Here is a 71,062-nt window from a genome sequence, read left to right on the forward strand (position 1 = left end):
TCCACAGTCTGCCTCTACACCGTGCACCGGTGCAGACTAGACAACACGTTCCACAGTCTGCCTCTACACCGTGCACCTGCGCAGACTAGACAACACGTTCCACAGTCTGCCTCTACACCGTGCACCTGCGCAGACTAGACAACACGTTCCACAGTCTGCCTCTACACCGTGCACCTGCGCAGACTAGACAACACGTTCCACAGTCTGCCTCTACACCGGGCACCGGTGCAGACTAGACAACACGTTCCACAGTCTGCCTCTACACCGGGCACCGGCGCAGACTAGACAACACGTTCCACAGTCTGCCTCTACACCGTGCACCGGCGCAGACTAGACAACACGTTCCACAGTCTGCCTCTACACCGGGCACCTGCGCAGACTAGACAACACGTTCCACAGTCTGCCTCTACACCGGGCACCGGTGCAGACTAGACAACACGTTCCACAGTCTGCCTCTACACCGGGCACCGGTGCAGACTAGACAACACGTTCCACAGTCTGCCTCTACACCGGGCACCAGCACAGACACAGGGCGGGAGAACCGCTCTTCGGTGTTTGAGGGGTTAACAGCCCTTGCATCTTATTTTGAAGTGCCTTGAATTTGACACCATAAAATTCTTAAACAAATTTCAAATACATGAAAAATGATAAATAAATACTGGGCTTGGTAGGGTGAGGCAAAAGGATTGCGAGAGTGAGTTCAAGGCCATCAGGGACAACTAAATAAAACCTGTCTTAAAATGAAAAGTGAAGAGAGGGCTTGGGGGGGGGACCTCAGTAGGAGAGCTCTTGTCTAATTTGTTCAAAAGCTGGAGTGCAATCCACAACACCAGGGGGCAAAGGGGATAAAGTCTTGGGGACATCCGGGCTTGAGAGATGGCTCAGTAGTGGAATGCTTGCTACTCTTCCAGAGGACCAGGGTTTGGCTCCCAGCACCCAGGTCACGTGGCTCCCAACTGCTTGTAATTCTAGACCTGTGGATCCAGCACTCTTCCCTGGCCTCCTCTGGCCTGTGCATTCATAAGCACATATCCACGAACAGACACACACATTTCTATGTTATTAAAAATAAAATCTTTTATTTAAACCGTTGGGAGCACCATGTTTCGGTATGATATATTCTGCGATTGTCCTGGCTTGATTGTAAGTTCTGTTCAGATTTACTTTAGGCTTTGCATCCATCTGGATAGTGAATATTTAGCATTTAGAAAATAAATCATCTTTATATCTCTGTCCTCAGTACTTAGCCTGCCGAGCAGTAGAATTTATATAAGTGGGTTACCCAGATTTTATACTGTTGTGGCGCTTGTAAATCATACTGTGGTAATTAGGTTTGCTTCAGTATCCCCAAAGATGGCTTGGGGCTAGGATTGGTCTCTGTTTCTCAACTTCTGATGCCTTTACTCTTGCAAAACCAAAATGTATTGTTCTGTTGCTGCTCCAGTTAAAATTCTTCATTGTATTTCTTGGCTTTTTCCAGTGCATAGTTGACATTTGATGTAAAGTTGCTATGTTGCATCGTGATGTTTGTTTTAAAAATAATAAAACTTTCTTCTTTACTATCAAGATCAAAAAATACTTTGTCATTTACAAACAGGGTACTAAGACAATCAGGGCACTAAGAAACCTCTGTCATGATAGTGCCATTTGGGGCAAGGCACTAGCCAATTACAATGTAATCTAAGCTGCCTTTAATATTATCCCTTCTCTAGGATTCCTTCTGTGTTTCATAGCCTCTGCCCCATGCCCCTTGCTTCCCTGTGCCACTGCCGAAGCCCTAAAATTTCTGTCTCCATCCTCTCCCTCATCTCACCGCTACCATCAACCCAATGTGAACTTCACTCTCTAAAATCCAAAGGCTCTCTTTAAAATTCAGATTGTACTAAAACTTCAAAGTCTCTAGCATTTAGCTAAGTTACTAAATCACTAATTATTCTCTTTTACAGCTTTTCCAACCAAGCCCTGCTTCAGCCTCTGTTTCCAATCTTCAGCCAGGGCTGGAGGTGGGGTCAACACAGACTGAGTGAGTTCAAGGCCAGCCTGAACAACTAAATTAGACCCTGTCTTAAAATGAAAATCAAAGAGAAGGCTTGCGGTGTGTCTCAGCAGTAGAGCTCTTGCCTAGTATGTTTGAGATCTGGAGTGCAATCCACAAAAGCAGGTGTGGGAGGAAGCAAAATGCTAATAAAATCTTGGGGACATCAGCGGTAGAGTGCTCCCTCCTCTTCCAGAGCTCTCTGCACAGCCCAGGCCATCTTGGGACAGTTTCTATCATATTTGGAAATAGCTAATAAAGTTTAAAACATATATTTACCTTCCATTTCTGGCAGTGCTCCCAAATTAATGTAGTAAATATCCAGGGTATGAACTTAAAAGAAATACTAGAATAAGCTCAAAGAAAGAAAAAGGTAATATGAGAGAAGTAAATGAATGGAAAGAAAGACAAACGTGCCACAGAGGAGATGGACAAAGTCACAAGTTGATGTTTTTAAAATACCTCCAATACAATTCCGTTAAAAAAGAGAGCACAGGCTACGGGGTGCGGTGCAGGGCTGCTCCAGGCCCTGGTTCTGTCCCCAGCACCCCGTGAAGCAGGCATGGCGACTGTTCTAGTTTGCTTTCTCGCTGCCGTGGTAAACACTATGACTAAAAGAAGCTTGGGAGCTGAAAGAGTTGATTTCAACTTCCAACTCTCAGGTCTCCATCATCGAGGGAAGTCAGCGTAGGAACGAAAGCAAAAACTGGACAGAAACCTGCTTGGTGATTGCTTCCTCCGCCTCGTGCCCAGTTAGCTCTCCTGTCCATAGACACGGCGTCACCCTCAGCGGGCTGAGCCCACCCACATCAGTCTTCGGTCAGATAGATGGGTGCGCCATGGACATGCGCTCATGCTGTCTAACCAAGAAAAGCTTTCAACTGAGGTTCTCTCTTCCCGGGCAACTCTGGACTGTGTCGCGTTGACAAAACACTGAGCAGAAGACTGGAGCCATGTCTGTAATCCTAGCACTAGAGATGAAGGTGACAGGGCCAGAGGTTCAAGAGCGTTCGAGGCCAGTCTGGGATACTTGAGATCCTGTAACCATTATCACGGATTTCATTGCTTCTTGGCATAAGTACCAAGGTACAAGTTGAACAGAATACCAAATAAAAGAGCTCCAGGTACCATCAATCACATCTGTAACCCCAGCCAGGGCTCTACAGTGAGTTCTAGAATAGCTTGGGTCACAGGAAAGACCCTGTTTCACAAAACCAAAAATGAAACAAAAAACTCTTGCCCCTAGGTGCTGCCTTTTGCTGCTAGGAATCCTGTGGCAGAGGTTAAATAAGACCAGCGCAAACAATCTCAGGCCAACAAACTTGAGAGAGTCAAACTAGAAAGAAGAATGAAAAAAAAACCTTAAATTGTCTTATGACAATAAAATTAATTGAGTAATAGGATACAATATCTTACTACATTCTAAACAATGCACTCTGGTCAGCCTAGATTAAGGAGGCCTATTAAAATTACAAGAAAGAAAAAAATCTTATATACATTTATAATCTTTAAATATACAACATATACTTTATAATATATTTGTGTACAATGTTTCCAGTGGGAAAATGTAGAGAAAAGACAGGAACTGCAGAGGTGGCTTGGCAATTAAGAAAGTGTACGGCTCTTGCAGAGGACCTGAGTTCGGTTACAACACCCACATTGGGCAGCTCACAGCCTTCTCTAACTTCAGCCCCAGGGGTATCAGACTCTCCTGGCCTCCAGGGGAACCTGCACTCATGTACACATGCCCACACACACACGCATAATTTAATTTAGTTATTTTTCTTAAAAAAAAATCTCTCTAAGGAGAGACAAGCCTAAGAAATCAACTCAGTGGTAAAAGGTTTGCCTTGCCTGCAACGAACCCCTGGGTTCAATCCCAGTCATGCAGTGAGGGACATTTAGCTCATCGTATGAAGGTCACATAACTTTGAGACCATAATCAAGCAAAAATAGTAAAATAAGGGAAAGCATGTGTTATTTCCACTCATGAGTGGATGAAATTATTTTGAATATTAGAGAACGAGATCTAGCAATCTATAAGACTTTAACATTACACTCGGGTTTGTATTATGAAGGTAGCATATGTTTAGTAAAGGAAATAAAATTAACCTAATTCACAACATTAACAGATTAAAGAAAAAGTCATGTGACTGTACCAACTGAAAAGGAAAACAGAGTGTTCATCTGTGATGTGTTCGCGTTGGGTTTTGTTTTTTGAGACAGGGCTTCTCCATGTAGACCTGGCTGTCCTGGAACTCACGCAATAGACCAGACTGGCCTCTAACTCAGAGATTTGTCTGCCTCTGCCTCCCGAGTGTTGGAATTAAAAGCATGTGCCACCACAACCCAGACATTTTTTATTTTTATATATCTTTTTACATTTATTCGCGCGCGTGTGTGTGTGTGTGTGTGTGTACAAGGGAATGTGTCATCACATGGATGAGGAGGTCAGAGGACAACTTGTGGGAGATAGTTCTCTCCTTCTACCATGTGGTGGGTTGAGAATCAAACTAAAGATGTCTTGATAACTTGATAACAAGTGTCTTTTCCCACTAAGCCAATCTCTCTGGCCCCCATTCATGGTTTTTTAAAAGGCAGTAAAAAAATTTCTTCTTTTTTTTTATGCGTGTATGATAACCAATAAATATGCTGCCAGGAGCAATCATGTCTCACTCCAACAGAACCCTAAGTTATTTAAATGCCATATTCTACAGCTCTTTGAAGTGGTTGAAGATTACCTAGCTATGCAGAATACAATGACCTATGTATCTAAAGAACCTGATTAGTCTAACTATAAGTATGACAAACATGGATGACTATTGACCTATGAATCTTAATACCTATATAACTTAAAGACTAAGACTTCATAATATTAAACAATCTCTAAACAACTGTGCAACAAATGAGGACAATGATCTCAAAATGTAAGCAATGTATAAGTATCTTGATCAGAGGTAGAAATGTATATTGCGATATGATAAATATAACCCCAAATTGTATCAATATACAAAATGTCTTAAGCATAGGTAGAAGCATGCATGCATATAATATGACAAAATAACTTTGCCTAGGTATAAAAATATTGCGAATGAAAATAGGAACATATTCAATATAATTTAAGATTGTATTAATATACAAGAATCTATATCAATGTAAATTACCTATAAATAATAGCTCACAAGTATTCACTCCATAATTCACTGTTATTATTAGTGGGGTAAACTCACACTAATCTATTATCCCATTCAATTTCCTCTTTTTTTGTCAAAGAGATCCCTGAGCCTACATAATTTCCTCCCCAACCCCCAACTCTATACCAATTATAATGAACCCCTAAATGATGTACCTAACCCTGAGAACAAACTTTGTTGGGAGAGGAGACATTGTCTTCTAGAATTAATTCTAGCTCTATGGGGCAATGTTCTTTCTATGGGATACTATGAAAGTAAAATGATGGTTAAGTTCCAAGATTACTGTCTGGTATAATTGCAAATAGCCTCTGAGTATTGGGTAAGGTTTTTCTGAGGTTCCTATTTGGAGTTCTGGCCAGAACATTGTAAAAAAAAAAAAGTGGGGGGGCACCATTTCAGCTAAGCAAGTTGGAACCTGTTGTCGAGGTTTTCTGTCCTGCCCAGTTTCCACAGTTGTTAAGTCCCAAAGAAATCACACAGAGGTCTACGTTAATCATAAACTGATTGACCCATTAGCTCAGGCTTCTTATTAACTCTTATAACTTACGTTAGCCCATTATTCTTATCTGTGTTAGCCACATGGCTCAGTACCTTTTTCAGTGGCATAGTCACATCTTGCTTCTTCTGTGTCTGGACAGGACTGCAGAGGGAGCTTCCCTCTTCCCAGAATTCTCCTGTTCTCCTTGACCCGCCTCTACTTCCTGTCTGGTTGTCCTGCATATACTCCCTGTTGGCTACTGGCCAATCAGCGTCTATTCAAAACATAACTGACAGAATATAGAAAATTGTCCCGCACCACTGGAACCATCTTGAGCAGCTGGTACCCAAAACAGGTCTTATAGTAGCGCTATCAGCATCATGATGTCATATCAACCAGCTGGTGTTGTTGTTGTGGGGCCCTATCTTCTTCCTGGAAACTTCAAAGATTACTGCAGGAAAATTCATTGTTCATTGTAGGAAACTTAAACATTATTTATACAGACATATATATTCAATAAAAAATATGATAGAGATAAAATTAGATATGAAGAAAAGTAAAATTTTTTCTAAATTCTTTTTTATTTCTGTCCCGTACCATGGCTTCTAATATGAGACAGAAACTCTGAATTTTTATTTTAAAACATGCTTGGATTTAGAGAAGGACAGAGCCAGTGTCCAACTCCAAAGCCAGCTTTGATTTTTAATTAAAACATTTGACATTTTGATGTCTCCTCATTCCTTTGGAAATTGCTTCTCCTACCCAAGATTCAGTATTATAGTCAAATGTCTCAATGTTCTTTGTATGCAGGATCCATTCATCATTCACCCATTGGTGCTGATCTAACATTTAAAGGCCCAAGTATTTTTTTGCATTCTAAGTTGGCATTTTCAATAGCCAAAGATTCAGTAAGTACTAGTCTAGCATCTCCCTAACAAATGCAGAATGCAAGCCGTAAGTTACTTACTTAATTTCTTCCAGATCATTCATTCCTATAGGTATTTACCTACCTTCTTTGGATTCTTTTGGGCCTTTAGAATTTGATACTTTGTCAGAGTAGGTTACAGGATAAGAAGCTAAAACCCTGGGTAAGTCATCTCTGACAGCTACTGGCAATGCTAAATCCTGTTCTTGTGCCTTCTTTCCCCTGCTCATCAGCTCCAATAATTTCCTAATCATTTCAAATCTTTTTACTACTGTCTTTTGTAAAGCCTGGATCTCTTGGCCTGTATATACCTCTAGTGATTTCACTGAGGCACCTAGCCTCTGGTTCTCATTCTGCACATGTGATTTCAAGGTCTGAAGTTTTTCCTTTAAAGATAATACCTCATCCTTGGACATTATTTGGATAGCGTGCAGATTGCCTTCCTGGAGAGATAGATAATCCATCTGCTAACCTATCCTAACTTTTTAACAATTTTTGATTGTCAAATTCAACAGTATGAATTCTTTCAGAAATTTTCTCAGTACCCTTTGACATGGATTCAATTTTGTCTGTCAAATTAATGTTGCCCTTTTCAATAGCATTAATTTTTTCAGGTAACTTTTGATTTTTGATGGTATTAATCCTGTCAGCTAACTGTTCGTTATTAGTCTGTAAAGAGTGCATCATTTCTAAAAGTGCCTCATTCTTGGCTCTGTTAGCAAAGCATTTTCTTAAGGATATAATATGAAGAAAAAACTGAGTCCCAATATCCAATAAATAAATGCTCAGGTCATGGGCTGGGAAGAGAGCTTGAAGGATAAAGTTATCAGAGCAAATGTGAGGATCCAGACGAAAGGTGAAAAAAATCAGGCACATATGATGCCATTCTCTTGCTTCCTTGAATACGGGCGCGCACATAGAGAAAGACTTGGGGGGGGGGATCCTCGTGTCCTTTTTTAAAACTCCGCTTTTGAATTTATTTGAATTTCTTATTCTAGGCTCCTGACAAATTACCTCAAATTTGCAAAATAAAAAAAAAAATTAAATCCACATTTGGCCTGCGGTGATGCCTTTATTAGCAACACGTGGGAGGTAAGAAGCAGGGAGATCAGAAGTGAAAAGCCACTGTTGGTCCAGCCTGGGCTGCATGAGACCATGTCTCAAAAAAAATAAGTAAATAAAAATTTTAAAAAATGAACAAAAAGATTCACGTCATCCAGAGGATCATAAATTGTGACCTTATAAATTCCAACTAATTCAAGGAAAAACCAAGAGAAGAGAGGCAAGCCGCAGCCTAATCCTCTACCGAGTCAGCACAGAAGCCGTTCCTTCCGCTGCTGAAAATTGGTTGACTAATAAGGATAATTCCCCGAGAAACTACCAAGCGGGCAGGCCAGGCCTCAGCCGTCTGCCTTCCTAGTTGATTTAGTTTCTCTACCAAGGGCTGCTTCGCCCACCCAGAATCTCCCAGAGACGCTCAATTAAACCTTGCCATGGTGGGATTTGTTTGTCCAGGTTAAATTACCAGGCCTACGTTTCTTGTGTCTCCTGGGGTTAATTCTGAATTAAACCCTCATTAACTGTGCTTTTGGAGTACCCTCAGCGCAGCCTCTTCTCTTCCATCCTCTCCTAAACCTCCGTGTCAACACCAATTCCCATTCCTAAGGCTCAGGAGAAATATAGGGTGAACAGACCACAGAACTTGTGGCCACTGGGATGAGTCTGAACCCACAGCGTTCACTGGACTGAGAGCTAAGGGGTAAGAAGGGGAAGGCAGCTAGCTACCGGGGACTTCTGGGGGCTTTAAAATGTCTCACAGCAATGCTCCTTGCCTCTGATATCTAAGGACAGGGAAGCTGCCCTGACGTGGCTTCCCTCGGGGAGACTGATTCGGAGCAGATACACTTGTACTGTAAGTAGGAGGAAACTATATTATTTATCCTGCTGCCTTCTGGGACGCTATCTCCTTCCCTGGGGTTCCCTTTCAGACAGCCTGGGCTGCTGGAGAGCTGGTTCTAAAACACACAGCGCTCTTCCTTGGATTGGCTTGCGGCTGTTCCGCTGATGAAGCTTCACCTCTTTTCAGTGTAGACCCATCGGTACCTCGTCCTTGAGACAGAGTGAAGTCTGAAACTGTGTTTATAGTACGGGCTGGTTGTTTTCTTGTTCTTATATATTAAATACCAAACAAGTAGCAAACTTCTGTTAGATGGCCTCTGCTATTTGAGGGGTGGGGGGAGTACAGATGAGTTCCGTGGGCAACTTTATCTGCTTCTAGAACAGCGAAAGAACCTCTTGGCCACCCATTTCTTGGAAAGTTAAACAAAGTCTATTTGATTCAGGGACGAAGGTCAGAGTTGTCAAGAGATTAAAGGAAAGGACACAAAGCTGTTTGCTGACTTATGCTCCCCAATTCTCTTTACCCTGCTTTTGCCACTCCCTAGCCAGTAAAAGCATAAAAAGCAAGTTATTCTAAGAAGTGCTCCGCAGTGCCTGAGTTCTGGCACTTTGACCCAGAGTTCCATGTGAATGCATCTTTAGATTCTCTTCAGAGGATTCCTTGTAGGATCTGAGCTCATCCTGCTAGCAAAACTGAGCCAGGCAGTCACCCAAGTATCATTGGTTCCAACCTGCCTTTTCCTTCCTATATGTTGAACGTTTTAGAACTGGTACCCAGTGAGCCGAAATGTGCATCAGACGGTAGTCGGGTGAGGTCTGCAGCTGCGCATGATCTGCTGCGCTTCACCAAGACTGGCTACTTGTTCTGCTGCTTCCTGTACAGGGGCTGTGGGTGGCTAAATGGGTGGCACACCAATGCCACTTCTGGGTTTTTTTGGGGGGAAGCCTTAACAGATCAAGAGAACCTTGGCTTGCTCCAGAAAGCGTGTATATGGGGCTTTGGGAGCCTTTCTGCTTCTTCCAGAGCTGTCTCCTATGTACTCTGAAGGTTTGCTCAGCTGCCTTTCCCGGCTCTAACTTAACTCTTTCCAGAAGGAAGCTGCATCTGACATTAAAACCTCCTCCCCTCCTTCTGTTGTGATGTCGTGGGGAGCTGAAAAGATTGAGGGAGTTCAGAACACACTCCAAGTACACAGAACTCAGAGAGGCTGGGATGTATCTCAGTTGATAGAGTACTTTGCCTAATATGCAAGAAACCGTGGATTTGGTCCCTAGCACTACATAAAACCGGACATAGTAGGGCTGGAGAGATGGCTCAGCAGTTAAGAGCATTGCCTGCTCTTCCAAAGGTCCTGAGTTCAATTCCCAGCAACCACATAGTGGCTCACAACCATCTGTAATGAGGTCTGGTGCCCTCTTTTGGCCTTCAGGCATACACACAGACAGAATATTGTATATATAATAAATCAATAAATATTTAAGAAAGAAAAACCGGACATGGTGCGGGCCCTGGTAGCCAACACCTTTAATCCCAGCACTTGGGAGGCAGACTCAGGCTGACCTAGTCTACATAGTGAGTTCCAGACCAGCCAAGGCTACATAGTGAGTCCCTGTCTCAAACAAAAACAGGATACAGGGTACACGCTGGCAACCCCAGCACTTGGAAGGTAGAGGCAGGAGGATCAGAAGTTCAAGGTTAACTACCCTAGTCTTTGAGGCTGTATCTCAAACAAATAAATGGAATTCAGAAAATCAGAAGCTAGTATGACTCCTGGGAAACGGGGAGCATGGTTTCTGAGGATGATGCAGAGCAGGCTGCGGGGAAATCTGTCTGGAGGTTAGTGTGATCGCTCCATCAGCTGCTGCCAGCAGCAGATTCCTTGTTCCACAGAAATGAGTGTCTGGGACCTGGGAAACAGGTGCCACACTAACAAACCGCTGCCTGGGTAACTGGCATCGTTTCAAACCTTCTCTGCTCTTTGAATTCAGGGGCCTTCCTGCCATGCCTGGGCCTCAGCTGAGTCCTGAAACAGGCTATGTGCCTAACATCCAAACCACCTGAGGACACAGGGAAAAACAACCACAGACTCATTTTCTGCTGTTTGCGTGCTCAAAATTCAACAGAAGACTTGAGTGACAGACGTAGGTGAGGGTCCCTCACCAACTGGGTGTCCTTTAACTCAGCTGTGACACTTTTAGAGACAGTTCCAGGTCCCACAATTAAGGGCATGTTCAGATGCCATTCCTAAGCCTTGGGTTGTTTGGCCCGACTTTTAAGCTGAGTTGGGATTTTCACAACCCCCTCTTCAGAACTCAGGGGTATTGGTAAGGTATAGTGCAGTTTATTATAAAGGATATCACACAGGATACTAATGGACAATACATGAAGAGATGCATGGGACAAGACTTAGGGGTAGAGGGACACTGCTACCACACTCTCTCCAAGTGTACTGCCTCCTGGGAACTTCCATGTGATCAGCTGGACAATTCTCTGCCCTTGGGAACTCTCGTTACATCGGTTTGAGCAATTAACTAATTGGCCAGTTTCTTCTTTAGCCTTCTTCTTCTGGGCGCTGGAGGGCATAGAGCCAAAGGATTCAACACTAGACTCCTGCTTTGGTTCTTCCCTGAGCAGCCAGCACTCAGTTTACAAAAGGACGCTTCCCTCTGCAGAGTCTGAGACCTAAGAGTTGTGAGTAGGTAGCCAGTATATGTTTTACAACATCACTGTCAGGTTTTGATGAGGAAGAGAAGCAAGGATTCAAGAGAGAGGTGCTGAGTTGCCTTCAGACAAGAGACTTACTAATGCTGAAACTTTCAGCATAACAGGGTCTTAGGTAAGACTCTTCAGTATTGCCAAGCGGTGGTGGTGCACGCCTTTAGTCTCAGCACTCAGGATGCAGAGGCAGGCAGATCTCTGTGAGTTCGAGGCCAGCCTGGTCTACAGAGTGAGTTCCAGGACAACCAGGGCTACACAGAGAAACCCCTGTGTGTGTGGTGGGGGGAGCTCTTCAATACTGCCGAAGCAAGATGTCTACTCCTTTTGTGTGTATGTGTGGTGTTTGTTTATTTGTTGAGACAGGGCCCACTGTATAGGCCTAGCTGGCCTAGAACTCACTATATAAACCAGTATGGCCTTCAGCTCACAGAGATCCTCCTGCCTCCACCTCCTGGTGGAAAGATGTCAACTGTCACATGACAAGGTATCTTCTCTTAAAGGTTTCTGAAGGAAAGCGAGATCTTGCATCTTGCAGGCTGAGTAGCCTGCTTCCTACTGTGTGACTTATACCACATGGGAGAAACATGGAAGAGGATCATATGTAACTTAGGCTACATGACATGAGTCACTCTTTGTCGGGGAGGGGCGTGGGGCTTGGTTAATGTGTGACCCATGCAATGTCAACCTTCGACCCCCAGGCAGCTAGGGAGTTCCGTGCATTTCCATCCTGCTAAAGGCCCTCTCTGATTAGGGTCTGTTCCTTAGCCTGTGTTCCCTACCAATCACACCACCCAGTAGCATATTGTTCCTTTTGGCATCTATCAGGTGCGATGATTAAGCCAGTCTGCTTCGTTACAGTTTAGTCAGGACATAGAGCCACTGCTCAAGAGATCATAAATCATTTTAATGTTGTGAAAGAAAATATAGTCTAGTTTTTCCTTAAATGGTAAGAAGGAGTTTATCCAATAGGATTTCAGTCTGGACCTGGTGACTAAGGCCAATAATTCTAAATATTCTGGAAGGTAAGACAAGAGGTTCACAAGTTCAAGGTCAGCCTGGGCTACAAAATGAGTTCAAGTCCTACCTAGGAACTAAGTGAAACTCTGTCCCAAAATAACAAGTCGAAAGAGACCTGGGGTTGCTATGTGGTAGCAGAGTGCTTGCCTGACAGGCACAAGGCCCTGGGTTCAATGCCCAGGCCAAAATTATGGTTAAGAAGTAGCAACAAAAATAGTTTTATGGTTTGGGAATCACCACAACATAAAGAATCGTAGTAAAGGACCGCGATGTTGAGAATAACTGCCTTAGAGGAAGCGCCGGTTATAAGGGGATTCATGTGAACATATTGGAATATTTGCTAAAGATGGGCCAAAGGGGATTAGGAATTTATATATCAGACAGCAGATGGTTGCTAAATTGATTTAGCAGGACTCTTGCTAAAAACTGGACCAGTGGTCAAGATCAAAGCCTAGTTGAAAGCAGGCTCAGAGGAGCCTAGCTGAAGTTTGGTCAGGAAAACAGTCTTGGGCAGTATTCACAGCCTTCTCCTCCTTCCCACTCCACTAACGCCGCTCAACTACAAAAGAGGGAGAGTCTCTGTTTCCCTCAGCCAGCCCCTTCCTTTAGATCTCCCAGACTCTCTCCTTGTGGAAGATAAGAATGACAGATCTTTCTTTCTTTTTTTTTTTTAAGTCTCTCAATGGGCAGACACATTTCTGACTCAATCTAGCCCCTGGCCAGGGAGCCAGGAAAGCTTGCTTCCCAGAAGCAGGGTCCCATCCCTGACAGCCCCATCCCTGACAGCCCGGCTGGCAGCCTTAGTCAACAGAGGCGGAACTAGAATTATTTTGCTGGCTCCTCTTCAGTCAGCTGACAGACAGCGTCCACCCTGTGAATGGAGCTGAAGGAATCCTAAACCCAGGCCTTAGGACGAGAATGGCTGGTCTGGTTTTGTTTTGTTTTAATTTCTTCTGTAACAAGCTAGACTTGGCCAGGGCGGCAAACTACAATCCATAGAGGTTTTTGGTTGTTCTTGTCTTGAGACAGAGTCTCGTGCAGCCCAGGACAGCTTTAACTATATACAGTCTTCACGTACTGAATGCTGGGATGCTGGGACTGCAGAGGGTTCTTTGGCGGCTTGCTTTGTTTTGCTGTGGGAGACTTTTTGTTGTTGTTGTTCTTTTGTCTTATTTGAGACAGTTTGCTGCGTAGCTAGCTCACAATGGCTTCAAACTATGAGCCTCTTGCCTTGCCTCGCCTTCCAGGCGCTAGGATTGCATGCAGGTGTGCAACATCATTCCTTGAGGCTGGACTTCCTCCTTCCCTTCCACTACAGGAAAAGTGCGGAGCTCTGGAGTCAGATCTAAGAAAGACTTCTTCCGCTGTCATGTTGCTCGGCATGGTTCCATTTCCACCACCATTGTGATAGGGAGATTTTTTTAATAAATGGGGGGGGGGGCTTGAGTGTGGAGATCAGACAATATCAAATATCTTTAGGATAGGATCTCCTTCTGCCTTGCTGAGGCAGGGTCTCTCAGGTTTCTGCTGCTGTGCTGTGTACACACCAGGCTTGCTGACCTCTGCGTTCTGACTCCCATCTCACTATAGGAGTGCTGGGATGACAGCATCAGCTTTTTAGAAGGTTCCAGAGACCCGACATGGGTCTTCAGGACCATACAGAAAGTCCTATACCCACTGAGCCGTCTCTATATCCCTTGGCCCTGATCTGTTTTTTTTTTTTAGTGTGTGTGTGTGTGTGTGTGTGTGTGTGTGTGTGTGTGTGTGTTAGACACCACATATGCACAGAGGCTATAGGAGGGTGTTGGATTGTCTGGAACAGGAGTTACAGATCAACGTGAGAGGAAACGTAGGTGTTGGGAACTGAACCTGATCCTCTGCAAGAGCAGTAAGTGCTATTAACTGCTGAGCCATCACTCCCAAGAGCTATACCTTTTAAAGAGGGTTAACTGTATACAATGTGCATGCAGCAGAACCTGCCATACGGAGGAATCAAACTCAGTGCTAGAGAAAGAACATAGAGGGTCAAGGGACTAGCTTTCAGAGTTTAGCAACCCCCCTCCCCAAACAGAAAGTACCATATGGCTATAATAAGATGATTTATAATGATTTCAAATGAACTCAAAGAAGGTAGCAAGACCTTACAGGAAATATGAATTTTCCTTCAGGAACAGCGGCAAGCTAGCTGTATGATGGCGCCTGCAATCCCAGCACTCAGGAAATAAAACAAGAAATCAAGAGTTCAGCCCTAGTTGTAAAGGAATGCGTTTGAGGCCAGCCTGGGATACACAAGACAGTGTCAAAAGAATGAAAAACAGCCAGGCAGTGGAGGCGTAGACCTTTAGTCCCAGCACTTGGGAGAGAGAGGCAGGCAGATCTCTGTAGGTTCGAGGTCTACGGAGGTCTACAGAGTGAGTTCCAGGACAGCCAGAGCTACACAGAGAAATCCTATCTTGAAAAACCAAAAAACAAACAAACAAAAATAAACAAACAAAACCCACAAAGAGCAAGAGGAAGCTTAAAGGTTTGTAAGCAGAGAGAATTGCGATGTGACTGTCTCGGGGGAAAAACCACTATGTGGATGGCTGGGACAGGACAGAATGGAGGGTTGTTTGAGGGGCATTCATTTGTCCCAGCAACAGCGAGGGTGGCTCAGCCTATGGTAGATGTGAGCTTCTGGTTAGCAGCTCAGCAGAAAGTTCTAGGACTGCGTGAACCCATGACAGCAAATCTACAAGTTCAGATGTTGACAAGTTCCTCGTGCTCAGCGGGCCTTGACTTTCTAATGTTCCCATCAGTCATGGCTTAGGCTGGTTTTAAAAATCCTTCAGCATGCTGGGCTCCATGCCTTGAGCAGCCTCTCTTCAGACCCACCCTTAAGAAGGCAGTCTGGAGAAATGAGCAAAATTTATAGCCAGGGCTCCTCTTTTTCATCAGTCCCTTCTTCCTTTAAATGTTCCTTCCCCAACCTTGGCAGAATTTGCCCTCCTGACGCCATTCCTCAGAATGCTGCTCTTGGGAAAGGAGAAAAGTAATCCAGTAACACACTTGGTCGGTTCTAATTATTTTTTTTTTTTTTTTTTTTTTTTTGGTTTTTCGAGGCAGGGTTTCTCTGTGGCTTTGGAGCCTGTCCTGTAACTAGCTCTGTAGACCAGGCTGGTCTCGAACTCACAGAGATCCGCCTGCCTCTGCCTCCCGAGTGCTGGGATTAAAGGCGTGTGCCACCACCGCCCGGCCCGGTTCTAATTATTTCAAGCGAATTCATCTGAATTTGCGAGGATTATCTCAGGTCTTTCCCTTGCTGGTAATAAAGCTTGGTCCTTCAGGAGGGTGTGTTCTTTTTTTTTTTTTTTTTTGGTTTTTTCGAGACAGGGTTTTTCTGTGGTTTTGGAGCCTGTCCTGGAACTAGCTCTGTAGACCAGGCTGGTCTCGAACTCACAGAGATCCGCCTGCCTCTGCCTCCCGAGTGCTGGGATTAAAGGCGTGCGCCACCACCGCCCAGCAGGAGGGTGTGTTCTTACAGAGAATTATTAGTGTCATAATAGTGCAGTTTGGGCTCTCGTGAGTGTGTGTGTGTGTGTAGACATGTGTGTGCACATGTGTGCTGATGCAGGTGGAGGCTAGAAGTCAATGTCTGGTTTCTTTCTCTATTATTGTCTACCTTAACTTTTTTTTAAGACAGGTTTCTCACTGAACCCAGAGCTTGCTGGCCAGCAAACCCAAGGGATCCAGCTGTCTTCACCTCCCCAGCACTGAGATCACAGGCATGGGCCGCCACACCTGGCTTTTTACACCGGTGTGGAGATCCAAACTCAGGGCCTCAGGTCTGCACAGCAGGGCTTTGCCTCTGAGCCATCTCCCCAGACACCAAGACAGAGTCTTTTCATGAGGCTCTGACACTCCTGTATTAGCCTAGGTGGCCCTCATAGTCAAACCAATCCTCTAGCCTGGGCAACACCACCCTTGCTGGGATCACAGGCAGTGACTCACCACTCCTTGTTTACATGGCGCTTGCTTGTGTAACTATTAAGTTGCCTCTGAAGACATGTCTGAAATCCAAAGATATTTTAAGCAACTTGCAACATTAGAGCAAATTTATGGCCTCCCAAGCTTTATAGCTTTGGGGAAAAGCACTCAACTTGAGTGTCACAATTTTGATTTCATCATCTACAAATTATGTTATTTCTATAATGAAAAACCCTATGATTTAGGCCACACCTCATTTTTCTAAGCAAAAACACTGCTATTTTTAACCAGAGTAGTCTGCAAATCATTATCTATTTCCAAAGCTCAGGCTTTTTCTCAGAGGGGAAACCCTTGTCCTCAAAAGGAAGGCACCATGATGACATTCTCTCTGAGAAACAGAAGTGCCCTTAGCCATGTTTTCAGCCCTGTTGCCCTGTAGCACAGCAATGGGCTCATCATTATCTAACACCAACACACACGAGGGCTGTACAGGTCCATTAAACCTTTACATCCAATTGCAAAATCGCGGTTCTAACACTGCAAGCCCTCACCCAGCTTTGGCATCAAAATCTGACCTTACCTGAATTCATTTGACAATAAATCCTGTCCTGAATCAAAGGGACTACATTTATCATCTTTATCCTGCTTATTATAAATATTCCTGAGGGCTGGAGAGTGCAGTTAAGAGCACTGTCTGCTCTTCCAGAGGCCCCGGTTTCAATTCCCAGCACCCAAATAGTGTCTCATGGCTGTCTGTGACTCCAATTCTAGGGAATCGAACACCCTCACGCAGACATGAATGCAAGCAAAACACCAAAGCACATAAAAAATACATAAATTAAAAGAAAATGTTAAGACTGGAGAGATGGCTCAAAGGTTAAGAGCACTGGGGCTGTTCTTCCAGAGGACCCAGGTTCAATTCCCAGCACCCACGTGGCAGCTCATAACTGTCTGTAACTCCAGTGCCCAGGGTGCCTAACACCCTCATGTAGGCAAAACATATGCCCACAAATTTTTAAAAAGCTTAAAATAAATAAATAAATAAATAAATAAATAAATAAATAAATATTCCTTTTTTTTTTTTTTTTTGTTCTGCTGCGGAACATCAATTTTTCTTGAGACAGAATCTAGCCTAGAACTCACTATGCAGACCAGGCTGGCCATGAACTCTTGGGCAGTTCTCCTGTCTCTGCCTCCCAAGAGTCATCTGCCCAGCTCTCAATACTTTTTAATTGTGTATACCTAGACCTTTATATGTGGTTCAATATACTATATAGATGATAATTGCTTTTCAAAAAAACCCACAAATTAGAAATTCTGAGACCCTTCTGCTCGCAGGACCCTAACACAGCCACGTGTCCTGGATCTGAATTATATTTAGCCCTCGCCCAACCCCCACGTGTAGTTAATCACACTCAGGCTTTATCTTTCTCAAACTCAGCTTACGTTTCTAAATCTACCAGGAGAACTTTCCTTTTTTTACGTTAGCATTCGTTGTGCATCCCAAGTTTGTTTGGGCATTTGACCTGGTCAGATTGCCCACCCCTCCTGCCCACCGTGCAGTGTCTGTGACTGCTCTGGTGACAAGGTTCGTCGTGTTCGGAGTAAGTGATAAGTGTGCACTTTGGCTGCACCATGGACGTCCATACCCCTCAGGTGTTGTCCATTACCTACTGCTCATGAGTCCCTCTGCCCCTGGGATCTGTGATATTGGACTAAACTATTCATTCAATCCCATCGTGCGTGTTCTGTCTCATGAGCTCTGTCCCTGGGTCTCAGTCGTCCCCCACGTCCTTTCCTAACTCTGATTTCCCAGCCACCCTTCCTCTTTGCGGGAATCCACAGTGAGCATGCGCAGCAACATCGTGTCACTTCCGGTGGAGAACACAGGCAACCACACTGCCTCCTGACCAGGGCCATGGCTTCATGTGTCTCTCCGTGATCGGAGCTGCTTCCCGACTCTCCCGCTACATATCCGTCCATTTGTTCTTGTAATTAATTCCTATAAATGCTACAGCTCTGTCTTTGAGGGACAGGGGTCTCTTTTCACACTTGGAGGTCAAAGTTAAACATAACTTGGTTTTGGAAGAGACTGGAGCTACAGAATGAAATTTAAAATATACATTTAACTGCATGCAACTAATTAAAATAGTTTCAGTAGTCAGATTTTATTTGTAGTCGAAGCTTTACTAGGCTGAAGCTTTATCGGTTCTATGCAGCACAGGCTAACCGAAAGCTTCAATACATTGTGCTAACTATTCATGACACGGCCTTTTTTTCCTTCTAACAATCCAGACTCACAGTCCTGACTCCTGTCTCTAGAACCCAACCCTGCATTAATCTGAAGTCTGATACATTTATTGTTGTTCGATTTTCACTCTTTTTACTCTTTGACTTGGGGTGGGGGCTCGCCACCCAGCCCTCAAATAAATTACACATGGAGTCTTATTCCTTCTTATGAATGCCTGGCCTTAGCTTGGCTGGCTCCTAGCCAGTTTTTCTTAACTTAAATTATCCCGTCTATCTTTTGCTTCTGGACTTTTATCTTTCTCTATTTCTCTCTCTGTTTCTCTCTCTCTGTGTGTTTCTCTCTCTCTCTCTCTCTCTCTCTCTCTCTCTCTCTCTCTCTCTCTCTCTCTCGTTCTTTTGTTTTGTTTTGTTTTGTTTTGTTTTGAGACAGGGTTTCTCTGTAGCTATGGAACCTGTCCTGGAACTAGCTCTTGTAGACCAGGTTGGCCTCAAACTCCCAGAGATCCACCTGCCTCTGCCTCCCAAGTGCTGGGATTAAAGGCGTGCGCCACCACCGCCCGGCTGTGTCTCTTATTTTCACTCTTATTCCATGGCTGGCTGGGTGGCTGGGTGGCTGGGTGGCTGGGTGGCTGGCCCCTAGTTTCCTCCTCTCCTTGTTCTCGCTCCTCCTCCTCCCAAATTTCTCCTTCTATTTATTCTCTCTCTCTGCCAGCCCTGTCTATCCTTTCTCCTGCCTTGCTATTGGACATTCGACTCTTTATTAGACCAATTAGGTGTTTTAGACAGGCAGAGAATCACAGTTTCACAGAGCAAAACAAATGTAACATAAAAGAATGCAACACATCTTTGCATCATTAAAACAAATGTTCCACAGCATAAACAAATGTAACACATCTTAAAATAATATTCTACAACAATTAATAAGAAATATTATTGATTAACAATTGCACAAGTTACCTTCCTAACACTACATCTGGCTTGTTATTATTTTTATTTATTTTTGTGTGTGTGATCCCAGAGGCTGACATTAGTTGTCTTTTTCTACTGCTGTCTGCGTTATCATTATAGTTGTTGGTGAGTTGTTTTGTCTTGTTTTTGGCAGGGTTTCCTATGTAGCCCTGGCTGACCTGGAACTCACTCTGCAGACCAGGCTGACCTCAGACTCACAGATCTACCTACATCTGTCTCCCAAATGCTGAAGTTGCTGGTGGCTAGCACGATATAGCACCACGGCCAGATTCCACCTTAGTTTTTGAGACAGTCTCTCACTTAACCTGGTGCTTACTGGCTGGCTGGACTGACTTGTCAGCAAGCTCTGGGGAATCTACTTGGCTCCACCCCTGTACTTCACTTTAGGATTACAGGCAGGCTCCCCAGCTCTTAAGGGGGTGCTGAGGACACAAGCTCAGGTCCTCGTGCTGGTCCAGGGTGCTCTACCCGCTGAGCACCTCCCCAGCTCCTTGTATGTTTAGATGTCATTTGATGATGATGATGATGGTGATGATGGTGGTGGGAGCCCTATGTGCCACAGGACAAGTGTCTCTTCAGAGTCGGTTCTCCCCTCCCACTGATCTCTAGATTTACAAAACAAGCACCTACATTCCTACATTCACTGACTGAACCAGGTCCCCTTTATCTATTTTGTGAAACAAGGTTGTCCTGCATTCCAGACTGGCCTTGAACTCAATATGTATCAGAGAAAGATCTAGAACTTCTAATCCTCCTGCCTGCACATCCTGAGTGGATATCATAGGTGTACATATTGATAGAGTGGGAAGTAGGGAAATGCAAGCCCTATTTGTTAGACAAGCACAGCTAAGTTACATTCTCCCCAACATCTGCCTTTTAGTGTGTGTGTGACGGGGTGAGGGGTTGAGCACGTGTATGCCTTGCGGTGGCGGGGGATGCAGACACACAACTCACGGCACGTATACCTTTCCACCTAAGACAGGGTCTTTTCACCATTGACAATACCAGACTAGCTGGCCTGGGAGTTTCTGGGGATTCCCCTGCCTCTGATCTCTCCACAGGGTTGGGCTAGGATTACTGATGTTTCTGTTTCTGTGTCTCATCTCACATGGGTTCTGGAGATAAGAACTCAGTTCGTCAGGCTTTCATGGCAAGAGCTTTTATCCACCGAGCCACACCCCCAGAGCACCACATCTGCCTTTGCTTTTGTGTTTTTGTGTTTGAGACAGGGTTTCTATTGGCTGTCCTGGAACTCCCTTTGTAGACCAGGCTGGTCTTGAGCATGCAGAGATCAGCCTGCCTCTGCCTCTGCCTCTGCCTCCTGAGTGCTGGGATTAAAGGCATGTACCACCACTGCTTTTTAATAAAATAAGGGTCATTAATACCTTTACCCAAAGCAGCAAATAATTATGCCATAATTTAATAGATATTTAATAGATATTCATAGAATGAATATGATGTTAACTAAGCATGGGACCCTGTCTCCAAAAAAAGAAAAAAATTTTAAAAGAAAAAAGTGGGAAGAATGGGTTTCAGACACGGGCCAGGAAGCAGCTGAGCTTGACTGAAATGTATACTTCTGCACACTCGGCCAATCACTCAGTTCCAGTGAATGTATAGGTGTGTGTAAAAATGAACACAGGAAAAATAAGGCTGGAAAGATGGTGGGGAGCGGGCTGTAGAAAGCCCTGAGCCCAGCAGCAATCGCTAATAGTTTTCCTTCTCCCCCCACCCCACCCCACCCCCGTTCCCACACAGCCGCCAGAGTGGTTTTTCTACATTGCAGATCTGATTAAGTCCCTTTTCTCATCCACGACTTTTCAGGCATTTTCAGTTGAAGATAGTGTTCAAGCCGCCTAGCGTCATCTGCAAGTCTCATCCCCTTGTGTCTGCCTGCCATCTCAGTGAACCTTTGTAGCTTCTTAAATGCAGGATCCCCTCTGCATTCCTCTCACCTCATATATCTCTTAGCAACAATCCCATAATTTACCCCTCTCATCCAGATAGCCAATTGTCTTGTCATTACTTTGCGAATTTATTATTCTTTGTCTAAAGAATATAAAAGCACCGTGCTTTGGGCATTTCTTCATACTTCATTCTCTTGTGAAGATCCCCATATACATGTAAATTTAATAAAACTTTATGCTTTTTCTCTTATTAATCTATTATCTCTAATACTAATTGGGTCCCTAGATCCAGCCAAGGAGCCCACATAAGAACTAAGAGGGGGTCGAGAGGGCCTTTTTCCCCTCTATGCTCGTGTAGGTGGTAAGTGATGGAGTCACGTACGTCTAACCACAGATCCAACATTCTTCCAGCTTCACTGTCCTATCTTCTTCATACAAAGAACTGTGTCTAACTGATGAGAATAGCCCTGTGGACAATTAAAGAACAATGAAGTACTGAACAATGTCCATGGTATTGAATGGAAGAGCAAAGGGGGGTTCAAGAAGGGAGAGCACACCATTTGGGCTGGCTTGGCTGAAAGAAAAAAAGGGGGGCTCAGAACCAGCCTTTGAACAGGGCCTGGAGGAAGGGTGAGGCAGAACCAGGGTGGTTGAGAGGATGAAATGGCAGATGAGCAGAATGATACATAAGTGAGAGAGAAGGAAGGGGATGGAGTCCCTGTGAGGTTTTCTCCATCGCGAGTGAGGCTGGGGAGCCTTAATCCCAGCAAGGAGGCAAAGGCAGACTGATGGCTGAGTTCAAGGCCAGCCTGGTCTATATAGTAAGTTCCAGGACAGCCAGAGCTACACAGAGAAACCCTATCTCAAGAAAGAAAGAGAGGAGGGGGGAACAAAAGGAAGTGAGGCTGGGGTACAAGACAAGTGGATTGTTTGAAGGGCACATAAAGAAACTTGGTGAGAAAATAGATCAGGAAAGAGGGCGACAAAGATGAGGACCACAAGTCTCGTCTAGGGAAGATGTTCCTGGAGGTAGACCTATGGTAGAGTCAAGTTCTGCCCTTACCTCTGTGCTGCGGGGGAGTGGGGGTGGGTGTACTGCTAGTGTGGATGATTCTACTCAATGTCCTATTCAGAGAGGGTCTTCGAGGAGGGAAAGAAATAGCCACCTGTCTGCTCAGCCAGTCCCTGTTGCTGTATCTGTCTGTCTGTGAGTCTTTCAGTGTGCAGGCTGTGATCAGGGTGTTCAAGAAAAAGGGATTTTTTTATAGACATGAGCCCTGGACATGCAGCCTAATATAGACTAGCTTATTCTGCTGCAGATTGAAAGAGGGTATCAGAGGAAAGAGAGAGGAAGAGATGGGAGAAGAGAGAAGAAAAATGGCAATCATTATTTGCCATGCTGGAGAAAATTTGAACTTTGACTTTTGCTTTGTTTTGTTTTTAGATCTAAACCAATTGTAATATAAAACCCTATTGCAGCTGGGAATGGTGGCTCATACGAGTAATCCCAGCACTTGGGTGTCCAGAGGCTCGCTGCAAACTCAAGGTCAGCCTGGGCAACATTGTGAGTTCCGGGTCAGCATGAGCTACGTGGTTTTTTGTTTGCTTGTTTGGTTTGGCTTGGTTTGGTTTTCTTGAGACAAGGTTTCTCTGTAGCTTTGGAGTCTGTCCTGGAACTAGCTCTTGTAGACCAGGCTGGCCTCGAACTCACAGAGATCCACCTGCCTCTGCCTCCTGAGTGCTGGGATTAAAGGTGTGCACCACCATCGTCCCACTTGTAGCATGGGCTACAAGTGAGAGCTTCTTTGAAAAAAAAAAAATTCAAAACCAAAACAAGTAACACCTCACACACAGACTAAAAAGCCTTCGGCTGAGAAGGAAACTCTCAACTCATACTAGCTTAAAACAAGGGAAACATTAGTTTATGTGGAAGTCCAGGTATGAGATGGTCTTCAGGTAAGACCTGATCTGTGGTACCAATTTATTTATTTATTTATTTATTTTATTTATTTATTTTTCTGTTTTTGACCAGGGAATGGGGTCTTAGTAACAGCCCAGACTGATCTTGAACTCACTATGTAGCCAAGGATGACCCTGGACTTAGGCATATACCCCAATTTATGTAGTACTGGGGAGTGAACCCACAGCTCAGTGTGTGCTAGGTAAGTGCTCTGCCCACTGAGATACCCAGCCCCGTTTTGCATATTCTGTCACCGCTATTTGGAAGAGTTAGCCTGTAGATGAGTGCAAACCACTGATGCGGTCCATTGCTCTCACTTTACCAGGAGAGCAACTGGAGCCTGCCAAAAAGAGCAGCTTTGCCCAGAATTGTACATCTTCATTAATGCTGAGCCAAGACTAAAAAGACAGTGGTCGGGCCAGTGCCCACTCTCAACTAACGAGGCTCTGTGAAAGACATTTGGTGGTGAGTTTATGACAGGCAGTGCTGTGACGGAAAGGAAAATATGAGGCGGTCAGGACCGGCATTAGGGCGCCATGGGTGGGTAGACCTCTACAGGTCAGGACCATCCCCTACAACGTCAAGACTGGAAGAGGTGGAGGCCAATTGCTTGGCTCTTCTCCTGCAATGTAACAGACATGCAGAAAACCTGTTGCAAGTGTCTTAGTGTCTCTACTGCTGCATTAGAACACCATGACCAAAAGCAACTTGGTGAGAGAAGGGTTTATTCCAGGTTACAGTCTCAGGTCCATCATCAGAGGAAGTCAGGAAGCTTCTGGAGGCAGGAGCTGAATCAGACGCCATGGAGGGTACTGCTTCCTGTCTTGCTCTTTGTGGCTTAGTGATCACACTTTCTTAGAGCACCCAAGATGACCAACCTCGGGGTGGTACTGTCCTCAGTGAGCTGGGCCCTCCTATATCAATCATCAATCAAGAAAATGAACCACAGGCTGGCCACAGGCCAGTCTGGTGGGGGCAGTTTCTCAATTGAAGTTCCCTCTTCCCAAATGACTCTGACTGGTGTCACAGTGACATAAAACTAGCCAGCACACCAAGGGGAGAGTGGAGAGGAGGAGGCTGGAGCTGGTCAGACAGCGGCACAGGGAGCCCGGGAGTAGGTAGGATCAGGGTGAGCAAACTATGCTATTCTCTTCTGCCCCTCAGTATTTGTGTCTCGGGTGGAGGAAACCTTGGAAAAGCAGACCCAGGCTTTTCCAAAACCAGAGAGGGGAATGGGGAAAGGGAAGGGATCCCACAGTGACAGAAGGCATTTGAGGGAGGAAACCTGCTAAAATCCATCTGCCGCTTCAAACTCCAACTAGCCAATAAAGAAATCTGTTTAGCTGATGTTGCCATGCCCTGACACATCCCTCTGGGGCAGCAGGGAATGCGATCTATGAGATGACATCCACTTGTCCTCATTCCTCTCACTGAGCTTTAACTTAACTTGTATTCTCTTTGCCTTAGTGAGACCTCTGCCACCGTGAGGCAGTCCTGGGTGGGGGGATTCGACAGCTCTGCCTAGGCCTAAGCTCTCCTGGGACCTCTGCTTATACAGGAAAAAGAACAGAACAAAAAGAAAAGAAAAGAAAAGAAGTCGGTACTCCGCCCTCTGGACAGCACAAAGCAACACAATGCATTCTTGTTCTCTTTGCTTCCATCTCCCTCCCTTCCTCATCTCTCTCTTCTCCCTATCTCTCCTTCTCTGTCATCTCCCTACATCAGCACCCCTGCCCTCAGGCTTGCTAAACTTCCGGTCCTGCTGAGATACTTGTGTAGCCAAGTCAGCCAGCCAGCCCAAAGGTAGACCCTTCTACCACCATCTTCTCACCAAACCCACCACCAGCCACCTTCTCTGTCCAATAGGCTTCTCAGGATGGATGTCACTCGCCTGCTCCTGGCCACCCTAGTGGGCTTCTTATGCTTCCTTACCGTCTACAGTCACCTGGGACCCGAGGAGATGCTCAGCGATGACCGGAGTCTGAGAAGCAACTCCTCTGTGAACTCGTTGGATTTCTCTTCAGTTTCGATAGTGGGTAAGTAGCCTGGCCTGGGACCCAGCCTCTAGGCTCTGGCCCATGAGAGCAGGGACAGCATGTTAAGCCTGTTGTCCAGGCTGCTACTGGCATAGCCATGGCTTTATCTTGATCAGTCTTAGTGAAATACAGTAGCCTTGAGTCCTTGGGTTTGGGAAAGCTCTGCATGCCACTACGTTTAGTGTGTCAGAGATCTGAAGAAGCCTCACGTCAAGATGCTTGGCGGACTTGGTCTAACTTAACATTTATAAAACTCCTCAACAAAGCAAATGTTAGGAAAACCATGGAATAGAACTAAGTCTGCAATAAACCAGTCCTGCATAGGCTGGGAAGTTACAAGGAGCACTGAAGTCTTGGCATTGGAGATTTGGTGGATTGACCTCACCTAATCATAAAGCACATGGGCTAAGGATGCAGCACAGTGGCAGAGCGCATGCTTATCATGCATGTCACCTGCATTCAGTTCCTGGAACCAAAATAAAAGCAAATACACATAGGTTCTGTGAAGCGGCTCTTGGCTTTATTTATATTTTACCGCTAATGAGACTGGAGCTTACAGACATTAGTTCCCAATAGCCAGAGCCAGAACTCAAACAGGCGAATTATACACGTGAGCTCACAACTCATTGGCTTGCATTTCACTGGGCACAAAGAGGGTCTAGAGCAGCCATTCTCACCCTTCCTAATGCTGCAACCCTTTGGTGCAGTTCCTCATGTTGCTGCGGTGACCCTCAGTTATCGTCATTGTCACTTCGTAACTGTCATTTTGCTACTGTTAGGAGTTGTAATGAAAATATTTTTGGACATAGGGGTTTGCCAAAGTGGTCACAACCCACAGGTGGAGAACCTCTAGTCTGGGAAGTCAAAGGAGGGAAAAGGAGAGACACCAATATTCCTTCCTCACCATGGATGTCGGACTTTTAAAAATATTTTGCTTCTATGTAAATGGGTGCTCTGCCTTCTTGTATGTGCAGGCCTAGTACCCTCAGAGCCCCTGAAACTGGAGTTATAGGCAGTTGTGAGTCACCATGTCAGTGCTGGGAAGCAAACCTGGGTCCTCTGGAAGTGCACCAAGTGCTCTTAACAGCTGAGCCATCTCTCCAGCCCCATGTCAGACTTTCTGTTTTATAAATATACTTATGATAGAACCTTTTTTGTAGATGAGGAAACTGATTACCAGGGAGACCACACAGCTGTTATGTGGATTCAAGGCAGGTGTGCCTGGCTCTGTGCTTTGAGAGTAATATGTATGTATGCATGTATGTATGTATATGTATATATATACATATATATATATATATGTAACACAGATGTGTCCAGTAACAAAAGGCTGAGTCCCATTTTCAGAGGCTCACAATGTTCTTGCACCTAAAAGGTTAAAGGCTAAAACAGGGGCACCTGTGGTGATCAAGGGCCAGCAAGGTCAAAAGACCAGGTCTAGGTCCCTAACAGATGCCACAGACAGGTCCCAGGTCCCTCTTGGATTTCCTCTTTGCCTCCACTCAGAGCACACTGCTCTTTAGCTCTGAAGCCAGGCTAATAAGAACCTGCTGGTTGAATTCCCATAATGTGACTCATCCCGAAGTCCCTCTTTGTCCCACTCAGAGACTTCCCAGAGCCCCCTCTGCTCCTCCCACTTCACAACTCGGGGCCCCCAGTAACATCTGGCTTTGCTCCGTCTTTCTTTGAAGCACTGAACAAGAAATCCAAAAGGATCAGCAGAAAAGAAGCCGAGAAACGGAAGAGATCATCCAAGGTAGGCCTGGGAGTTCTCACGGTGGAGTGGGAGACCAGCAAGCCAACGCTGAGCACCAAACGGGAGGTATCTCCAGACCTACATGAAACAAAATAACTGAAAACTTCCTAGCGGTTTCCTGGCCTAGAGCCTTGAGGCAGACTTCCATTCAATCCAGAGAGCCTACGTTCACTGAGCAAGACAGCTACCTGCTAAAAAAAAAAGCTTCCAGTTCTAGTTAAGCACCCCCACACCCCCACCCCTTCCATTCTTTTGGGTATTTACCTAAACCCCAACCTCCGGAGAACCACCCTTGCTGTGTATCTGAGTTTTTTTCCTCCTCCTTTGCAGGGCCTTGTGCAAGCTAGGCAAGCATTCCACCACCGAGCCATGCTCTCAGCCCTAGACCAGCAAGCTTTGCTCTGTAGTCCAGGCTGCTCATAAACTAACGATCGTCCTTGTCCAGAGCTCCCCGGGTGCCGAGATTATAAGGTCCAGGCTACTGCGCCCAGCCTTCTTACCTGCTTAAAAATCAGAAAATGCCAAGATTAGAAAATAGAAGTCGGGTGTGGTGGCACACAGCTGCACTCCCAGTATGTGGGAGGTGGAAGCGAGAAAGATCAGAAGTTTCCGGCCATCCCAAACTACACGCCAAGTTCTCAATGAGCCTGGGCTGCACAACCACTGAAAAACAGAAGTAAGACAGAAAACTAGTATCACTTGCTGTAGCCAGAATAAAAGACTCAATGAAAATAAAACACTGTTCGCTGAACCTAGCAGCACAGGCTTGTAATCTCAGCTGCTCAGGAGGCTGAAACAGGGGGACCCCCAGTTCAAGGGCTGCTGGAGCTATCCAGCAAATTCAAGACCCATCTGGGCAAAAAGACTGTCACAAAATAAACATTTTAAAAAGGGTGGGTGTATAGTGAAGTAGTAAAGTTTGCTTACAACAAAAGGCCTGAGTTCAATTCCCACAATGGGAATATATATATTCCCTGTGTGTGTGTGTGTGTGTGTGTATCACCATATATGCATATATATCATACATAGTTTTCCTATGCTATGGCCATAGGAAGGGCTTTCCTTGGTGCACTGGAGGATAGTAACTCTAGAGGAGTTACTATCTAGGGGAAGAAGGTTATGAATGGCAGCGGATGACAGGGATGGTGGATGAGACTTGAAGAGAAGCCGGAAGGTGTTTAAACTTGGGGCTGAGTGATCTCCCAAGGGCCAGGTCGGAGCTAGGTGAGCCTGAAGATGTAGGCGGTGTGCATGTTGGGGCGGCGGCCAGGGACCCATCAGGATGGCCTGTGCGTATGAACAGAGCTGGCAGCAGGGCAGAGATCTCTGGTCCCAGACCTCCACAGCAGATGGGGACGCGTGGGCCCAACGTGGCCCGCTCAGCAGCCCTCGACGTCTCTCCTACAGATGAACGCTTCGCTGAAGGAGGCACGGCCCCCGCCACCCACGCCCTGCGTGGCCACCCGAGACAGCTGCAAGCCGCCTGCGCCCGCCTGCTGCGACCCGTGCGCCTCCTGCCAGTGCCGCTTCTTCCGCAGCGCCTGCACCTGCCGCGTACTCAACCCCTACTGCTGAACCCGCTTCCGTGCTGCGCGCGCAGCATCCGGGGGTGGGTGACTGGGCGGGGCTTCAGGGTCAGCGGGGCTTCCAGGCTGAGGGCCGGCCTCCGGTGGGTGGGCGTGGCCTGTGGTTGTAGGTGCTGGGTGCTTTCCGAAGACAGATTTTCTAGGAATCCTAATGGAGGCTAAAATCAGAATACAGTATCTTTAGGCTGCTGGGAAAACGTGGCTGTTTCTTTAAAAGAGCCGAAAGCTTCAGACCCCTTTACCGAGCTCTGGTCCTTGCGGGAACCCCGAGGACTGAGCTCGCGCCGCTCTCCAGCCGGTAGGGAAACTTGCGCGTGGTTAGTACCTCTGTCTCACGTAGTGAAGACGATGCTGGCCGACTCCTTCCAGCCTTCCGGTACCGGTTGCCTCCGGACCAGGACAAAGGAACCATTACGGACCGGTCTTGCTTGCAGTCTTTTCACCCATTCTCCTCCTGGGGAGAAGCACAAAAATCCAAGACGTGCTAAAAGTCCACGAGCAGTCTCAATCGGGTGGCGGCGGGATCGCGCGTTTGCTGCGGATTTCTAAAGCCAGAAGGCTCTGGGTTGAGGAACCCAGAACTTTTAAGAGGCTCCCGAACAAAGGCACTAATGAAATTAACTCCTCCCTGGCTCCCAAGGGCACACAGCTGTTTGGACCTTAGAGTTTTTCTTACAACAGGCATTTTGTTTGTTCAATTCTAATAGCCTAGAGTTTGGACTCCCAAAGAAGCAAAATTTACACACCCTTCCTCGATCTTCACCCTAGTTCCGTGGGCCGATAAGACAGCAGTGTGGAGGGGGGTGCTGAAAAGAAGCCGCAGCCGCACTATTTTTTTTTTATTTTTTATTTTTTATTTTTTATTTTTTTTTTTTTTTTTTTTTGGTTTTTCGAGACAGGGTTTCTCTGTGGTTTTGGAGCCTGTCCTGGAACTAGCTCTGTAGACCAGGCTGGTCTCGAACTCACAGAGATCCGCCTGCCTCTGCCTCCCGAGTGCTGGGAACTATTTTTTTTTTTAATTGCCAAAAATGTTCAGACTGTGTCCCGAAATCCCACAGATTCTCAGTCAGTGAGTGAGAAGCTGAGGTGCAACATTGTCACTTTGGAAGAATCGTGGGAGGGAGAGCACCTGGAGAAAGGAGTCAGTTAGGGGAGCAGGATCGGTAAGAAAGGACTAGCAGGGAGGGGGCATATAGAGGAAGGGCTCTAGATAATTTAATGTCACCTACTTGTCCTCGGCTGGGGCGCCTGTGCCATTAGCGCTGGGGAAACAGCTGAGAAGAGCAGAGGGCTCCATCACCCTGAGCTGCCCCCACCCGCAAACTACTAAGTGCAAATTACTACCAAAAGAAAACCAAGAAAAAGGGCCTTGCCAAAAAAGATTCTATAGAGAGACTTTAAGAGAGAAATGAAACCACCATGTAGCTCTCTGTTGGTGGATTAGGAGGGTGCAGACAGGTGTGACCAGATTTTCAGGACTTTGTGTCCGTTCGCTATGGTTCTTTCAAATGCCTTAAACCTGCTGGCAAGATGGCTCACAAGCCTGCCAGTCTAAATTCAATCCCCAGGACCCGTGTAAAAGGAAGGGAAAACAGACCCCCTCAGAGTTGTCTAACTGCCACACATATCACACATGTGTCCTCACACACATATCACAGTCTAACTGCCACAGTACACATGTGTCCTCACATCACACACAGTCTAAAGTGTAATAAGTGTAAGTTTCACTCCCTCAGATCACCCTCCTTGCCACAGACCTTTTCTCAAATAGAGCCCCAGGTTGTGCCTTTGGTGACATACTTACTCACCTAGTATGGAAATGACAAGGCAAACACCTACCCAGCCACACCTGACAGAGCACAAGAAAAGGCGGGTGCTCCAGGCAGAGCTGTCCACACAGTGCTGACACTGGGGAAGTCCTTATGTCTGTATCTCTCACTTATCTTTAAAATGAGAAGTACTTCCAGCTGTTCTTGGTAAAAGTCCAGGAAGTTGCTATTTCTCCATGCCTTAGCGCAGCACCATAACACGCCCACTTCCGTGCTCACCCACGTCCGTGCTCACCCATGTCTGTGCTCACCCACGTCCGTGCTCACCCACGTCCGTGCTCACCCACGTCCGTGTTCACCCATGTCTGTGCTCACCCACATCCGTGCTCAGAAAAGCTGCCCGTTGTTTGCTTTGTTTTCTGTCACTTAGGCTGCAAGCCCACAAGGCAAGAACATTTTGTTCCTTGTACCACAGCTGCTGCTGAGTAAATGTCATCAGTAATGAGAATATTGGGAACACACTGCAGCAACTGCTCCTGCATTTTCCAGACACTGTTCACCCACCAGGTACTAGTTGGCTCCGGGCAGTGAAACTGGGATGACAAGCTGAGCACTTGGCCCATTTATTCTTGCTTTGTGTGGGTTTGTTTTTGATGTTGGTTTGGTTTTGAGACAAGACGTTACTATGTGTAGCTCTTGCTGGCGGTGAATTCATAGAGATCCGCCTGCCTCCACCTCCTACCGCTGGAACTTAAGACAGATGCCACCACCCCTGCAGCCCACTAGTTACAAAGTCATTGAGTTACTGGTAGACAAGGTGGAAGACCAGTCCAGTGGTTCACTCATTCAGTGTGTGTGTGTGTGTGTATTGGCCACCTACTGTATGCTGGGTACTGTAACTACCCTAGTGGAAAACTCCAATATGGGTATTGTCCCTTAATGGTTTCGTGGGTCTGACCACTGATCCTCATAAGAGGTTAAGAATAGTTATTGTCAGGTGGTGGCATGCGCCTTTAATCCCAGCACTCAGGAGGCAGAGGCAGGCAGATCTCTGTGAGTTCAAAGCCAGCCTGGTCTACAGAGTGAGTTCCAGGACAGCCAGGACTGTTGCACAGAGGAACCCTGACTCAAAAAAACCAACCAATCAATCAATAAATAAAGAAATAAAGATCAATTGTTAGCCTGTGGGTTCGCTTCCCTCCCACTTACTTACTCTTGACTCAGACCCCTAGTTAGGAACTTACCTGGCAAGTTTTCCTTCAGCTTTGAGACTCCAAGTTGTTCTACCTTTTCAGAATTCCTCCATAAGCTTTAGAGTCCACTTTGGTGACAAGAACCGAAGCTAACATATCAAAAAGTTATGATTGTATATTATGAGGATATGAGTCCTCTAGTCCATCTCCAACACAATTATATTTTCTCCCCACACACACTCTGGGTAAACTATGTCCTGGAAAGACTTAATTCTTCCATTCATTTCTTCTCACAGCCATAACCTTAAACACGTACACCCAAAGTTCTAATAATGTGACCTTGAACAAGTCACAAGGTTTTTCTGACATGGGGGAGGGAGTGGATATGTGGCATGAATTCTAATTTGCCTTATCAATAAAAACCTGGAATCAGGTAGTAGGAGGTGAAAGCTGAAAGACCAGAAAAACAGAGCAGCCAGCCACTAGAGTTTTTACCTTTACGAAATTCTCAGGCATAAAGGGAAAGATCCTGTCTCTACAAACTCAGCTCAGTCTGAATGCCCTGAGCTCCTGTCTCCTCCCACCCTACATTCCTCTCTCCCAGCCATATCTTTTCCTGTCTCTATCTTTCTAGTTCTGGGATTAAAAGCTTCTGACTCCCAAATACTGGGATTAGAGGTGTGAGCCATCACTGCCTGTCTCTGTTTCTCTTTTACACTGGATCAATCTCATGTAGCCCCAGGGTGGTCTTGAACTCACAATGGGTCTGCCTCAGTCTCCCAAATGCTAGGATTAAAAAGGTATGTGCTACCTAGCCTCTATGGTTAACTAGTGTGGCTAGCTCCACAGTCTGATCTTCAGGCAAGCTTTATTTGTTAAAGCACAAACAAAATATTATCACAGGGGGAAGAGGGTGTCTCATGTAACCCAGGCTGACGCCATCTAGGCTGGCTTTGAACTTATGATCCTCCTGCCTCTGTCTCCTAAGTGCTTGATGACATACATGCAGAACCCATATGTGGTTTTTGGTATATGCACTGCTGGGGTCCACTCCAGGGCTTGATGTTTGCTAAACGAGCTCTGCACCAACAGATCTCCCTGTATCCTCAGCCCCAGAAGTTGAAGTCCTAAGTGAGAATCTCATAGAGTACACATAAAAGCATTTTATCAATATAATGTTATAATAATGCACACAAAACACTGAAATCCACGACTAGATGCCAACATTTGCCCTCCTATATCAGCCTCGTCAACCAGTTTGTCCTTTAGTTTGGTTCTGGAAGAAAGTTTCGATCACCAGGAGACGTAAGGTTTTAGCAGGTCACCCCTTTAACTCAGACGGTCTCCTGTTAAGTGGAAACAGCAGGGGTTATGTCAGAATTTGGTCCAGGTGGGTTTTCAACATGTCAGACTTTCATGCATAGAAGATTTAAACATGCATGTTTTTAACATCTTTTTAAAGGCTTTGATATTTTTAAAAGAAATTAAGGCTTATGATATCACCAAAGCGGTATACTTAAAAAAACAAACAAAAAAAAAAAAACCAGTAGTCTCGGAGGCAGAAGGCCCCAGGGCTCCAGATGCCTTGAACTGTGGACTTTCAGGGTTCAGTCAACCTAACTGGCAATCACTAGGTCCTGATTCTAAACTCTTCCATCTGTTTCAAGATGCGGATCACTACCCACTGACAGGAAATTACCCTTCTCCAAGAGGAGCTTCATAAAGAAACCTGGCTCCCGGAGCCAATTCCCACATGTGGAGGGAACTCGATAAGTGAAGATCAGAAAGTGATTGCAACCAAATTAGCCAAACCATCTGTAGTAACTTTCCGATTCACCTAGAGTAGACTTTTTACTCTTAGACATGTGTGTTGAAGAAGAGAAGGCAGTTGAAAAGGAATGGGGTGGTTTTTTTGTTGTTGTTTTATCAAGTAAAATATTTCAAAATCATAAAATGTTGCATTCATTCCAGAGGGAACTTCTCTCCTGATAGCTTGCAGGAAAACAGTTAACTACTTGCTATCCCCGCCCCCAGGCAAATCTGGGAGTTGCATCCCGGAGTTAGCTACTGGTGCTGACGAAGGTGCTTCACGGCCTTCTTGTTGGGGAAGCTCAGCCAACACCCTCCTCCATTTGAGTCTTAAAGGATTTCACACCTTCCAGCCGTCTCTTTAGAATTCCTCTGCCCTGTGGCTGTGTAGACTATTAGAGCAACAGTAAAATTACAGCTACGTGAGTCACACTCAGCTTCCGGAGTTCACTACACCACATTTCTAGCAAAATCCCGAAAGCCCTGTGCTTGAGTTGGGGCCAACTTGAATCACGTGCTTATTCTTAAACCAGTTTGTGAAGCTGAAAGATGCATTGATTGGCGTTAGTTGGCTAAGCCTGGATTATGCAAGCACCCCTGGTTGCTTTGCGCAGGTCTGCTGGCTTTGTCTCCCGGGATAGTGTTGAGTCTCCAGGATGAGACTCTGGCTTCCTGAAACTTCAGACCTTCAAGGCAGAGCTAAGCACCTACTACCTGCTGCCTCCGGGGCTTTAGTCTAAGCTTCCTCCAGCCAGCTAAGATTGAAGAGTCTCCTCCCAACAGCATACTACCTGGAGGCAGGAAGTACCCAGACCTGCAAGGTGACTTCAGATAAACTGCAGAAGCTCTGGGGTGTCATATCTCCACATCTAAACCCTGACTTCTCCTTCAGTGATGCTCTAAGGTACTTCTTACTACTGGACCTTTGCTTCCTGACACAAAGGCAAACACCAAGCACTGACATTTAAACAGGGCTTTCTTCAGAGCCAACAGTCTCTGCCGTCCATCTCACCAGCAGATTACACAGGAAGGGAAACAAGCAGTCACTCCAGAGTTGAGCCTTGCCCTCTCTGTTCTGGCGGTCAGTCTCCCCAGAGATCTGTGGTGTAGGGGCATCTCTCCTTATCACCCCCACTCTGTAGCAGGGGAGGACTTGCTCTCCCTCTTTATTGTCTGTGTACATGGGAGGGCTGGCTAAATGTCTGGAGGACATCTCGGTGGAAGGTTAACTCACATTAGCAATGTGGGCAGGAGATTCCTTCCTACAGAACAGGGTACAAACGTGCATTTATAAAACATGTTAAATATTGTCTAGATCTCAAGAAGTATTCTAAATTCCTTGCCCTCCAACTCCCTCCCCAACCCTGGCCCTTAAAACTTGAGATAAAACTTGAGCTTCAAGGGTCTGAGGTTTTTCTGTCACTATCCTGAGTCATGAATGGCTCGGGTCTTCTCCTTAACCCCCGGATCACTGCCCCACAATCCTCCAAGCCTCATCTTGTCTTTTCGGGATAGAGGGGAAACTGACAAGGAGCCATGGAGGAGGCAGGAGACACACATCCTTTATTGTGGGTACCCTGGTCATTGTCACAGCTGTGACAGATAGCACACCTGAGTAGAGTGACATCTGAGACCAGATATGAAAGTGTTATTTTGAATGAAAAGGTTCTGAAAATGAGAGGATTTATCCAAAGAAGAGAGGAAAAAGCCAGGGTAACAAAAGCCAGAACCCCAGGGGACAGGAGGTTAGGGCTGTATGGGACTCCCACAGGTCAAACACTTGGAAAGGCACTTGACCTGTCTTGGGGTGACAACTTTGAGGGGAAGTGCTCACACTCAGCCAGGTCCTTTGGAGGGATCAGCAAGGCTACTGCATTGACCTTCACTCAGAAGAGCAGCTTCCCACGTCTACATGTCAGGGTGGGGTGAAGCAACCCCCACCATTGGACCTTGCTTTTAGGGACTTTTAGGGAGTTCCGGTTCGAGTTCCTTATTCTAATGTTAAGGAGTCTGAAACCTCACCCCCTTCCTCCCAACCCAGGGCCTGTGGTATAGAAAGGTCTTGGATTTTAGTTCCAAGAATCTAACCTAGTAGAACTGCTGGTTCATTCAAATGGACTCTCTCAGCCTCAGAGCCAAGACTAGTAAGTTCTCATGAATAAAATCCCCTTGAACGTCAGAATGCAATGGACACTCCTCTATAATCCCAGGCAAGAGTTCTGTAATTTCAGGGTCAGCCTGGGCTAAATAGCAAGGCCATCTCAAAACCAAGGTTTCTTTGGTCCAACCTTGCACACAATTGGTGTGCAAGAAGTAGTACTGGGGATAGATTTTTTTTCATGAATTAAGATTGTTTTTTATTCCAAAAGTTCCGAATTCAATTCCCAGCAACCACATGGTGGCTCACAAACATCTGTAATGAGGTCTGATGCCCTATTGTATATATAATAAATATTTAAAAAGTTTTAACCAGGTGGTGGTGGCACACACTTTAATCCAAGCACTTGGGAGGCAGAAGCAGGTGAGTTCAAGGCCAGCATGGTCTACAGAACTAGTTCCAGGACAGGCTCCAAAGCTACAGAGAAGCCCTGTCTTGAAAAACCAAAAAAAAAAAAAAAAGTTTTTATTCTTGCATATTTTGTACTTTTATTCAGTAGATTTTGACCCTGTCCATCTATCATATACTGTTTGCGACAGAATCTCATAGCTGCTGTTTGCAATTCCCCAAGTAGCCAAGGGTGACCTTGAACTCCTGACCCTCCTTCTGCCCCTCTTCTACTGCAGGGACTACACCTGTCTTCTCAGTCTGTCCTTCCCAGTCTCTTTTGCCATTTTATGGTGATCAGTTGGGAGGTGGATCCCTGGCATTTGACTTTACCAAACCTGATCAGTTATTTTTGGCAAAGTCACCATGTACGCGTGTAGCTTACACACCTCGGCTACACACACTGCGGGAAGCATGTAGTTCACACACCTTCAGCTACACACACTGGGAACACCCCGAGCTGGAATGAGCATCCAGTGTACCAGTGGACTGCTGAATGAACAAGGGTTTTGTTTGATGGAGATGAGTGCTTTGCTGTGTGTGTCTGGTCCCTGGAGCCCACATGAAGATGGAAGAGAACCAACCCCAGAAAGTCTTCTGACCTCTTTGTGCATGCTGTACTCACATCACACTGGCAGGAAGATCAGAAATTGAGTCACCTTTGGTGGTTTGCCAGCCTGGGCCACTTGAGACCATGTCTCAGAAACAATAAAGCCCTAAAGCCCTACTCTTTTCCAGCACTACCTCTTCTCCACTGGCTTTCTCCTGCTGCCAGACATGGAACCAGCCGAGCAGAAAGGGGGAGAGGCAGGGGATGGCAGAGCTGTTCCTGCGAGACATCCCAGCCATCTGTATGTAGCTCTCACTTCCATTCCGTGGCAGGCACTCAAAACATCATCCCGTGTATGCGGGTTGTTTTCAATGGACTTCAAGGTCAAACGGGTTCAGAAAATGATCACTTGGGCAAATAAGAGGGAGCTCAATTTCTCATGTTTTTGTGTGATTGAAATTATGAGGTCTCTGATCTTTTAAAATCATTTCTGCAGGACTCCCAGAAGTGATGGCTCACTGAGTAAGGCCTCTTGCACTCGTTAGAAAGCCATGTTCTACCGTAACCCAGCAAGGGTGTGTGTGTGTGCGTGTGCGCGCGCGCCTGTGCACAGAAACAACCCAGCTCTAGGTTCAGTAAGAAACCGTCTCAGAGGAATACAAAGGGAGTGTGTTCACACACCCAAGATCCTCTTCTGGGCTCCATGAGCACAGGTACACGTTCCTGCACACACATTACCCTCTTCTGGGCTCCATGGGCACAGGTACACGGTCCTGCACACACATGTGCATACACCACACACATTAAAACTGTCATACGTGGTAAACATTATCTTACATATAGAATAAAGGGTCAAAATTCTTTAGGAACCAGAAATTTTATTTAACCCACCTTCCTTTATTAACATTCTAAACACTATAATCCAAATTAATCTCTTTGTGACCCAGGTTTGTGATAGGCACCATCAGTAACCAAACAGTGACAGACCTTAGCATATTTGCTTTTTCCAGCCCCTTTTAACCTCTAGCTGTCACCTGTCCCTTCTTGGTTAATTATCTCTTAATTCTAACCTCTGTGAAATAGGGACCAAAAGTACCAACCTCAGTATTCTGAGATTTAAAGAGATGGCCCAATGGTAAATAAGTCAAGCTCTGAGGAACCTTCCAGCTCCAGTGGTTCCCGCTCTCTGGTGGAGCTCCTTCTCTGGTTCTGGGCTGAGAAACCAACCACACAGCTCTAAAGACCAAGTGAGACCCTGGATGGTAAAGTGCGTGGGCTCGTGACCACCACTAGCCACATCCACCCTCAGGGCTTCCAAGGCTCACGTCCCCTGCAGATGGCTCCTGACTGGAGACTCTCAGTTCCCCTTGCCACACCTGGAACCATATGAAGGACACAACAGAAGCCAAAGACAGAGTAACCAGCCCCAGTGGACAAACACTGATGAAGCAACTGCGAAGTTGGTGACATGTGTTCTTGGGAAAGAGATAGGGCCTGGAACAAGGATGGCAGCTGGAAGGTGAAGGGCAGTCCTGGCTCTCAGTAACGGTAGTGATCAGGCTTGAAGGGGCCATCAGTGGGCATGCCCAGATACTGGGCCTGCTTCTCAGTCAGCTTGGTCAGCTTCACATTCAGCTTGCCCAAGTGGGCTTCAGCCACTGCCTCATCCAGCTGGAGAGAAAGAAAAAAACCTGGAGTTAATGTCATGTTCTAGTACACTTACCTGCATCTAGCCAACAGAAACTGCTGGGCAGGGGCGCTGCAAGTCCTCATTACACCTTGTTCTAGCCTCATGGCCAGCTTCAGTGTGATGTCTTTAAAGAGAGCCAAGCACACCCTCCCATCATATAGTCCTGGTGGCACCACCAATCGCATCTCCTCACCCTCTAACTGAAGCAGCTAGCCAGAATGCATCCTGAAATGAACTGTGGCCTAGGATAGATTTTATTAGCAGTTGAGGCACTCTCTGACACTCTGCCTACAGCCCAGCCAGAGTGCTTTTACAGTCCCAAGCAGTTTTTTTTTTTTTGGTTTTTCGAGACAGGGTTTCTCTGTAGCTTTGGAGCCTGTCCTGGAACTCGCTTTGTAGACCAGGCTGGTCTCGAACTCACAGAGATCCGCCTGCCTCTGCCTCCTGAGTGCTGGGATTAAAGGCGTGCGCCACCATCGCCCGGCTCCAAGCAGTTTTATGTTCACTGTTCGTAGAGCTTCACAAACATTCCCAAGATGTAGGAAGGGAAGGATAATGCCTACATTAACAGACGAGGAGCCTAGAGAAAGTGCTTTCGGGTTCAAGCTAGATGCAAGTAAACGCAAGATGGGCCTAACCTGGAGTCTCTATTGTTAGAAACAGAACGAAGGCCTCCTATGCCTGGCCAGTCTAGCTCAGGATACCTTTCTTCTCACAGCAATCTACCAGGGTGCCACATAGGGGTGACCACCTGGGCCGTTGGAGCTGGATTCCCAGGAGAGCACACCAGCCTCTAAAGCTTGGTTTCTTCGTTTGGAGGGCACACATAATAAATACCCACCTTTTGAAGCTGTCACAAAGATCATGGTGGCTACTATCATCGTTAACTAAGGTACTAAGAACCCTTAGATCTCACAGACATGCCCAGCTGACCCACCCAAGGACTAGGATGCAGCTAAGGGATGTTCATGTAGCATGTATGAGAACCTGGGCTCCATGTCCACCACCACAAAATGAACAAACAAAAAACCCAAGACAAGCTCTTGCCTTTAATCCCAGGTCTCAGGAGGCAGAAGCAGGCAGACCAGCCTAGTCTACATACTGAGATCCATCAATCAGGGCAATGATAGACCCTGTCTCAAGATCAAAGATGAACAAACAAACTAAATGGGGCACATCCATTTAAAAAAAAAAAACAAAACTACAATATGTTGCCTATATTTTAAAATTATTTCATATCAAGACCGTAGCATATGGCTTCTCTTCAGAGCTCAGAGGCCTTGTCCGGTGGAGCTGTGTCCCGGGCTGGTGACAGCTACCCCTTTACTTGGAGCATATATTCTTTTTTTTTTTTTTGAAAATATTTATTTATTTATTATGTATACAATATTCTGTCTGTATGTATGCCTGCAGACCAGAAGAGGGCATCAGACCTCATTACAGATGGTTGTGAGCCACCATGTGGTTGCTGGGAATTGAACTCAGGACCTTTGAAAGAGCAGGCAATGCTCTTAATCTCTGAGCCATCTCTCCAGCCCGGAGCATATATTCTTTTTTTTTTTTGGTTTTTTCGAGACAGGGTTTCTCTGTGGTTTTGGAGCCTGTCCTGGAACTAGCTCTTGTAGACCAGGTTGGTCTCGAACTCACAGAGATCCGCCTGCCTCTGCCTCCCGAGTGCTGGGATTAACGGAGCATATATTCTTTAACTGTTCACTTCCCACCCAGCCTACTTTACCAAGTACCCGCCTGCCTAGTCCTTGCAGACATGTGGAAATCCTCGCTGATATTCAGGAAAGCGCTCTTGCCTTCCCTTTACAACTGAGGAATGGAGACACAGCTTCAAACCTGGTGAACCACACACACTCCACAGCTCATGGCACTATGGGTGTGGCTCCAGGGAGCACTGGGGACTCTGGAGGACAACTAAGCGGCCAGACAAGCACTTAATATACTCTAGCAAACCCACACAGGGAGCCCAGGAACCACATATAAGCCTCAAAGTAAAGTCAAGAGCTTACCTTCTTAGGCAAGAAGTGAACCCCAATGGGGTATTTATCTGGGTGGGTCCACAGCTCAATCTGTGCCATCACCTGGTTTGTGAAGGAGTTGCTCATCACGAAGCTGGGATGGCCCATGGCACAACCCAGGTTGACCAGTCGGCCTTCAGCCAGCAGGATGATTCGGCGCCCATTCTTCAGCCGATAGCGGTCCACCTGCAAGTCCCCATGGCAACAGTAAGGGCTGGTGGGCGCTACCCATCTCTGCCCACCTCCTACCCTGCACAAGATGGCCTGAAATGCCCCCAAACAACCACCCTACACACAATACACCAGTCTGTTCTGAGAACTTAATGAATTCAGACCTATAAAGCATTGGGCATACTTAGGAGGTAACAGCTAGTACTGTCAATACTGCCATATAGTCTGTCCTGAATCCTTTATACATATATGACTATCATGTTTTAAAATTTATTTTTATTTTATGTGCACTGGTGTTTTGCTATGGGTGTCAGGTCCCCTGGAACTAGAATTACAGACAGCTGTGAGTTGCCATGTGGTTGCTGGGAATTGAACCCAGGTCTTCTGGAAGAGCAGTCAGTGCTCTTAACCATTGAGCCATCTCTCCAGCCCCATATGACTATCATTTAAGTGCTTCATCTCCCCCTTTTCACAAATAAACTGAAGTTTACAAGGCTGAGTCACTTGTTCAGAGCTACACACGAAGAATTGGCTGCAATCTGAGCCTTGACCATTGGAGAGAGGCCTGATCTCATGTTCTCAATTGTTATTAAAAAGCGAAATGCAGGATGGTGAGATGGCTCGGTGGGTAAAGCTGCTTGCATTCAATCCCTGAGAACCACATGGTGGAAAGGGAGAATCAACCATGACAGGTTCCTCTAATCTCCACATGCAAGTACGTATGTGCTTACATATGCACATAAAATGACTGAGTAGAATGTAGCTTTGTGTGTGTGTCAGTGGATATATATGTTAGTATCAGTGTGTGCGTGTGTATAAATACACATATATATGTCAGTATAAATATACATCTGGTCGAATGCAAGGCTGGAGATGTGGATCACTTGGTAAGAGAATCCTTGCCTAGCTTACAAGAAGCACTGGGTTTAATCTCCAGCTCTACAAGGCAAAAAAGAACTTAACTTAAAAGCTCTTAATGTACAAATCCAAGTTTTCCGGGAACATTACTTTTATAATCAGGTAAATAAATAAGCCAACAATAAATAAAAGCCAAATTAAGTTGCACATAACCCAAAGGAATGCCCCACAGCAAAGCTGCCCTTTCTCTAGCTCAATTAATGGTTTACTCTGCACAGAGCTGTTCTAGATGGACATGCAGTGTCCCTTTCCTGGCCTCCCCCATCCTGACCCTGCTGCCAGCTCAGCCCACGCTCTTCAGCTGCCAGCATGCCCGCCTTATCTCTTCGTCCACCGCTCACAAGTACAAGTGGGCTTTCTCAAACAGCAAGGCCACTGTGCACCGCACACATGCTGATACTTTCAAGGGCAACCGAGGCCTCAGCATCAAGTCTGATACCTCAAACCTAGCTCTGAAACCAGGCTTCTCCAACATACACCCCACTCTCTAGGTCACACCAGCTTCCAGGGCGAGCAACCTACAAGCCTGTTCCCCCTTCTCAGCCCTTCACTGCCAGCCTAGCAGGGCAGGCTGGGGCTTCTCACCTGGGGCTTGATGTTCACCTTCTCCACAGCATTCTCATTGAGCCACTTCACATCGATCTCCACATCGAAGTGTCCAATGTTACACACAATAGCATCATCCTTCATCTGCTCAAAGTGCCTGGAAGGGAGCCCAACCCTGTGAGGGACCGGAGACCAAGAACAGCCCCAAGCCTAGGCGCCTTTGCTCCCCAGGACTCCCACCTGGTACCCACCGGCCAAGGATGATGTCAACACAGCCTGTGGTGGTGACAAAGATGTTGCCCTCCTTACAGGCCTCGTCCATGGTTGTCACCTCATAGCCTGCACGGACAGTGAGCATGTGTTAGCAAAGGTGGCCTCACCCTTGTTCTAGCCCCAACAGCCAACCCTTACTCTACCATACCCTCCATGGCAGCTTGCAGTGCATTGATGGGGTCAATCTCGGTGATGATGACTCGGGCCCCAAAACCCCTCAGGGCCTGGGCACAGCCCTTGCCCACGTCACCATAGCCTGCTACCACTGCCACCTTGCCCGCAATCATCACATCTGTGGCCCGTTTGATGCCATCTATGAGGGACTCCCGGCAGCCATAGAGGTTGTCAAACTTGCTCTGAAAGGAGAGGGGGCGAGGGGACAATGGGGGTAGGCAAGACCCCGAGGCCAGGCCTTAAAGCATCCCACAGGGCTGAGACTTGAGCCCACTCAGTCAGCCTGAGCAGACCCCTAAGCATCTTCTCCACTAGACAAAGCCAACATGTCCCTCCTCATCAGCCTCCAGACTATCTCCCTCATGTTCTCTGCTGGTCTAGAAGTCTTTCTAGGGAATCAATGCCCAGGACAGGTTGCTGAGTCTAAGAATTGCTTAACTTTAAAGCTATTGCTAACCAAAGCCACAATGTTCCTGCACAGCTACACTCACCATCCTCAGACTGTTGCCCCATCTCCCCTCCTGGCCACCCTTCTTCAGAGATCCACTCCTAAGCTCACTGGGCAACTAACAACTGGAGCTGAGTCTCCCCGAGGGCTCACCTTGGTGACAGAATCATTGACATTGATGGCAGGCACCTTCAGTATCCCATTGGCCATCATCTTGTAGAGGTTGTGGACCCCAGTTGTGGTCTCCTCAGAGATGCCTCGGATGCCTGAACAAAAGAGGGAGAGCACCAGAGAACACATCTCTACCCATAACCCTTTTCACTCCCTAGCGTCCCCCCTCCTTCATTCCCATCTCTGTACCTGACTGTAAAGTTCACCCACTTACCATCTGACGTCCTACTGAACCCTAATGACGCATGCCCAACATCTTCCACCCACCACTGTGCAGTGCTGACACCACTCCGCCCAGTCGTCCTGTCCCAGCCTAGAGTCCCCTCCAGAGAAGGCTTCCTTCATTTACTAGTCGTGGCTAGTTTTGTACAGTCAATCTTTTCCTACCTCAGGGCCTTGGTATTCTCTAAACTCCATCCTCCTCCTCCCTGTCACAGTCCACAAAGCTGGCTCTCTGCGACCATTCCTAGCACTGCCCTGCGCCAGCCATGGCTTATGAACTCAGCCAGCTCTGCCCCCACCCCAGTTATCCTGGCTTTACATCACACGTCAGAAGGCAGCCTCCATGCGGCAGGAACCTCCTGTCTTCCAGTCCTATGGAAAATCCGGACGTTCCTCCAGGCCCCCTGCCTCATGTCTGTGAAGGAGCAGGCTCCCTTCAGTCTACCCGCTTACCTGACAGAAGCTGTGGGTATTTGGTGTGGATGAGGTTGGTGAGGTCGCCGCCATCGTCCAGAATCATGTTGAGGGGGCCATCTTTGAAGTGCAGCGTCTGCTCAATGCACCACAGGTACTCTTCATCTGTCTCACCCTTCCAGGCAAACACTGCAGGAGAGCGGCACCTGAGAAGCTGGCAGGGGGCTCCAGAAAGAAAGCTCTACCAACAGTGCCAATGCTGTCTCCTTCCTAGTTCCCATGCTTAGCTACATCCTACCAAAACAGCAGTGGGAAACACACAGACCGAAGCTAAGCAGATCTAAGTTCAGAACTTTCCAGCCATGTGACCTTGAGAATCACACTTCGCGGCCCGTAATTGTACATCAAGTGACACAGAGACCGCGCATGGCCCTAGACATAGGTGTCCAGAAATAATTTTCCCTTTTGCATCTCCTGCCTGGGCTCCATGAAGTAGGTGTACTGGCCCTTACCCAGAGAGACGTCCTACTCACTGGGCACCAGTAAGATCCTGGTTTGCTCACTGAAAGGTCTTGAGGGACTGGCAGTCTCAGTGGTGGGTAATTCCAGGTTATGCCCGGTCAAAATTGCCCAGCACACGCTACTATAGATGGAGCATCCTCTGTGCCTGGCACAGTAACTGCTCTGTGCCTGTTCTCATGTTCCCTCATGCAAACCTCATGAGGCATGCCATCACCACTTACAAACCCCTAAGAGAGACTGGGGAACGCAGCGTCTAAAGCAAGGGTGCGGGCCGCTGGCTGCTGCTCCTCCCAGCTTGTGGAACTCCACAGGTGTGGGGTACAAGAGTCTCCTGTTTACACAGGACACTGGCCAAGTAGCCAGCTGCCTCCCTCCCCACAACTGTAGAAGATACTTCTATTAAAGCAAGGCCTCTTCTGAAGGAGGACCAAGCCTCACCAAGGTGGGGGCTGCTGACAGGCACTCAGCCCTGTGAGGAACCCCTCCCACTGACCCCCTACCTACAGCTACCTGGTTAGGATTCCTCCTGCCCCCAAATGTATGAGTGTTTTACCTACAAGTATGTCTGTGTACCCTGTGCTGAGGACAGAAATGATATTGATTTTCTGGGTCTGGAATTACATACATTTGTGAGCTGCCATGTGGGTGCTAGGAATTGAACCCAGGTCCTCTCTCCAGTTTCCTGATAAAAACTTTTTTGTTGTTGTTTTTGTTTTTTAAGACAGAGTTTCTCTGTAGCTTTTGGGGCCTCTTCTGAAACTCTACAGAAACCAGGATGGCCTCGAACAGAGATCTGCCTGCTTCTGCCACCCGAGGGCTGGGATTAAAGTCATGCGTCACCACTGCCGGGCCAAGATTCTTGTGTATTTTATTTAATCACCACTGAATCTAACAGGTTCCATCTGCCCTACCCCCACCCTGCCGCAGTCCAGGTAGCATTTTGCAACAGTCTGAGACAAAGTCTTTGCTCTCTGACCTGGTCCTTTCTCATGATCCTAAACTACCACACCTCAGTCAGTGCCCGAGACTCTTGTTCTGCCTTATACCTCACCAGCTCCTTAGAAAACGACCCGGAGCCCCTCTAAGGAACACCCCCACCCTCTAAGGAACATCCCCACCCTCTAAGGAACACCCCCACCTCTGCTCCATGTGGCTCCCAATCTTCAGATCCTTCTCTTACAGACCACAAGCTAAGCGGTCAGTAAGTACATTCCATGGAATCTGAGCTGGGAGGACTATAAATCAATAGGTTAAAGGCCTCTGTTTGCACATGGAGGCCTTTAATGCAGGGGTCAGTAAGAGAATCATGAAAAAGCAAAGTGCTTTAACCACGCCCACATACCACAGCGAGCTCACCTGGAATGCCGGCCTTGGCAATGGCAGCTGCTGCATGGTCCTGAGTGGAGAAGATGTTGCAGCTGGACCACCGCACCTAGAAGGGCCGGGAAAACAAGGCTGTTGATCACTGGTGGCTATGAAGCATCCTGTTAGGAACAGGAAAAGGAAAGCCCTGAAGACAAGAGTGAAAGGCTGGGGACTCTGGGCAAGTGAATGACTAGAAACCAGAGCAGGAAAGTTAGCACTAGAGTTTAAAAAAAAAAAAAAGGCAATAAATCACCGAGCCAAGCATGGTGGTATACCTAAAATCCTAGGACTCAAGATGTAGCGCAGGAAGATCAGGGCCAGCTTGGGCTATACGGGGGATTCCTGGCCAGCCTGAGTCATACAGGGAGATTCTGACTCAAAACATATATAAACAACTGGAAAGATGGCTCCGCAGTTAAGAACACTTGCTGCTCTTCTAGAGGACCCTGGTTTGGTTCCAGCACCCACACTGCAGCTTACAACCACCCACAGCTCCAGTTCCAGGGGACCAGCTCTGTGGGAACCAGGCACGTAGGTGGTACATATGCAAGCATGAAGGTGCAGACAAAACCCTTACACAACAAAATCAAATAAATAAGAAAACAGTACTCTAGTGCAATGTGAACAAGGAGACGGGGAAGGAGCTACTAAAGCAGGGTGCAGGGAAGAAATGCAGCGGCAACAGTAGAAGTGATGTGTGGCTGTCAAATACGCCAGGCTCCTCATGCAGAGAAAACCTCCAGCAAAGACGTCGGGATGAGAAAGAAAACTGCTAAGTTTGTCTGGACTTGTTCAGCCTGAGCTGGGTACTTGATCTCCAGGTGGCCTGTATCAATACTCAGGCATGGCAGACTGTGGGTCCAGGTCAGGCTTGTACATGATCATTACCACACAGGCAGTATTTAAAGCCGTGAGAGCAGATCACCAACAAAGTGAATGTGGAAATAAAGAGGCAATGGGGGCCGGGAGAGTCAACGGCTAAGAGCGCTAGCTGCTCTTTTGCAACCCGAGTTCAATCCCAGTCCCACATGGCGGCTCACAACTGTCTGGAAACCCAGTCTGGGAAACTAGTACCCTCTTCTAGTCTACTCAGGCACTGCGTGCAAGCAGTGCACAGATGTACGTGCAGGCAGACATTCATACACACAAAATAAAAACAAGTCTAAGAAAAAGTCAGTGGAAGTGGGTGTGAACAGGAAAATCCCAGTACTTGAAAGGCTGAGGTAGAAAGACAGCTTGAGCCCAGCCTGAACTACGCAGTAAATTCCAGGATAGCCTAGGCTACAGAGTGGAATGTTGCCTCAAAAAACAAACAGGTCAGGGCTGGAGAGATAGCTCAGAGGTTAAGAGCACTGGTTGTTCTTCCAGAGGTCCTGAGTTCAATTCCCAGCAACCACATGGTGGTTCACAACCATCTGTAATGGGATCTGGCGCCCTCTTCTGGCCTGCAGCCATACATGCAGACAGAACACTATACAAAATATAAATAATAATAAAATAAATCTTAAAAAAAAAAAACAAAAAAAAAACAGGCCCTCAAGTATTCTTTGTGGTTCCCCTACCCTACCAGGCCCCTCCTTGGGATCTTATTCCACATGATCCAGGCTCAACAAATCATAGCACTCTACTTTCCAGAAGGCACCCGACTCCTAGGAAGGCTAACGGGAATGGTTTAGATGACCAAATGGAATATCGTTTTCTCCTACTATGCTCATCAGATGTATTGAGGAGTCAGCTACCTTCCCAACTGGAGAAAATATACCAAAGACTCTCTGCCACCACGGGTGGCAGCAGAGGGAAATGGAGAGAAAACCCAGCTGACCAGAAGAGGCTCTGCCAGCTACATCTCCCTACCAGTACAGTCTTTTCCCATGGCTGAGCCCAGAGAGGGCGAGGGACTTAGTGGAGTCACACAGCTGTGGACCTCACCTCAGCACCCAGGGCCACGAGAGTCTCGATGAGGACGGCAGTCTCCACAGTCATGTGCAGGCAGCCAGCGATGCGGGCACCCTTCAGTGGCTTGGACGCCGAGTACATCTCCCGCATGCGCATCAAACCGGGCATCTCATTCTCGGCTATGTCCAGGGCCTTTCGTCCCCAGGCAGCCAGTCCAATGTCCGCTGCAGGAACAAGATGGCAAGTTCCATGGGCCACCTCCTCCCACCCAGGGCCATGTTTACCTTGGGGAAGCTCAGGTCTTCTCACTCACCCTAGGAAATGACAGGTGAAGAAAGGAGGCTGCTACAGAAATTTTAATAATTTAGCCAATAGTTAAACAAGCCAGGAGTGGTGGACACACCTGTAATTCCAGATGGAAGCAGGAGGTTCACCCTTGACTACACAGCAAGTTCAAAGCCAACCTGAGCTACATAGCCCTATCTCAAATACTACTACTACTAAGATTTTATTCTCTTTCTCTCTCTCTCTCTCTCTCTCTCTCTCTCTCTCTCTCTCTCTCTTTCTCTCTCTCTCTCACACACACACACACACACACTCACACACACACACACACACAATCTGAATGTCAAGCAACCGCCTCTGGCCATGTCTTCTCCCTATACATTACCAACTCCAAGAGGGAGCAGTTCAGACTCTAAAGCATCCATTTTATCCATTTCTAGTGTCCCTTACCCCGCCCCCTTCATGATCTCCTCTTCTTTTTCCAGTCTAGGATACCCTGCTTTCTCAGCCTCTGGGACCTCACCTGGCGAAGCTCACACCCGAAGCTAGGTGGGTGGCTTCTTGCCTGAAATCCCAGCACTAGGGAAGCTGAGTACAAAGAGTGCCATGATTTTAAGGCAATTCTGAGCTTCACAGAGACCTAGTCTCAAAACCAAAGTTCCCACCTAGTTAGAGCCAGCTCTCCACTGTACCTAAGGCCTGAACCAGCAGAATCGCAGTCATGGGATGAAGGTCTTGCTTACTATGAACAAATAACTCAAGGGAACCGAGCACATCCTAGCAATCCCACTACATTTTCCTAGTAAGCTTATCCCCTCCCCCTAGTCATCTCTCCCCATCACCTGATAATATCACTTCATAGTTCTCTGAGAATACAAAATCATCTGTCCATGAACTCCACCCTCCTCTGTGATTAGACTGGGGATTCTTGGCTGTCGGAAAGTACCAGCTGTCCCTGGTCCCTGATTTTTCTCACCCCTCAGATCTCACTGTTCCATTACGGGCACCACTGAGGTGATTAGTTATGCTCAGGTTTCTCACAGGAGCAGGGACCCCACTACCAACTCTGAAATGCTTGCTTTCCCTTGGCATCCGAGTCTCTCTTCTCCCTCCTTCCTTCCTGGCTGCTCTTCACCTGACATACTCTAGGAGGCCTGAGAACCCATCATTGTTCCTCTTCAACTCCTGCCAATTAAGTTCTGCTCAGATGATCGTGAATGCCTTCCCTGGGGTGATGACTCCCACGTATTTACCTCCAAGTACAAACTTCTCCCAGGAATCTGAGACTCACAAAATCCAACCGCTGACTCAGCACCTCTCGTCTGGTGTCCAACTATTCTCCATCAAGTACAAGGCCTCAAGACCGCTTGGCTACACACCCTCAATCTTCCCATTTTAGGAAATGAAACCACCATTCAATCTGCCACTCTTGCCAAAAGCCTGTAAGATTTCCCGTTTCCATTTTTGCTTCTGTCAGCAGGTTTTTTGTTTGTTGTTCCTGCAACTCTGTGAAACTCACTATGTAGAGCAGCCCTGCCTCAAACTCACAGAGAACTAACTGCCTGCCCCTGTGTCAAGCGCTGCGGCTAAAGGTGTGGGCCACTATGCCCACCTCCACCAGCATGTTTGTCAGCAAGCATCCCACCCTAGCCCAAAGGACCACTTCCCAGCTGGACCCACAAGCAGCTTCCTAGTCGGTCCCTTTGTTCCCACACATCATGCTCCTCACTTACAGCCCAGTGGGAAACTTCGAAAAATGTAAAATCCTAGTCCTTACCTGGGCTTCAGGCCCCTCCCAAGTCTACCAGCTGCTTCTATCTCCACCTTGTTCCCACCACTAGCAGCTCAGCCACAGACCTCTCCCATCGTGGCGCTTTAACACAAGCAGTTAACCTGGAAGACTAATGCCAAGTGCCAGACGCAGTACCTGGCTCAAAAACACCTGAAAATGGAGGGGCTGGAGAGATGGTTTAACGGTTAAGACCACTGACTGTTCTTCAAGGGTACTGGGATTCAATTCCTAGCAGGTCAGAGTGTCACAACCGTCTATAACTCCAGACCCAGGGGATCCAACGCTTTCTTCTAGCCTCCGTGGACACCACATGTACGTGGTACAGACATGCATGTAGGCGCAACACCCATACACATATAATAAAAATGAGAAAGCCAAAAACAAAAAACAAAACTTGAAAATGGGCCAAGCTGACTCAAAACAGAGGCATTAAGACGAGTCAGGACTTTACTCGCAATGAGGTAGGCCGTCTACAGAGTTCCAAAGGAGGTATCATTTATTTGTCTTTGGAAAGATCCTACTGGCTCACTATAACGACATGTACCTCTAAAAACAGTGCCTGGAGGATAAAGGAAGTTTAATGAGTTCAATGCCAGCCGAGGCCCAAAAATCAAACAAACAAAATGGTAGCATGAAGACCATAGAGACCTGTGGGGAGAGAGGAGAACAGGGGCTGGTAGCCATGGAGAGTGAAGGGTGACAGACCTCCCCACACAAGGAGATTGTGCTACACTATGAGGTCTATCTTCTCTATCTCCAGTAACCAGCAACTGCGACCAGCAAAGAGAAGGAACTCAGAAAATATTCACTGACCACATCATCTGCTAAAACTAAATGAGCAAAGATTCATAGGGGGTTGGCACAGGACATGATGGCAAGAAGGAAAAAAAGGAGGGGGGGGGGGGGAGATGAACCTAGTCCAACTCCCAGCATGTATAGTCTCCAGCCAGTCCTGGAGAGGACAATGGGTTTTGTGCTTTCCTGCTTAAATCCCGCCCCATCTACTATCACCTGTTCCTCCAGCTAGAAATGATTCTTTCAATGCCCTTGTGGCAGCTGGAGGAGCTAGTGTACCAAACTCTGGAACTTAGTGCCAAGACAACCAGGGGTTGCAGAAGTCCCAGGAACATGGGTCAAAAAGACCTGTGTGCCCCTTCCCAAACCGGCCCCATCAGACGGAGGATAATCAGGCTGAGCCTTACTGTACACCCAAGGATTAGAACACCACACGGACTAGGTCTAGTGCACAGCATGCCCTCCTTAGTGGGCCTCCACCCCTAAGGTCAAGACCCCAGCCTCCAAGTCATGCAATCTGTGGTCCTCCAACCCCTCCACAGTATGACAAGCTCCCATTCCAGCTGTTCCACCAGGGCAACACTGACTTGAACCTTTCTGGGCCTCAGTTTCAGCATCTACTCAATGGAGACAATAATCTACTCTGGCAGCTGGTTAACTATTTTAATAAGAATTTCCCAAGAGATTTCCTCAGGTTCCTCCTCTGTATAATGGGGTAGCATCCATTTCATGCAAGTGACCCTCCCCAATTTAACGGCATCTTAAAATGACCTTAAAAGCCAGCCAGCCTGAATTGCTCTGGTTTTGTTTGGTCTGTAGTTTGGTTCTGATAGGGTCTCCCTGTTTTGTCCAGGTTGGCCTGGCCTTCACTGTATGCCTCAGAAGTGAACGCTGGCATTGCAAACCTGTGTCACTAAGCCTAGCCTGAACTGAACTGTGCTGAAATTTTATTAGGGTTGTTCCAAGTGTGTTTGTTCCCTTGCATACTGACAGCAGCGAAAGGGATAAGCCAAGAGGTCATGACGTATTGGGTCCAAATTCTAGCCAACCGCTTCCCAGTTGCAAGATTTTGGGAAAATAACCTCTATACCTCCGGAGTTTCATCGTAAAAGGAGACTCGTTCCTTCCCTAGGGAGCTATAATAATAAAAAGGATTAGTCTAGAATAATGCTACAAGGCGGTTTCTAGCCCATTGTAAAACGTTTGTTTACTCAGTCATTCTTCCATCACTGGAACGAAACGAAGGGGAATTTTTAAGCACTCTAAATTTTCTTTTGGTCATCCACCAGATAGTCCCACAGACTGAGCTGACCCCAAGTCCCCGGTGCACCACCGGGGACTTGCCTTCCGGGCCTCTCCTCACTAACACCTGGAACACCAGCGCGCTCTCCGGCCCCGCTTAAGGCCCGGAAGGTGGTGGACCCTTGTAGGGGGATACACAGCCCGCCAGACGCCAGAGCCAGAACCGCTAGGGCCGCTTCCCCAAGGGCCAGTCTCTCCACGAGCAGCACGCTGCCTAACCAAGGATAGTAGCCCGCGCCGCGGCTCAGGGCGCCTGCTGCAGGGCACGACGGGACTTGTAGTCCGTAGCTGCTTCCCACTCCTAGCTCTCGGCGGAACGTGGACTCCAACCCCCAGGCACCTGCGCGGCCAGGCCAGCGATTCTAGGGGTTCCGGGCGCCCCGAGGCCGGTGCCTCGACCAGACGCGGGTTGGTACGGACAACAAGCCCAGGGTGGGGAGCCGAGTCGCCACGGAGGACTGCACCCCTGGGACTCACCGACTTTGTAGGGCAGTTTTTCAGACATGCCGGCAGCGCTTCCGCTACGACTGATGAACTCAGTGAAGGGGGCCGGACGGCGCGGGGCAGGGATCTTCGCCGGGCGCGGGCGGCTTTAAATATCTTCTAATTTGAATATTCATGAGTCTCGCTGGGGCTGAGAGTTGGGGGCGGAGTCTGGCTCGAGGTAAATAGCTGTGCAGCAGCGGGGTTGGACTTCGATCCCTCCCACAAAAATTATAAATTTTATGCTCTGTGGCCTTTGGACTCCTGGCACCCGGCTGGAAGGGAGCGTGGAGAGAAGCGGTTCTTCTCCCATTCTCTCAGTCAGTGAACCAGAGGTCAAAACGATGCAGAACTTTCAAGCCAATTACTTCACTGAGCCTTAATTTCTTCTGGTATATTTGGCCGAAGACTACCAGTACAGAGCTGGGTCTAGTGGTACATGCCTGTAATCCCAACTCTCGGGAGGCAGAGCCAGAAGGATTGTCACAAGTTCAAGGCCAGTCTGGTCTACAACTAGTTAGTTCCAGGCCAGTTTGGCTACAGAGTGAGGTTTCAAAAAGAAGGTTAAGAAAAATTACAAGTTGCAATGTGTCACTCTCTCTTCCTCCCTCTCTTGCCCACCCCCACTCCCTCCTCAACAAGTCCCCATTCCACTCTCGAGTCTTTTCATTGTTTTTGTTTGATGTCCCCAAGCCTCCCACACGGAAATGAGTGGGAGCTCTACACAAAAGCATAGATAGCTCGCCAGTGGCTCAGCGGCCATAACTGCCAGTAGCTTTCCTGAAGGAGCCAGGCGCCGCGTTGTGTGCAAACACCCACCATCTCTGGGGAGTTCAGCTGGTCCCCTTGTGAACGGATTGTCCCCGCCGGACTTGTTTACTGTTTACATCTCTTCGTGGAGTAGAGAGGAGGGTCACAAGCCCTCTCCTGAGTTTTCAGTTGCACCTACTACCTACTGTATGCAACTCTGCCTTAATCGAACATGATCTCAGGAAGGGGTTGGAGATTGTAGCCAGGGAAGGGGGCTCCAGCTACCTGGCTACTGGAGAAGCCCTCAAACCTGTTGGATAGAAGCTTTCTAGGTGTCACCTTTAGGGGGCAACTTAAGGACCCTTCACCTGTGCTTTGTCAGGAAGATTGGTGAAATGTTTCCCCAGAGTGATCTTTGGCAGAATCGTGACTCGGTTTATGTGGGAAGAAGAGCAGACTTTGCCTATGTCTCCTCCTGGGAAGGAAGTTTAGCAACATGTTCCCCCATCCAGGGCTGAGTGGTGCTGGGATCTTGTGCAGGTCCTCAGCCGTGACCCAGGGCTTCTGTATCAGTTCCTACTTCCAGATTCCTGCCCTGACTGCTCTCAGTGACGCATTCTTACCTGGAAGTGTAAGCTGAAATAAACTCTTCCTCGGATTGCTTTTGGTCTTGGTGCTTACCGAAGCAGCAGAAGCTAGGACAGCCTCCCTCTCCCTACTCTATCCTCTTTCTTTTCCCCCTGCCCCATCCTTGTTACCCCATTGCCACCTCAGGTGCTGACTCTCTAACGCACAACCTGAAGATTTAATCCCCATCTCTGCTCATTGGCCTCTCTAGTGACAAGTATCATAAAACCAGGAACCAAAATCAGTCTCTCTTACACACACCACCACCACCACCACCACCACTCTTCCCTTTCCTTTCTCTCTCCTCTCTTCTTTCTTTTCTCTCGTCTGTCATCTTCCCTCATCCATATCATTACGTAGTCCAGACTAGTCTTGAACTCAATATGTTGCCCTGTCCCACCTCAAACTTGAGATCCTCCTGCCTCAGCTTCTCAAATACTGAGATTACAGGCTTGACCACCATGCTGGGCTAACCATTTCTCCTGGTAAGCTGATTGTCTGGAGTATGTTGTTATAGTTACAGAAAACTGACTAACACAGAAGTGTTCTTCTGTTTTCTAAAACAGACTATATAGAACGCCTATTAATTCTTATTAAAACTTCTATTTGTACAATGTGTGTGCCCTTGTGAGTTATGTGCACCACCTTTGTGCAGGTGCCCATGGAGGCCAAAGGGGACCAGATCCCCTAGAACTGGAATTACAGGGAATTGTGATCCAGCTGATATGGATCAACTTGGAAATCAAGCCTGGATCCTCTGCAAAAGCAGTAGTCGCTCAGAACCACTGAGCCTTGCTGAGGAAGGTGTATAGCTAGCAGCTACCCGCTACTGGGGCGTTGCTACCCGCCTACTGGGGCGTGGCCTCATAGACTATTTATCTGGATGCAGAAGCACACTGGCCCCTTCCTCTCAGCTTCCCCCTGGGCCCCTTTTGCTGTTCGGTTTGCTTTGGATCTGATCTTCATCCATTGTTCAAGCAGAGAATCCTGACTTTGTAAGTTTTACCTTTTAATAAACACCGGTCTATTTCTTAGTTCTGAGCTAGGGAGGGATTCCTTTTTTAAGGGTCTGATCACTCCGCCTTCAAAGCCTTCTCTTCAGTCTCTATCAACTCTCTAATCTTTTGGTTTTGTTTTGTGACAAGGTTTCTCTATGTAACAGTTTTGGCCATCCTGACACTCCCTCTGTAGACCAGGCTGGCCTCGAACTCACAGAGATCCATCTATCTGTCTTCTGAGTACTGGGATTAAAGGCATGCGCCACCACCGCCCGGAAACTCTCTAATCTTTAGTTGTATTTCCCAGTGAAGCTACTTGGGCTTGAACATTTCTTTCTATAGAGTGTTGTATATAAAATCAGCTTTATTTTTTTAAATATTTATTTATTTATTATGTATACAATATTCTGTCTGTGTGTATGCCTGCAGGCCAGAAGAGGGCACCAGACCTCATTACAGATGGTTGTGAGCCACCATGTGGTTGCTGGGAATTGAACTCAGGACCTTTGGAAGAGCAGGCAATGCTCTTAACCTCTGAGCCATCTCCCCAGCCCAAAATCAGCTTTATTTTTACAGTTTATTTATTTATGTATTTCTGTGTGTGCAGGCCACCACAGCTCCACAGCTTGCACGTGGGGTTCAGAGGCAACTGTGGGCTCAATTCTCTCCTTTTACTTCTGTGGGTCCCAGGGATCACACTCAAAGCATCAGGCTGGGTGGCGAGTACCTTTGTCCACTACGCCATCTTGCTAACCTCTGATCTGAGTTTGTTTTCCCAAGACAGGGTTTCTTTGGCTGTCCTGGAACTCACTCTGTACACCAGGCTAGCTTCCTCTGCCTCCCAAGTACTGGGATTAAAGGTGTGCACCACCACTGCCTGGCTCTTATTTTATTTTTTATAACATTTAAACACTTTTATAACACTTAAACTTTGTACTCTTATTGTGTGCACATATGTTGTATGTGTGTGGGTACACATGCTGTAGCAAGCATATAGGTCAGAGGACAACGTCGCTGGCAGGAGACCCTGGAACTGTATAAGATGAAAAAGAACCGGATATTAGCGTGTGTGCATTCATTGCTCTCTTCTCACTGTGGACGTGATGTAGCCTGCTGATACAAGCTGCCTTGATTACCCCTCCATCATGGACTCTACCCTGAGCTGTGAGTGAAAATGAACCCTTACAGTTTCTCTGGTAAGGATTCCTTCTATCACAACGGAAAACAAAGGACGACAGCCCAAGATGAGGTCAATCTTGGTGCATGTTTTTCAAGCACCTGAAACAAGTGTGTGTTCTGCTGTTGTTTAGTGAATCAGCTCAGTGTCAATTACATGCTGCTGGCTAGTGGAGATGCAGAGTTCTATAATCTTGCTGATATTATGCTTCCAACAGATGAATGAGCTACTGAAAATTGTCCTTTCCAATCCATCAACCTCTGCTTCATAGATTTTGAAGGTCTGTTCTTTTGCACGTACATGTGATGTCTTAGGGATTGACTTGTTTGTTATTTCAAAATGGAAAGGAAACCAGGGAAGAAAGATGAAGGAGCAGGGTGTCTCCCTAGTGCCAGACGGGAGTTGCTACATGGCATGTGGTTTGAAGAAAGGTGCTATTTGGGTTTCTTTTTAAGTTTCCTTAGATGTGTATGTTCTTAAATGTGACTGTGCGCTGTTGGTGAGGCTTTAGGCTCTAGGGATTTAGCCGAAAGATGCACATATGTATGAGTGACGATGAAAAAGGTGTGCACACCCTTCAGTAGAAGATTTGCTAAGTAACGGTGCAATTCCCAGGGAGGGGTAGGGCGGCAACTAGTTTTTAAAGCTTTTTTTCTTTTGTGCATTCACAAGTGTGTGTGTCTGCATGCGACACAGCATCCATGTGAAGGTCAGTTTGTCAAACATTTGTCAAAGAACAGCCTGTGGTAGTGAGTCTCTCCTTCCACCCTGTGCAGCCTAGGGATCGTTAGACTTGGTGGCAAGCACTGTTACCCACTGAACTATCTTACAGAGACTGTCAGGGGTTTTTGTTATTTGGTTTTTTTTGGGGGGGGGTTGTTTCTGTTTATCTGTTTTTGTTTTTTGAGACAAGGTTTCTCTGTATATCTCTGGCTGTCTTGGAACTCACTCTGTAGACCAGGCTGGCCTCAAACTCACAGAGATCTGCCTGCCTCTGCCTCCCTGAGTGCTGGGATTAAAGGTGTGCACTACCAACACCCAGCTGAGACTGCCAGGTTTTTTTGTTTTGTTTTGTTTTGTTTTTTTGGTTTTTCGAGACAGGGTTTCTCTGTGGTTTTGGAGCCTGTCCTGGAACTAGCTCTTGTAGACCAGGCTGGTCTCGAACTCACAGAGATCCGCCTGCCTCTGCCTCCCAAGTGCTGGGATTAAAGGCATGCGCCACCACCACCCGGCTTGCCAGTTTTTTAATATCAAACAAACTTCAAGGTATGTTACATTAAGAATTAGAAAAAAAACAACATATAAACAATCAACCTATAATGCTATTATTTGTGTAAAAGAAAAAGGAACGCCATTAATCCCAGCACTTAGGAAGCAGAGGCAGGTGGATCTCTGTGAGTTCAAGACCAGCCTGGTCTACAAGAGCTAGTTCTAGGACAGGCTCCAAAGCTACAGAGAAACCCTGTCTCAAAAAAAAAAAAAGAAAGAAAGAAAGAAAAAAGAAAAAGAAAAGGGAACAACTGGGCCTGGTGGCACACACCTGTAATCCCACACTTGAGAGGTAGAGACAGGAGGATCAGAAATTCAAGGTCATCCTTAGGTATATAACAAATTTGAGACCAGGCTAGGCTATATGAGAGTCTAACTCAATCTGAGGAAGGGAGGAGAAGAAATGGACAAACTGGAATTTGCCTATACATACACACATGAACCAGACTGGATACAAGGGACTGCTGACATGCCGGGGAGGTGGATACAAGGGACTGCTGACAATGCTAGGGATGTAGGACATAAGCTCTAGTGAAAGGCACAGTGACCAGCGGCTGCCAGGTGCTCCTTCCTCTAAGTCCAAGCTCCAGTGGTGCCTCTGGCAGGCTGCTGGGCTCCTGACCCCTGGGCAGAGACAAGCTGCCCCTTCCACCTGCCCTTTGTACCTCCCTTCCCCTGTGTGCTTTTTCAGACATTGAGGTCCCGGTGCCAGGGGTGGGGAGAGCAGGATCTCTGCTATTGGCTGAGGACTGTTCCAGGCTGTCCACTTCAAAGCATCCTCCTCTGCCTTCCTATGGCATTTCAGCCTCTCGCTGTGGGTTCATCGGTGACAAAACAGAGGAATGAGGTCCAAGAGAGGACCCCTGCTTCAGGAGATGGGGCTGGGCTCTGCCCTTCTGGGACGACCCTCTCCTGCCACTCTTCTATCCCTGTCCAGGGATCTCCCTCCCTTTCTCCCTTGGCCCTCCCTTCAGGGCCCCCTCCTGTGTGTAAACATCCCCCGGGGCTGTCTTGAGGTGTCCGCTAGCATTGTAACGTCTTCCAGTCCTTGAGATAGGATTCTTAGCCCTCCTTTTCTCAGATAGCTGTAGGTGGGCAACAAGAGTTCCAGGAGCTGCCTCTGCAGGGCCTGCCACACATGGCTGCCCTTTGTATCCCTACAGACTCGACCACTGGGAGACAACATTCCTCACCACCTACGCACCCTCCCTGAGCTTCAGCCTGTCCGCCTGTAAAATGGATGGAGATGCAATGGTGTCTGAACATGTATATATGGGGTGTATGGGGCACACTTTCATAATTTTCACAATGATGGGTTCAGCCCATTAGCAGAAAAGTCAGAAATGTTCAATCCCCAATGTCCAGCTCTCATATGACACACAGCGTTCATGATATGACTGCTGCCCCAGCCTCTTGACTTCAGCCAATGGTCTCAGGTGCTCCTGGAGTTGGGAATGCCTTGAATCTGAGTCTTTTTCTGGAGAAAGGAGGGGGTAGAGGTGAGAGAGGAAAGGGAGAGAGGAGAGAAAGAGGGAGAGAGGGAGAGAGAAGAGGGGATAAGAGAGGGAGAGAGGAGAGGGAGAAAGAGGGAGAGAAGGAGAGAGAGGAGAGAGAATCTGAAGCCTGGTCTCCTGTAGCCCAGGGTAGTCTTCTCCAACTTAGTGGGTAGCTGAAGGTGACCTTAAACTCTTCTCCAGATACTCTGCTTCTGGCATAGGATGAGGCTCACCTGTGGTCCTCAGCAATCAGACACTGTCCCACCCCTTCACTTCTTAGGCGACAACCCTGCCAAGGAGTGCACTGGGAAATGGCAACAAGGGGCTTGGCCCAGTCTGATGGGCAGGACCGCCTCTAGAGCGAGCTTAGAGGGAAGAAAAACCAAGAAAGCGGTGTCTCTTAGTCGGGAAGCCTTAAAAGTATCCCCTTTCGCCGGGCGGTGGTGGCGCACGCCTTTAATCCCAGCACTAGGGAGGCAAAGGCTGGCGGATCTCTGCGAGTTCAAGGCCAGCCTGGTCTACAAGAGCTAATTCCAGGACAAGCACCAAAAACTACAGAGAAACCCTGTCTCGAAAATCAAAAAAAAAATAAATAAATAAAAGGTATCCCCTTTCCCCTTCTCTGGCCTGTCCAGGCTTCTTGAGAAGAAGACACCGGGTGCTGATGGCACCCTGGCTCCCTTGGAGGACAGCCTTGGTCATACTGGAGTCGCCTTTACCCAATTCTGCCAGGCGAGGGCGCCCTGCACCAAGTTTTGGCAAACCCCTCTCGCAGTTCGGACAACAGGTAACTTTAAAGCCCTGACAGCCTAGTAAGGCCCGGACCTTCCCATAGAGGAGATGGAGGGAAGGAGGAGGAGGATGGCCCTTCCTCGTTAATAATCTTTAAACTGGCTCTGGACGGACTTAGCTCGGAGCCAAGTACCGGTTGCAACACTAGTTGTACCTGTCATTTGTTGGGTACATCTTGACTCGCCACAGTTTTGGGTTTTGTTTTTGTGTTTTTCTTTTTGTGAGACAGGATCTCACTGTGCAGGTCTGCTGCCCTGGAACTGGCTATTGTGTAAACCAGGCCGACTTCAAACTCTCAGAGATCTGCCTGCCCTACCTGCCTTGGCCTCCCAAATGCTGAGTCTAAAGACATGTACCACCAGACTCTCCTTTTCCCCACCGTTCTAAACTCCTTATTCTGTTCGTAAGGGAGCTATGCATTCATACCCTTTTATAGATGAAAAGCTGAGGCCCACAGTGGTGATTTACCGGCAAGTAAATCACATACGGGGGATGGAGAGATGGCTCAGTGCTCAAGAACACTGGCTGCTCTTCTAGAGGTCCTAAGTTCAATTCCCTTGGTAGCTCACAACCATCGATAATTGTAGTCCTATAGGATCCGATACTCTGTCCTGGTGTGCAGATGTATATGCAGACAAAACACCCATATTCATAAAATACATAAATAAAGAAGCACCCACGAATCCAGGTGTGGTGGTACACGCCAGAGACAGAGGCAGGCTCTATGAATCTGAGGCCAGCCTGGTCTACAGAGCCAATTTCCAGGACAGTCAGGGCTACACAGAGAGAAACCCTGTCTCCACAGACCAAAATTGGTTAATTAACCAAAACAATAAAGGAGGTGCCCATGCTATTTGACCCCAGAACCCCAGCTAGCATCCCATCACAAACTGTTTATTTGAAACCGTCAGAGGCAAGAGGAAGAAGACAAAGTCCCCGTTCCCTGGACATTTAGCAAACACGTGTGTGTTCACCCACAAGAACACTCATCAAGAACTCCCTCGCACGTTCATAAATAAATAAGGTTAGGCGAGGATCCGCCCCTTACTGTCAGCTTGTTTGGTTTGCTGTGTTTTGATGTGGTGTGTGTGATACGTGTGTATTGTGTGATGTCTGCATCTGTGGGGCTATCTGTGTGTGCCCATGTGTGTGGAGGCTGGAGGGGGATATCGAGCTTTAGCTCCCTCTGCCTTCTTCTCTTGGGACAGGGTCTCACCTGGAGTCTCCACCCCACCCCGCCCCCTTTCCTGGCTTGGTTGGCTAGCAAGCCCTAGCCATCCTCTCTGCGTCTTGCCACTTCCTCTGGAGTTGCTTTGGATTCTCACACGTGTATATATCCTTTCTCTACACCTGGCACGAGGCTCATGCTGGCAGGCATCGTCCGCATCCTTAAGACTCAGATGAGTACCCCCAATGCCGCTTTTATTCAGTGTCGCCAGGGAAGTCGCTGATCTGCCAAAGAACTTTCCAGCAAGTGAGACTCGCCTCTAAAGACCATACTGTTGGGTGGGGTTGGCAGTGTTGTAAACTGTATTGTACAGGCCTCTGGATTCCTCGCTCAAGTCTGATAGCTCAGAAGACTCTGAACCCCAAGTCTTGGGCATCTCTTCATCATTGCCTCCAGCAGAGCCTGACCAGGACAGCCACCTGGTCAAGGCTTGTAGATAGGAGATAGGAATGGATGACACAAAGGTTGATCAGAGGTCACAGCATGGTGTCTATTGGGAGGCTGGCCCCATAGTTGTTTTCTGTGGTGGGCAAATCAATCACTATAGATTTCTTCTTTGGTGATGTATAGGGTCTCCAGGCCCACATCTGCCCCCACCCTGTGTATGCAAACATAAATCCCTCAATGCCCTCCCTGTGGTCCAGAATCGCCTTGATGAACACAGGTTGGCACTCTCATTTGCATGGTACCAGTGGAGCTCTTTGCCCCGTACCAGATGTCCCCACAGTGCAGAACTTTCTAAATACTTGTGCTGGTAATGATTTGCCTATCTTCTTCTTGGACGTCACTCCTGTTATCAGTGAGTCGCCTCTCACTCCCTTCCTGACAAAGGTGAACCTGTCCAATCAAATGTCAAGGCAAAATAAACGAGGAGAGACCACGTGGGGGAAACACCACTATTGACAATTGCAGGAACTAAGATGATTTCTTTTTTTTTTTTTTTTTTTTTTTTTTTTTTTTTTTTGGTTTTTCGAGACAGGGTTTCTCTGTGGCTTTGGAGCCTGTCCTGGAACTAGCTCTGTAGACCAGGCTGGTCTCGAACTCACAGAGATCCGCCTGCCTCTGCCTCCCGAGTGCTGGGATTAAAGGCGTGCGCCACCACCGCCCGGCTAACTAAGATGATTTCTAGACTTGCTCTGGAAATACAGGCAGGGATGGAGCTGTGATTTAAATGGTGGTCCTCTGCCTGAAGATGCTTCTAGCATTTGCGGCTGTGACCTTGCCTGTACTCAACAACAACAACAAACAACAAACAAAACAAAAACCTAAATCCAATTTTAAATGTCCTTATAAGAGAAGAAAAAGGAAAGAGTCAGAGGGTGAAGAAGGCCGAGGCGGGCTAGAGTTAAGCATCTACAGACCAAAGAATGCCAATCCTATCAGCTACTTGGCTTATCTTCCTCAGTTCTCTCCAACTTTATTTGTTTGTTTGTTTATTTATTTATTTATTTATTTTTGAGACAGGGTTTCTCACTGAGCCCGGAGCTTTCTGATTCAGTCCTTGTGGCCAGCCAACAAGCCCTGTGGTCCGCCTGTTTCTGCCTCCCCAGTGCAGGGATTATAGGCTTGCACTTCCATCCCTGGGCTTTAATTTATTTATCTTCGTTTGTACAGGTGTCCCGTCTGCATGCATGTCTGTATTCCATGCGCATGCCTGCTGCCTGCAGAGCTCACGGCGGACAGTTCAGAACCAAACAGTAATGCCAAGGCCTGGCAACAATCATCAGAATTAGTAGGGAAGCTTGGGACCGAAGGAACCCGAGCTACCTCCACACCTTGATGGTGGACTTCTGACCTCAAGAAATGAGAAGGAGCTGGGTGGTGGTGGAGCAGACCTTTAATCCCTGCACTCTTTGCAGAGGCTGGCGGATCTCTGGATCTCTGTGAGTTCAAGGCCAAATTGGTCTACAGAGTTAGTTCTAGGATGGCCAAATCTACACAAAGAAAGCCTGTCTTGAGAAACAAAAAAACAAAAAAAGAAAGAAAAGCAGGAAGGAAGGAAGGAAGGGAGGAAGGGAGGGAGGGAGGGAGGGAGGGAGGGAGGGAAGGAGGGAGGAAGGAAGGAAGGAAGGAAGGAAGGAAGACGTGAGGGAATGAAGTTCTGCTGTTTTAAGTCACCAGAGCCATGGTTTATTTCAGCAGCCCTAGAATTCTAACGCTGCTGGGAAGTGGGAGAGACGCCATAGACAAGGCGGAAGTCTAGCTGGTGTCTGGTGGCTCAGTGTCCCTTGTGCTGTCCCCTGCTCCCTCTTCCCTAAAAGAAAGCCGAGGTGATGGGGGCTGCAGTGAGACTTGCTGGGTCATGCCAAGCTCTGCTCCAGGGTCTCCAGAGCCTCCGGGGCCCTGACTCACCCAGGGGCTATGGTTTTGTTGTAAGCAACTGTGAGGAAGTATGTCATAAGGGCAGCTCTCCGGGGATGAGGAGCACAACCTCCAGGGAGGCAAATCAGCCAGCCCGGGTGCTGGCCAGCTGGCACGGGGGGGGGGGGCACACCTGGCACTCCTTCCACACAGGGTGCCTGGGTGTCTTGTGGTTGCCAGGGGATAGTAAAGACCAAAGCGTAGACCTGGAAGAACAGAGAAGGAAATGAACCTGGGGTGTGTCCTCTGAGGCAACCATGGCGAGAGAGAGTCAGATCCTACATCTAAATCTGCCAGTTTTCTTTTGTCTCCTGTCTATCTAACAGGCTCTCGTGGTCACAGGCACTTCTTAGATGCCAGGATTGTGTTAATAATTAACATTTTGATTTCCCCTTTTATAATAGAGAAAAGCTGTCAAATGGAGAAAGGCTAACAAAAGGCTGTAGAGAAGGATTCTGAGAGGATTTTTCAGAAGACCTGGATACTGAAATGCAAACACTGGCAGTCTCCTTAAATTCAGGCATCCAGGAAGACGCTCATAGCCTCATCACAAGTGGCCAAAGCCTAGGCTCCTACGTTGTATGGAAGATGATGCTGCCATCTGAGCATGCCTGTGTATTCTTTCTTGGCCATGCTAGGGATCGAATATAGGGCTTTTCCTTCCTTCCTTTCTTTCTCTTTCTTTCTTTCTTTCTTTCTTTCTTCCTTTCTTTCTTTCTTGTTTTGTTTTATTTTGTTTTGTTTTTCGAGACAGGGTTTCTCTCTAGCTTTGGATCCAGTCCTGGAACCAGCTCTTGTAGATCTGGCTGGCCTCCAACTCACAGAGATATGCCTGCCTCTGCCTCCCGAGTGCTGTGATTAAAGGCGTGCACCACCACCGCCCTGCCCGAATACAGGGCTTTGCACATGCTAGTCCAGATGTGACTCTATCTTTGAGGTGCCATTTAACCTTCCACAAGTCATTCCTCCAGGTCTAAGGCAAAGCTGAACTCCCTGCATTTGTTTCTGCCTGTGGGTAAAGGACAGCAGCTTAGAGTCCTGATGCTACTGAGTAGGGTACCTGAAATGATGGCTGTAAATTCTTCAGGGCCCCGTGCACACTTAGTATTCCATTTGGAGTTATTATTATTAGAGGGAGTCCTGTGAAATCTCTCTATAGAGGGATTTTCAAAAATTATGCATCTGTGGCCGGGCTCTGAAAGTAAGCGCAGGTCAAAGAACAACTTGCACGTGCCAGAATTTGAACTCAGGTTGTAACGTTAGCCACTAAACCATCTTTTTTTTTCTTTTTTTTTTTTCCGAGACAGGGTTTCTCCGTAGCTTTTTGGTTCCTGACCTGGAACTAGCTCTTGTAGACCAGGCTGGCCTCGAACTCGTAGAGATCCACCTGCCTCTGCCTCCCGAGTGCTGTGATTAAAGGCGTGTGCCGCCACCACCCGGCACCACTAAACCATCTTGTTGGCCCTGTCTCCAGGACTTTTTGAGCTTCTGTTAAGTCCAGAGCATCTAGCCTCACTCAAACAGGAAGCACAAAGCCACCCTGAAGAGGCTGTCTGAGAGGCTGGATGGTAGCGCTCCAGGCCTGCCCTGCATATAGGTCCTGCCTGTGCTCCAGTGTGGGAGACGCAGGTCCTAGGGTCTGTGAAAATGTGACTGCTGGTTATTCCAGAGCACCTTGTCTACCAGACCCAAGGCCAGAGCTTGTTCCCTAGACCCACTAACCTTATCTGGACTCAGTAGGTGGGGGCAAAGCTACACAACCTGGCCTCATCAACCCAGCAGATCAGAGCCACTGTGTGACCTTCTCTGGCGGTAGAGAGAGGCCAAGAGGCTGGGAAGGTCAAAATTCAGTACTGCAGGGGCTGCAGAGAGGGCTCAGCAGTTAAGAGCACTGGCTTCTCTTCCAAAACACCTGGGTTACAACCATCTGTAACTCCAAAGGGATTTGATGCTCTCTTCTGACCTCCACTGGCACCAAGCACACAAGTGGTGCACGTACATACATGCAAAAAAAAATTCATACACATAAAATAAGAATAAATATTAAGAAAAAATATTGGTCAGGCAGTGGTGGTGCATGCCTTTAATCCCAGCACTCGGGAGGCAGATCTCTGGGAGTTCGAGGCCAGCCTGGTCTACAAGAGCTAGTTCCAGGACAGGCTCCAAAGCTACAGAGAAACCCTGTCTCGAAAAAACCAAAAAAAAAAAAAAAAAAAAAAAAACCAAAGCTACAGAGAAACCCTGTCTCAAAAAACCGAAAGAAAAAGAAATTAGAAAAGAAAGAAAAAAGAAAAAAAATATCTTGTACTTTGGGCAATGCTAATCAGCAAGGCCACCTGCACCCTGAAACCTTAAGGGAGAAAAATATAGTAAAAAAGAAACACTTTCCACAATGTAGGGTTTGATGTGAAATTAACAGGTACTTGCTTAAAAGTGAAAGGAAGCCATGGATGGAAAAAAGATACACATGTTGACAGAGGTTTCTGTCCCACAGCCGTTCAGTCCCAAGGAAACACACAGAGGTCTACATTAATTATAAACTGGTTGGCCTGTTAGCTCAGGCTTCTTATTAACTCTTATATCTAACATTAACCCCATAATTCTTGTCTATGTTAGCCATGTGGCTTGGTTCCTTTAATCAGTGAGGCATTCTCATCTTGCGTCCTTTGCATCTGGGTGATGACTGCAGACTGAGCTTTTCCTTTTCCCAGAATTCTTCTATTCTGGTCGCCCCACCTATACTTCCTGCCTGGCTACTGGCCAATTAGCATTTTATTAAACTAATACAAGTGACAAATCTCTACAGGGTACAAGACCATTGTCGCACAGTATACATGTATATCAGACAAGAGCTCAAATCTTGAATACACAAAGATTTTCTATAAGGAGATGAGAAAAAAAAGCAAACACACTGAAAGATTAACGCCAGAAAGAATTGACGGGCAGAACTGGCTCTTCCAAAACAGGTGGCAGGACTGTTTAATCTTATTCGTTTTGTTTCTCTCTCTCTGCGTGTGTGTGTATGTGTGTGTGCGCGTGTGTGCACTGGAGACCAGAGGAAGAAATCTGATGTCTTCCTCTCTCAATCTCCTCTTTATTCCCTTGAGACGAGATCTCTTACTTTGCTTGGTGCACCAGTTTTGCGCCCAGCTGGCAGTCAGTAAGCCCCAGAGACCCTCTGGTTCCCCATCCTCAGAGTGTTGGGGTCACCAGAGCACTGGCCATACACAGGTTTTTGTTGTTGTTTAGGTGTTTTGATGCAGGGTTTCACTACAGAGCTCTGGCTGACCTGGAGCTCATAGTCTCCTGTCTCAATGGGCTTCGTAACTGGGATTACAGTGCACACCATTTTACCTGACATTTCATTCTTTAGAGGCAAAATGATCCTGATTGATCCCTTCTCGCTCTTCACATCCAAACACCAGCTCTTTTCAGGCCCATTCTATTCAGTGTCTTTCCCTCCTGCCCTTCTCTGCCAGCCTCCTCTTCATTCACTGCAGACTGGCTCCTGCCCTGTGCTCTTCTTGTCCCTCCGCCCTCCCAACCCCTTGGACAATTGTCATTTCATGAGTTCGACCACACCCTACTCTGGCCTCTTGACTCCTCACCCCCTGACCATCCATGACCTTCACCATCTATCCTCACTGGCAGGAGACAGAAGTTTGCCACAAATTGCCTAAAGTCCAGCTGTAGAAGGGCTCTGCACTGAACAGATGTTATTATCCCTGATTTACAAGAATCAGTACTTGGTGGGCTCCAGGCACATTAATTTGGTCACGGGTCTGTACCATGAACAACTACCAGGTCCTTCTTTCTCCCTATTCTGCTACCGTCAGGCATTATCTGGGTCATCAGACTGGCTTCTCACATGCTCAGCAGATGGCTCCTGAAATAGCCTATCTTTAGGACAGTGTCCAGAGGAGCAAGGGCTTCCTCTTCCTTCTGCCGCTTTGTAACAAGAAAGGGAAAGAAGCCTCCAAGCCATTGCAGAGGTGCCCGCTTGCAATCCCTGAGAGTCAAGAGTTCAAGGTCATTCTTGGCTCTATATCTAGTTCCAGAACAGCCTGGTTTATATAAGACCCAGTTTCAAAGAAAATAAATCTTCTCAGTTGTTTCTGGACTCCAACTCCCACTGCCTAGCAGAGGCTTCTTCGTGACCCACACTGCTCCCTGTTCTTGCCTTGGCTCAGTGTGCATGGGTCAGCAAAGTTAGACTCAGCACACTAAGTAGAAAAGAAAAAATGGAAAAGTGTTAAGAAAGAAATGTTTCACTCGGGCATGGTGGCACATACCTGTAGTCCCATATCTAGGATGCTGAGACAAGAGGATCAGGAATTTGAGGCCAGTCTAGGCTACACAGTGAGTTCAAGGTCATCCAAGACACTTAGCAACGCGATTTTAAAAAAAAATGTTTTCTAGATGAGAAGCTTTTGAGCCAGGGGTAATGAAATGCTCCATTAACACAGGTCTCAGGAGTCAGACTAGAGGATCTATGTGAGTTCGAGATCAGCCTGGTCTATATTAGAACTCCAGCCAGACCTACATAAAGAAACCTGTCTTTAAAAACAAAAAGGAAGGAAGGGAGTGAGGGATGGAGGAAGGAAGAAAGAGAAAAGCATTTGGAGATACGCCGTCTAGGATTCATTAGAAACCAAAAGTTTATCTTGTCCTCTCCCAGTCTTCATGTAGCTTCTATCAAAGTCACCCCCAGAGTCCACAGTGGCTTCTTTGATTCCACCCATTACATGCTCTGTGCAAGAAGAAGGAAGGAAAAAAGGTGTGTGCACAATATGCCTGAGTGTTTGTGTTTAATGATACATAATTAAATCAGAACTATTTACTGAACACGGTCTATTAAACACTTTCTAAGTACCAAGCAAATAAATGACATTCATTGTCATCCCCACAAAAAATTTATGAGTATGAAGTTAGGAAAATTATATTTTTTCTATTATTGTAATGGAATCTAGAGCTTCATGTATGCTAAGGGTGTATTATGTATTGAATCACTAAGCCATATCCCCCCTGATTTTCCTTTTTTTGATTTATTTTTTTTTAATTTTTATATTATATGCGTGAGTGCTCTGCCTGTATGTATGTGTACCACATGTGTGCAATGCTCATGGCGGCCAGAAGACAGCAGATCATCTGGACCAAGAATCACAGATGTTGTTATTGTGGGGTATCCACCAGAGGAGACTGCTTGGGCATGGGTTTAAGCCAATAGAAAGTCTTTATTAGCTGACTGGTGATTACACTGGGTGTTTGGGATCCCAGTGTAGACCCAAGCCTTTCTCAGGGTGAGCTTTTAAGCACAAAAACCATGTCCTGGCTGGGCGGTGGTGGCGCACGCCTTTAATCCCAGCACTCGGAAGACAGAGGCAGGCGGATCTCTGTGAGTTCGAGACCAGCCTGGTCTACAAGAGCTAGTTCCAGGACAGGCTCCAAAACCATAGAGAAACCCTGTCTTGAAAAAACAAAAAACAAACAAATAAAAAAACATGTCCTGGGTTGTCACACTTCAGTTAATAAGGGCAGTCAGCCAGAAGAGGAACTGCAGAAGCCTAAAAGCAAGGTTAGTGAATTTAGAGACTTTCCCAGAACTTTGGTGGATTAGGTCTTGTTTTATTTTTGACAGGTGGTGCTGAGTTTTATGGTCTGAATGGTACTTCCATCATGGAGTCAGTGGTGCTAAGGTCTGGGGGCCTTGTTACAGGTGTCAGCCACCATGTGGGTGCAGGGAACCAAACTCATCAAGTCCTCTGGAGGAGTAGCAAATGCTCTTAACCACCGAGCCATCTCTCTCTAGCTGCTCTCTCTCTCTCTCTCTCTCTCTCTCTCTCTCTCTCTCTCTCTCTCTCTCTCTCTCTCTCTCTCTCTCTCTCTCATGTAATTCAGGCTGGCCTCCAATTCACAATGTAGCTGAAGCTGGCCTTGGACTCCTGATCCTCTTGTCTACCACCCAAGTGCTAAGCTTACAGCTGTGATGACCATGCCCAACTTTTCCCTTTGCTTCCCTGCTGCAGCCAGTTTTTCTAAGCAGCCCAGGCGGAGCTAAACTTCTAACTCCTCCACCCACACCTTCCAGGGGCTGAGATCATAGCCTGTGTGTCTTAGTCACTGTTCTCTTGCTGTGAAGAGACACCATGCCCACCAAGGCAACTCTTATGAAAGAAAGCATTTAATTAGGGGCTTGATTACAGTTTCAGAGGTTAGTCCATTGTCATCATGACAGGGTGCATGGCGGCATGCAGGCAGACATGGAGCTGAAGAAGTAACTGAGACTTCCACATCCTGATCTGCAGACAGCAGAGAGCCTGGGCCTGGCATGGGCTTTTGAGACCTCAAAGGCCAACCCCAGTGACACCTGTCTTCCAACAAGGCCACACCTCCTAATCCTTCTACTCCTTTCAAATAGTACCACTCCCTGGTGACTAAGCATTCAATTATATGAGCCTAAGAGGGCCATTTTTATTCAAACCACCACACCATGCTCCATGCCAGCATATATAAATATTATATACGTATGTATATGTTTTATTTATTTAATAGAGCAAAACAAGAAATGATTAGGTCAAAGTCGTGCTAGAAAAACAGGAGCAGACTCAGGTATGTTCGAAATTCTATACTTTCAGGGAGACACTAAAATCTCTAGATGGCATATAGAAGTTTAAGAGGGCTTTCTGCAGCTAGAGAGGTAATTCAGCTGGCAGAGTGCTTGCCTAACATGGTCATATTTGACTAATTAGTAGCAAATTCAAGGTCAGTCTGTGGTACTTAAGACCCTATCAAACTGGGGCTGCACAAATGTTTATAGCAGTTCAGAGCACTGGCTGCTCTTGCAGTGGCCCTGGGTAAGGTTTTCAGTGCCTATATGGCTGATGGGGATCCGATGCTGTCTTAGGCTTTTCTTGCTGTGAAGAGACACCATGGCCACAGAAACTCTTATAAAAGAAAGCATTGAATTGGAGCTGGCTTAAAGTTTCAGAGGTTTAGTCCATCATCATGGCAGGAAGCATGGCAGCATGCAGGCAGACATGGTGCTGGAGAAGCACATGAGACCTCTAGATCCTGACAGGCAGGAGCAGAAAGAAAGAGTGACGCCGGGCTTGGCTTGTGCTTCTAAAACCTCAAAGCCTACCTACCATGACACACTTCCTCCAATAAGGTCACACTTCCAATCATGCTACTCCCTATGAGTCTGTGGGGGCAAATTCCATTCAGACTACCAAGATGCCCTCTTCTGACTTCCATGAGCATTGCATACAGGTAGTGTTCAGACATACATGCAGGCAAAACACTCATATACATAAAATATAAATATATAACTCCTGAAAAAATAAACAGAACAAAACAGCAAAACAACTTTCTGGAGAAATGTTAAGCAATTTCAGTATATAAAAAGGTAATAATCCCTCAGTGGGCAGTGGTAGGTGCCTTAAATCCCAGTACTCAGGAAGCAGAGGCAGATGCATCTCTATGTGTTTAAGGCCAGCCTGGTCTGCAGAGCTCGTTCTAGGATAGCCAAGGCTATCTAAGAAACCCTCTCTTGGGGGAAAAAAGATAAGATCCCTACCCAGTTATTATCTCTGAAATCACAACCCACCCTAGGAGACCTGAGTGTAGAGGTAAAGAAGTAGTGTGCACAGAGACACCCACATTAGTGACTTTTTTTTTTTTTTTTTGGTTTTTCGAGACAGAGTTTCTCTGTAGCTTTTGGGACCTGTCCTGGAAATAACTCTTGTAGACCAGGCTGGTCTCGAACTCACAGAGATCCACCTGCCTCTGCCTCCCTAGTGCTGGGATTAAAGGCGTGCGCCACCATCGCCCAGCTTTAGTGACATTTTTTTTAAAGGGGGGATAGGTAGTAGTATAAATACTTGCCACGGATGAAGAAATAAACAATTTGATTCTGTTTTAGAAGTCGCTTAGCGCCGGGCGATGGTGGCGCACGCCTTTAATCCCAGCACTCGGGAGGCAGAGGCAGGCGGATCTCTGTGAGTTCGAGACCAGCCTGGTCTACAGAGCTAGTTCCAGGACAGGCTCCAAAGCCACAGAGAAACCCTGTCTCGAAAAACCAAAAAAAAAAAAAAAAAAAAAAAAAAGAAGTCGCTTAGAAAGGTCAAAAGTGAACTCAGTTCAAATGCTGCTCCATTTACTAGTGAGGTATATCTCCTTCATTTATCTGGCAGGGTTACATCCTGAGAAATGAATGCATTAATGATGCAATTCTGTCATTGGGCAAACATCAGAGGGCACTTATGCAAACATAGATGCCATACATATGGCAGCCACTCAACATGGCCT

The 71,062-nt window shown here is 47.0% G+C and overlaps 2 protein-coding genes across 2 annotated transcripts; one reads left to right on the forward strand and one right to left on the reverse strand.

The window, feature by feature from the left end:
- The first annotated feature begins 24,300 nt into the window (after nt 1-24,300).
- Asip (agouti signaling protein) lies at nt 24,301-28,686 on the forward strand. The gene is made up of 4 exons (XM_075963907.1): nt 24,301-24,448; nt 25,186-25,355; nt 27,047-27,111; nt 28,519-28,686. Exons 2-4 carry the CDS (start codon nt 25,196-25,198, stop codon nt 28,684-28,686), a joined length of 393 nt encoding a protein of 130 aa, XP_075820022.1. The 5' UTR covers nt 24,301-24,448; nt 25,186-25,195.
- Nucleotides 28,687-37,421: 8,735 nt separating this feature from the next.
- Ahcy (adenosylhomocysteinase) lies at nt 37,422-52,162 on the reverse strand. The gene is made up of 10 exons (XM_075962645.1): nt 52,052-52,162; nt 47,434-47,624; nt 45,496-45,571; nt 43,657-43,806; nt 42,964-43,076; nt 42,337-42,544; nt 42,167-42,254; nt 41,955-42,072; nt 40,272-40,466; nt 37,422-38,234 (listed from the first exon to the last, which is right to left on the reverse strand). Exons 1-10 carry the CDS (start codon nt 52,077-52,079, stop codon nt 38,103-38,105), a joined length of 1,299 nt encoding a protein of 432 aa, XP_075818760.1. The 5' UTR covers nt 52,080-52,162; the 3' UTR covers nt 37,422-38,102.
- Between the last annotated feature and the right edge of the window lie 18,900 nt (nt 52,163-71,062).

The sequence above is a fragment of the Microtus pennsylvanicus genome, chromosome 2, assembly GCF_037038515.1.
Source record: "Microtus pennsylvanicus isolate mMicPen1 chromosome 2, mMicPen1.hap1, whole genome shotgun sequence".
Taxonomy (NCBI): Eukaryota; Metazoa; Chordata; class Mammalia; order Rodentia; family Cricetidae; genus Microtus; species Microtus pennsylvanicus.

Excerpts from the sequence above, each read along its gene's own strand:
- Ahcy (XM_075962645.1), bottom strand. The coding sequence starts at position 52,079 with ATGTCTGAAAAACTGCCCTACAAAGTCG. Across the intron at positions 42,545-42,963 it reads TCAATGATTCTGTCACCAAG|AGCAAGTTTGACAACCTCTA; the intron begins GTGAGCCCTCGG and ends CTCTCCTTTCAG. Across the intron at positions 42,073-42,166 it reads GTTGACATCATCCTTGGCCG|GCACTTTGAGCAGATGAAGG; the intron begins GTGGGTACCAGG and ends GCTCCCTTCCAG.
- Asip (XM_075963907.1), top strand. The coding sequence starts at position 25,196 with ATGGATGTCACTCGCCTGCTCCTGGCCACCCTAGTGGGCTTCTTATGC. Across the intron at positions 25,356-27,046 it reads CTCTTCAGTTTCGATAGTGG|CACTGAACAAGAAATCCAAA; the intron begins GTAAGTAGCCTG and ends CTTTCTTTGAAG. Across the intron at positions 27,112-28,518 it reads AACGGAAGAGATCATCCAAG|ATGAACGCTTCGCTGAAGGA; the intron begins GTAGGCCTGGGA and ends TCTCTCCTACAG.